Here is a 72,089-nt window from a genome sequence, read left to right as displayed (position 1 = left end):
TGTAAAACCGAGGATTGTCCTCGTTGCTGCACAGAAGGCTTATGTCCTTAATGCACCACTCAGTGTGCTGCACCTCGAGCGTCGTCTGTGGATGCTGTGAACATCCGACATACACGTTTCTGATGACTACACGATAGTTCAGTACAAAAATACTTAATGGCTTAGAAGCAAGGCACCGAAAACGTTGTAAAACGTCACGGAACATAAGTGATGAGATGAAATTGTGATTTCATGCTTGTGCCCTTGTTAAGAGGTACGAGACCTCCGACAAGATTCTTTGTCCACAAAGCACAGGAGAAAAGGCTCAATCGTTGAGCATGTGCTCAGATTGTCTGAGTACGACAATCGCTTGAATCAAGTGGGAGTTAATCTTCCAGATGAGATAGTGATAGTTCTCCAAAGTCACTGCCACCAAGCTCTGAGAGCTTCGTGATGAACTATAACATATCAAGGATACATACAATGATCCTTGAGCGATTCGCGATGTTTGACACTGCGAAAGTAGAAATCAAGAAGGAGCATCAATAGTTGATGGTTTGTAAAACCACTAAGTTTCAAGAAAGGCAAGGGCTAGAAGGGATACTTCGTGAAACGGCAAAACAGTTGCTGCACTAATGAAGAGACCCAAGATTAAACCCAAACCCGAGACTAAGTGCTTCTGTAATGAGGGGAACGATCACTGAGGCGGAGCAACTCAAGATACTTGGTAGATAAGAAGGCTGGCAAAAGTCGAAAGAAGTGTATTTGATATACATGATGTTGATGTGTACTTTACTAGTACTCCTAGTAGCACGAGGGTATTGAATACCGGTTCGGTTGCTAAGTGATTAGTGACGCGAAATGAAAGCTACGGCATAAACAGAGACTAGCTAAAGGCGAGGTGACGATACGTGTTGGAAGTGTTTCCAAGATTGATATGATCAAACGTCGCACGCTCCCTCTACCATCGGGATTGGTGTTAAACCTAAATAATTGTTATTTAGTGCTTGCGTTAAGCATGAACATGATTGGATCGTGTTTATTGCAATACAATTATTCATTTAAAGAGAATAACGGTTACTCTATTTTCTTGAATAATCACCTTCAATGGTTTATTGAATCTCGATCGTGGTGTTACACATGTTCATGATATTGGTGCCAAAAGATACGAGTTGATGATGATAGTACCACTTACTTGTGGCACTGCCGCTTGAGTCATGTTAGTATAAATTGCATGAAGAGGCTCCATGCTGATGGATCTTTGTACTCACCTGATTTCGAATCACTAGTGACATGCGAATCATACCACATGAGCAAGGCCTTGTTTTCATTGAGATGAAATAAGATAGTAACTTGTTGGAAGTGATACATTTTGATGTATGCAGTCCAATGGGTGCTGAGGCACGCAGTGGATATCATTATGTTCTTACTTCACTGACGATTTAAGTAGATACAGGAGTATTTACTTAATGAATCACAAGTCTAAAATGTTGAAAAGTTCAATTCCGTTTCAGAGTGAAGTTCGTCGTAACAAGAGGATAAACTGTCTACGATATGATCATGGAAATGAATATCTGAGTTACGAGTTTTGGTACACAGTTAAGACAATGTGGAAATTGTTTCGCAGTTCATGCCACCTGGAACATCATAGTGTGATGATGTGTCTGAACGTCATAGCCACGCACTATTTGGTATGGTGCATACTATGATGTCTCTTATTGAATTACCACTATCGTTTATGGGTTATGCATTAGAGACAACCGCACTCACTTTAAATAGGGCACCGCGTATTTCCGTTGAGATGACACAGTATAGACTGAGGTTTAGAGAAATCTAAACTGTCGTTTCTTGAAAGTTTGGGGTTTCGACACTTATGTGAAAAAGTTTCAGTCCGATAAGCTCGAACCCAAAGCGGATAAATGCTTCTTCATAGGGTATCCAAAACAGTTGGGTACATCTCCTATCTCAGATCCGAAAGCAAAGTGTTTGTTTCTAGAAACGGATCCTTTCTCGAGGAAAGGTTTCTCTCGAAAGAATTGAGTGGGAGGTTAGTAGAACTTGATGAGGTTATTGAACCATCACTTCAACCAGTGTGTAGCAGGGCGCAGGAAGTTGTTCCTGTGGCGCCTACACCAATTGAAGTGGAAGCTGATGATGGTGATCATTGAGCTTCGAATCAAGTTACTACAAACCTCGTAGGTCGACAAGGTCGCGTACTGCTGCAGAGTAGTACGGTAACCCTGTCTTGGAGGTCATGTTGTTGAGCAACAGTGAACCTATGAGTTATGGAGAAAGCGATGGTGGGCCCAGATTCCGACAAATGGCTGGATGCCATGAAATCCGAGAGAGGATCCACAGATGAAAACAAAGTGTAGACTTTGGAAGAATTACTTGATGGTCATAGGACTATTGAGTAAAGATGGATCTTTAAAAGAAGACAGACGATGATGGTGATAAGTCACTATTAAGAAAAGCTCGACTTGTCGCAAAGATGTTTTCGATAAGATCAAACAGTTGACTATGATGAGACTTTCTCACTCGTAGCGATGCTAAAAGTCTGTTAGAATTATGTTAGTTGTTGATGCATTATTTATGAAATATTGCACGTAGGATGTCAAAACATTGTTTTCTCGACGGTTTCCTTGAGCAAACATTGTATGTGATACAACCAGAAGGTTTTGTCGATCCTAAAGATACTAGCAAGTATGCAAGCTCCAGTGATCCTTCAATGGACTGGTGCAAGCATCTCGGAGTTGGAATATACACTTTGATGAGATGATCAAAGATTTTGGGTTTGTACAAGGTTTATGAGAAACTTGTATTTCCAAAGAAGTGAGTGGGAGCACTATAGAATTTCTGATAGGTATATGTGGTTGACATATTGTGGATCAGAAGTAATGTAGAATTTCTGTAAAGCATACAAGGTTGTTTGAAAGAAGTTTTCAAAGGAGTACCTGGATTACGCTACTTGAACGTTGAGCATCAAAGATCTATGGAGATAGATCGAAAGCGCTTAATAGAAGTTTCAACAAGATGCATGCCTTGACAAGTTTTTGAAAGAGTTCAAAATAGACCAGCAAAGAAGGAGTTCTTGGTTGCGTTGTGAGGTGTGAATTTGAGTAAGACTCAAAGCCCGACCATGGCAGAATAAAGAGAATAGACGAAGGTCGTCTTCTATGCCTTAGCCATAGAATCTAAAGTATGCCTTGTTGTGTACCGCACCTGAAGTGTGCCTTGACTCAAAGTATGTTGAGAGGTACAGAGAGTGATCCATGATTGAATCACTAGCAGCGGTTGAAATTTAACCTTAGTAACTAATGGACTAAGGAATTTTTCTCGATTATGGAGGTGGTTAAAGAGTTTGTCGTAAAGGGTTATGTCAATGCAAGCTTTGACACTAATCCGGATAACTATGAGTAGTGAAACGGATTCGTATAGTAGAGTAGATATTTGGAGCATTTCCGAATAGCACGTAGTAGCAGCATCTATAAGATGACATAAAGATTTGTAAAGAACGCATGAATCTGAAAGTTTCAGAACCGTTGACTAAAACCTCTCTCACGAGCAAGACGTGATCAGACCCCATAACTATATGGGTGTTGGATTCGTTGGAATCACATGGTGATGTGAACTAGATTATTGACTCTAGTGCAAGTGGGAGACTGTTGGAAATATGCCCTAGAGGCAATAATAAATTAGTTATTATTATATTTCTTAGTTCATGATAATCGTTTATTATCCATGCTATAATTGTATTGATTGGAAACACAATACTTGTGTGGATACATAGACAAAACATTGTCCCTAGTAAGCCTCTAGTTGACTAGCTCGTTGATCAAAGATGGTCAAGGTTTCCTGGCCATAGGCAAGTGTTGTCACTTGATAACGGGATCACATCATTAGGAGAATCATGTGATGGACTAGACCCAAACTAATAGACGTAGCATGTTGATCGTGTCATTTTGTTGCTACTGTTTTCTGCGTGTCAAGTATTTGTTCCTATGACCATGAGATCATATAACTCACGGACACCGGAGGAATGCTTTGTGTGTATCAAACGTCGCAACGTAACTGGGTGACTATAAAGATGCTCTACAGGTATCTCCGAAGGTGTTCGTTGAGTTAGTATAGATCGAGACTGGGATTTGTCACTCCGTGTGACGGAGAGGTATCTCGGGGCCCACTCGGTAATACAACATCACACACAAGCCTTGCAAGCAATGTAACTTAATGTAAGTTGCGGGATCTTGTATTACGGAACGAGTAAAGAGACTTGCCGGTAAACGAGATTGAAATAGGTATGCGGATACTAACGATCGAATCTCGGGCAAGTAACATACCGAAGGACAAAGGGAATGACATACGGGATTATATGAATCCTTGGCACTGAGGTTCAAACGATAAGATCTTCGTAGAATATGTAGGATCCAATATGGGCATCCAGGTCCCGCTATTGGATATTGACCGAGGAGTCTCTCGGGTCATGTCTACATAGTTCTCGAACCCGCAGGGTCTGCACACTTAAGGTTCGACGTTGTTTTATGCGTATTTGAGTTATATGGTTGGTTACCGAATGTTGTTCGGAGTCCCGGATGAGATCACGGACGTCACGAGGGTTTCCGGAATGGTCCGGAAACGAAGATTGATATATAGGATGACCTCATTTGGTTACCGGAAAAGTTTCGGGCTCATCGGTAGTGTACCGGGAGTGCCGGGAGGGGTGCCGGGGACCATCGGGAGGGGTGTCACGCCCCAAGGGGTCTCATGGGCTATGGGAAGAGATAAACCAGCCCCTAGTGGGCTGGAATAAGTTCCCACTAAGGCCCATAAGGTTTGAGAAGGAAAAAACACAAGGTGGAAAGAGTTTCCAAATGGGAAGGTGGAATCCTACTCCAAGTAGGATTGGAGTAGGACTCCTCCACCTCCAATTTCGGCCAAACCTTTAGGTTTTGAGGCTGCCTCCTCCCCTCCCTCCCACCTATATATACGGAGGTTTTAGGGCTGATTTGAGACGACTTTTCCACGGCAGCCCGACCACATACCTCCACGGTTTTTCCTCTAGATCGCGTTTCTGCGGAGCTCGGGCGGAGCCCTGCTGAGACAAGGTCATCACCAACCTCCGGAGCGCCGTCACGCTGCCGGAGAACTCTTCTACCTCTCCGTCTCTCTTGCTGGATCAAGAAGGCCGAGATCATCGTCGAGCTGTACGTGTGCTGAACGCGGAGGTGCCGTCCGTTCGGTACTAGATCGTGGGACTGATCGCGGGATTGTTCGCGGGGCGGATCGAGGGACGTGAGGACGTTCCACTACATCAACCGCGTTCACTAACGCTTCTGCTGTACGATCTACAAGGGTACGTAGATCACTCATCCCCTCTCGTAGATGGACATCACCATGATAGGTCTTCGTGCGCGTAGGAAATTTTTGTTTCCCATGCGACGTTCCCCAACAGTCCCCGCATCCAATAGTTCCTGAAACAGAGGTCGGGTTGCAGAAACTATAGCCGTGTTGCAAAAACAACGATCATGTTGCAGAAAACAATTTACGTAACTCCTGAAACAATGGCTGAGTTGCAGAAACCACGACCCCGTTGCGGAAATGTTGCAGGCCAGCTGCGGAGCTGCGCCGACGGCGGAGGGCGGCGGGCAGGCCGGCGACGGAGGGCCACGGTGCAGGCTGACGGGGCGGGGCCGTGGCGCGGGGCGGCGGCAGAGGGCGAGCAGGGGCGGCGGAGGGCGGCAGGCAGGCCGGCGACGGAGGGGGCGGTGGGGCCGGAGCAGGCCGACAGCGGAGGGACGATGGGTCGCAACAGGCCGGCGGCGGAGGGGCGGCGAGACGCAGCAGGCCGGCGGCGGCGAGGTCGTCAGGGCCGAGGCGGAGGCACGGGCGGGTTGTTTTGTGAAACAAGTGCCCAGTTTCTGAAACAACGATCCAGCTTGAGGAAACGGTTCGCGATCAGATTGAGGCCAGATCCAACGGACCAGCGGGCGGCGGATGGATCACGTGGATCAGTCGGTGGAAGGTAAGAATTTCCCTTAGATTTTACTCATTTTTTGCTATAATATGTAGGTTGTGGATAAATCTCAGGGTGGTCCATGGACCACTCGAAACCCCCCCCCCCCCCCCCCCCCGCACAGCTACGCCACTAGTGGTGGTGGCTATGGTTTGCCACCAGCGAGGGAGCAGGGGTGGCTAGATGGGATGGTGGCGACTTCTCGAAGAGGGTGAGCCCCCCCCCCCCCGGCGCTCGTATTAAAAAAGGACGCACGTGGGTCGCTGAAGCATGGGCCCACGGTGGGCGGTCGTCTTTAATAAAGACGACGTCGGCTTTGATGGGGTGCCACATGTTGACGGGCGCGGACATGAGAAGATGTGCGTCGCGTCCGCTTCACGTCCGCGTCGATTCATTACAAGTGCAATTTTGAGTCTGAAAAGGGTTCGTGCGGATGCGAAAGTGACGTGTTTTGGATTTGTGTCGACACGTTGGGCCTTCACTTTTGTTTGTACCGACCCAAACAGATGCGGATAGACGATTTGAGTCGCTCTGTTGGAGTTGCTCTAACTCTTGTAACAGCAATCAATCAAGTGGGTTCCAATGTATCTAGATTCCAAAAATCATCACCCCTAAAATTTCTAGATTATATTTGTCCTATCATTAGAATGTACTCCCTCCGTCTAAAAACAAATGTCTTTTGTATGAAATCGAAGACATCAATTTTGGGATGGAGGGAGTATGAAACTGTGAATTCCATGAATGTGTTGAGATTTCATTACATTGGAGCGATACTTTCTCTTACGAACTTCCCTGCCGTTAAGAATCTCACATCGATCAACCTCTCCTAGGCCATGCATTTCTATGAACTTTCCCCAAACATGCCAACATTCACACGCATTTCACAAATTCAGTACTTCCTCACCAAATCCCACAAAGAAACGCAAGGACTTAACATTAAATCAAACCAACGAATGAACCACGTCGATGCCTTAGAAAAGGTAAACTAAGCCAAAGACGGGCGAGCATATCAGGTTTATACATGTCTAAAGTCTACACAAAGCTGAGGAGCACATTTAAATTCAAACGAAACCTCCACATTTCACCAAGCCGAGCACCACGTTCACCACTAGTTTGCTTCCACCTATCCGGTTATCCCATCTTCACACTCTTTCCACCGTTATCTCCCTTAATCTATCTCCAACGCCGCTACCTTAACCAGATCAACTACAGATACTGCGCCTGTATTCTGTCTCTGTTCTGCTCCCACCACACCTTTGCCCTGTCCTCGCCAAACCTCTCCCGGCTGGGGAAAAAATATTACACGAATATGCATGAGATCGGGCTGATCAAAGGTGTACGGATGTGCACCGATCAACGGAGAAAGGTTAGCAAGTTCGAGGATGATGGTCGGCGGTGGTAGGCATATATACCTGAACCGGACGCGGCGGAGCTCGCGGGTGCCGTCGCCGAGCTCACGGATGGTGAGGCAGACGCCGGGCTCGTCCTGCTCGATCCACTCCGTCGCCTCCATGTCGCTGACGTTGCTGATAGACACGGAGGCCTCGTCGCGGGAGGAGGTGGTGGCGCGCGACGGGTCGTAGGAGGAATGCCCGCCGGCCGCCACGGAGTTGAGCATGTTGAAGTGGTGCGCCCAGACGTGGTCGGACGGGTCGGGCACGGCCGCCGCGGACGGGTAGTAGGCCGCCCTGGTGGATGGCCCCGCCCCGTAAGGCCCCGCCGGCGGCGGCATCATCGCCTTGCACGACACGCTCCGGGGCATGGGGTCTTTGCTCGACGACGATGGCATGGCGACTACCGGGCTCTCCCGCGTGGAGCCGCCCAGGGAATAGGACGAATCTCTCTGCAAACAAAACTTGGATCAGTATTGTCACCATCATGGATGGATCAGTTCAAGTGAATGAAATGGATGGATCAGTTCAAGTGAGTGAAATGTTTCACGTGCAACAATGCGCACACCGACCAGAAGCGAGTCGTCGACGGAGGACGTCGGAGTGGAGGCCCCCTGCTGCCGGCCGCTGAAGGTCTGCACGTTGTACAGCTCCACGATGCGGTCGTAGTTCTCTCCCCACCACCGCTGCGCCTCCCACTTGTTAAACATCTCACGGCTACGTACGCAGCACACGTCAGACGACCGAGCTAATCAGTTCAACACTTCAACATGCATGTGCTGGACACATCACTTGATCAAAGCCAGCTGAACAATGCAAATGTGCAACTGATTTACGATGAATACCTGAAGCGGATGCGCTTGAGGTCGTTGCCGCCCCCGGGGAGCGTGACGAAGGTGATCTGGACGCCGGGCTCCACCTGCGCCATCCACTCCCTAGGCACGGCCGCATCCACCCCAGCGGCGACGATCTCGCCGCCGTCCTCCTCGTCAACACCCGGCCATCCGCGGCCGGTCATGTCCCACGTCGCCGACGAAGCTGCCCGTGCGCTCCCGCTCGCAGCGGCTGCAGTAGTCCTCGCGTACGCGCCGGCGTCGCACGCGGGCCTGCCCGTCGACGTGTAGGTAGTGTCGTCAACGAAGCCCGGGTAGGGACGCCGGTAGCTCCTGAAAGAAGGGCTCCCGGCGGCCGCCCCCTTGTAATGCTTGCTGGAGCCCGAGAACTTGAGCACCATGTCCTTGAGCTGAAGACAGCACATTGCACCGTACGTACGTAGGAACCCAGTTAGCCACCACTCACTAGTCACTAAGTAACTAACCGCTCATGCATGAGTGTAATGTAACATCAGCCATGACTGGAATTAGCATAAGTAGCTGCCATACAATGCATGGTTAGTCAGTACCAACAGAAGTGCATATATATGGATCGTGGTTGGCCAGACAAGGATATGCTCGTTGGGTGCTGAAGTGACTTTGAGTGACGAAGTGACTAACGAACAAGTTCACATCAAAGAAAAGAGGGCACATATGTAGACAAGGCTACATGTAGAGCACAGATTACATACTACTATAAGTAGTACAAAGGACCACGCTACGTACATATATACGTACAGCAAGCTAGTGATCACACTGGATTGATATCATATCAGTGAAATCTTTACTAGCCTTTTGTCTGAAGCAAGGAACCAACAACGCAGTGATGCATGCATGCCGTCTCCAAAGGCGGGAGGCGTATGATCCCGCCGCATGCATGCATTATGCGTTGCGTGCGTACTTCAAAAGCAGGCCCCCCGCGTTTGCGTGCCCCGGGCTAGCCCAACCCCAAGGTGAGTGAGGGGGAGGGGAGGCCCAGCCTGGGCCCAAAAGGGCGGGCCGAGCCGCTGCCGTAGCCCCTGGATCGGGACCAGCGGGCCGGCTTTATTCGAAGGCAAGGGGAAACCAAAAAAAAAAAAAGCCGGGGCATGGCTTTCCACGTACCGGCAAAATGTGATGCAGGTTGCCGGGTCCATTCTCCATCCAGGGCACACGAGACAGCACATGAACGCAGGCAGTGTCGTCGTCGTCGTGGTGCGCCCACGCTAGCCATGGGCATCCACAAGGTCTTTATCTCCACGGCAAAGGGGACGGATGGGCGGTGGTGAGTTTGGGAGAAAGTGAAAGAATGTCGTCGACCGACGGACGGACCCATGGGGAACCGGCGAGCAAAGCGGTCCAAAGGTGGTGGTAGGGGGTATGGGGGGATCCAAGCAAAGGAAAGGTGGATGGCGGCCTTCTCTCCCACCACGTCTACTCATCAGTGCCCATCGTGTCCTCCCTTGAGGCCTTGACCAGCATAGCTTTTTTCCCGAGGAATAGAATGGAGCTATCCAGCCAGCAATATAATGTACTCTCGATACGTACGTATGTGGTGCAGGTGCTAAAGAAATGGCCGATTGAACCACTGTCATTCACGCTGCTCTACTTTTGCGTCGTCCGGTCATGCATCCATGGTTCCATCATGATCAGACGTGCCCTACCTAGCTAATTAACGGTCATATCACCCTGCTAAAGTCTGAAGAAACAACGTCGTCCCACATTTTTTTTCAGATAAAAGAAGCCTCTGGCTAGCTGGCCGACACATCCTTGTTATGGGTCTACGTGTGTTAATTATCTGCTGCTCTATGTGTATGACACAAGTATGGCATATGTGCTGCGGAAAGCAACAAGAAGATGCAACGCAATGAACCAGGGTCAGAGACAACGACGCAGAGGCTTGGAAGAGGAGGATCGGCCGAGGGAAGCTCACGCCAATTGATTGCGTTTGCGTGGGGTGGCGGAGCTACTCCTATAACCGAGCAAGCGCCAAAAAACTTGCCAGCAGGGCCCGGGCTTAGCCGCATACGTATAGACAGATAGGTAGCTGATCTTCTTTGTCTGCATACACATGCATGCATGCCTTCCTCCTAGCCTAACTCATGCATCGATCAACAACCCCGGAGCTTGGCATCTTTTGCCAAAACGCAGGGGCTATCCCTGCATGCGCCTAGCCTATAACCAACTGTGCAGAGGAGGTTTTAATACGATGGATCGGTTGCATGCCCTGCTTGGGCAACTCCTAGGCTCACTGGCTAAGTGCTGTGCACCACTGTGCTGTGAGTAGTAAGTAAGTACGTGTAGCTCCCTTCACTGTCAGAGGCCGTTCGTCCCCTCTGGCATTCCCGTTTCCCTTCCCTTCCCTTCCCTTCCCTTCCCTTGTCTATTAACTGCAACCTGCTCTCTCTCTCTCTCTCTCTCCGACTCACGCTGACAGAAAATGAGACAACACGAGCATTGCATGTACACTGTGCGGTATGCACAGGGAGAGAGGCATAAAGAAGAGCTGGTAGTACCAGCAGGTGTTTATAAAAAAAAACGATGGTACCCTCGGTCCGGGAGAGCGGCACCGGCACGCACGGTGGTACAGTAGTGGTTGAAGAGAGACATGTCGGTGGTGTACCTGTGAGGTGAGCGACCGGACGGCCGGCGTGGCCGCGGCACGGGAGCCGTCCTCCCCGCCTTCCTTCGCGGAGCACGCGATGCAGGCCAACATCTTCCTCTTTCCCTCTTCTCTCTCTGCTGGCCGGCCTCCTGCCTCCAACGCTCAACAACACGGGTTTAATCACCTCAAGCTGCACCGCTCTCTGCTACCTGCACAAGAGAATGTTGTCTCAGAAAAATATCTGTAGAAGATAGTAGAATATATATAGAGAGAACATCGCGAGGCGCTTTCATTGGTACTGTAACGTCTATCATATCTAAGAGCCGTACCGTAATTAACAGAAGGATACGCTCATGCAGCTGCAGACGGTGCAAATTAAAACCACAAAGATGTGCATAGCATACGGCCAAGGCCAAATGTATCCATAAGATCTGCGAGTGGGAGGGTCAAACACTGCGATCTCCTGCCTTGGCAGGTCAACGTTAGTTGTACTGTGTAGTACTACTGTAGACGTTGCATGACGGTACGGCCTTAATGCCACGATATCGATTCGTACTCCGCTTTCACGCCACAATATTGATTTTAGCACCACGGCATTTCAACGTCACACGACTGCTCGATCACTGGTCACAAGGCGCGTGCACTGTTCATGTTTGACCGTGAGACGGCCCGCACGTGTGTGTGGTGGGTGCGACGCCCGCCGACGACCGTGGTTAGCTACGTACGCGTGTCAGCCCTGTGCCTCCAGAAGAGCACCGGGCTGAATTTGCGCCGCCCAGCAAGCGGCTACACATGCACAAAACAACTGCGCAGATTAACTATGGCCGAAACAGCGCTCTCACCGGCGCCCACCCGGGGCGGACCATCGACAAGAACAGTGGGAACGGGGCTGCTACAGCGACGCTAATACTATAAGCAATGCAATGCAATGCAATGCAATTAACCCATGTCGATTTGCAGCATGGATAGATGCATGCATGCATGCATGCACCGGCAGCAGACCAGGCTGTTCTAACACAGCAGAAAACACTGTGAAGACAAAGTAACAAGACGTATGCATGGCCGGAGCGACCAGAGCGCGCGCATGCAGAGTCACATACACAGACGCAGCAAAATCTTCAACTCGCTGGGCCTGTGCTCGACGGTCGACGCGCCTGCCTGGCCGGTCAGACCCACCCGGCGTCCCGGAGCGGAGAGCATGAACCCATGACGTACTCTACGTCCCATGCATAAGAAAACAAGATATATACGCATGCAGGTGCAGCCAGCGTACACGGCGCGCAGCGAAGCTTCTCAATCTCATGTAGTCATGTCTACGTCCAGCCCGCTGCCACTCTACGTACTACCGGTATAGCATACGTAGTGCGCCCCGATTTAAATTCAGATGAGCGCGGTGTCCGGCGGCAGGACAGAGGAGCATGGGGAAGAAAGGCTCTCGACACGAACGAGCAGCAGCGGCAGCGGCAGCGGCAGGGGCAGCATCAGCTAGCTCGACGCACGAGGCGCGGAGGCCTGATGAGCTACACCCATGCAGCATGGCCCCCCGAGATCAACGTATTGCCTGGACATTCTTTATCCTTTTTTACCCCTTCAGGCGCCGGGCCCGGCGCCAAAAGCGACCAGCCATCGAGTGTCTGCGCCGCGGGGCCCCCGCCGCTGATCCATCCTACTTTAATTTTGAACAAAATCTTTCGCTTTGGCTGGGAGAACACCTCTCAAATCTAGGCCAGGTGGCTGGCGTGCGTGGCTAGCTAAGCTAGCTACCCGCTCGATCGGCCTTCCCAACCAACCTTAAACAAGCCATTAATGGGGTGATGTTTACGGGTGAGCTCGCTGATTAATGGTGATGCTAGGGTGGCGAGAAGGAAGACAAAGAAAGAAAGAAAGAAAGAAGGACGGTAGCCAACCACATACACTGACCGGCCGGTGAGATGATGATACTTGCAGTTACACAAGGCAACTGACGGCTTCCCTCCCGGCAGATATCGCCGCTGTTCCTGGCCCCTGCTCGGCTGGTCTACCCGTCGCGTGAGCAGTGTGGCGGGTACCGGCCGGTGAGATGATGATACTTTCGTATCTTGATGTTGAAATGATCTGAAAAATCAATGTGATAATGTTAAGAGAACGATCTGAATAATCGGGGAATGTATCTACTTCTATAGGGGAGGATACGTGGGTGGACGACGTGACATGAGCTGACAAGGGCGGAGTGCGTAATCAAGAGCGTACACGTACGGTTTTGGTGCTAATTAAAACTGAAAACAGCTGTTGGGGTTTGACTTGTGAAGAACGGAACAGGGAGCAAACACACGCGATGCAAGCTGGGCATGGGGAGAAGACCTGAAAAGGCATAACGATCGACACGAAAGCAGAGAGGAAGGAATAAATGGACGAAGAATGGCATGCGTTGGTGGTGCCGGCCGTTTCGATTGAGCACGCACCTTCTCCGCCTCTTGCCGGCCGAAGTGACGAGGAGGATGCTGCTACTAATTAATGGTGGTGGTGATAGTACTACAGTACTATTCTAGAGTAGTTAGAGGAAGAGGAAGTAGACAAGGACGGTGGCCAACCAGACGCACTGGCCGTTGGGATGGAGTACTTACAGGCAACTGACGACTTCTCGGCTGGCTGATACCGCCGCTGTTTCCCGGCCGACCCCGTGGCGAGTTCACCCGCTGTGTAAACGGTGCACCACCAGCTCCTAGTGGTGTCTCCTCCGACCTCTATCGATCGTGTGTCTCCGGCTGGCGAGGTGGTCGGCGCGGTTACGGTACGGCGAGGAACGGCTGCAGCCCTTGCTGTAGGTCGACCCGCGCTGGAAGATCAGGCGTGAGGCAAGCTTGAAGGTCAGGCTCAGGAGTGGAGTGCAGTGCAGAACTCAAGACTCAAAGGGAAGGAAGGGAAGAAATGAAAGGTAGGACGGGGCAGAGGAGTAGAGCTTGGCCAGCTTTGGGAGCTCCTATTTTCGCGACGCGGGCATGCAGTGCAGCCTAGCCCTCCCTTCTGGAAGGTAGGTATAGGCGACGAAACGAGGCTGGAGGAGGAAAACGGCGTGGGAGGGGGCTATGGAGCGAGCAAGGGAGATTCCTTTCACGGAAGAAGCGACGGGGAAGACGAGAGGGACTGTGGGTGGCTCCAAGACAGAGGAAGGAAGCAAGGAATGCAGAAACTGGCGTCACTCTCGTCTCCACCGTCCGATCGTTGCGCGCGCCCCGGTCGATCCGCCGCTCTCCGCCCGAAATCTAGGCCTGAGGCATGGGCGGCGGGCCCCGTCAGCCTCCGGACGTCCGATCCGGGACTGGCCGTGCGGTCGCCCGCTGCATGTGGGTCCCGTGCGACAGACCCTCTGCCCGCAGCAGCCAGAAATGCTTTTTTTTTTTTTGAATAAAAGGGGTTCCCCCCGCTCCATTTTTTATTGAAGCATCGAACAGGCAGAAATGCTTTGTGACTCGGCATATATTTTTTGGATATTACCAAACTCAGCATTTTTTTTTGGCTGACTATCAACACGGTCCACGCAACACCGTATTGCCAAATCATTTCTGTTTGTTGTAAAAATGAATCGGCTTGGTACCGACGTGTTATGGCTTTCAACGAAATTTGAGCGGCATGTACTGTTCGCCCGAATTCGTCCCATCCGCCTTCTTCTATGGGCCCAATCCAAATAAAAATGTGTTAATCCGATCTCGAACCTTTTGTCCATGATTAATTTGGTGCTACTACATACATATGGATGCACATAAATTGGTGCCGATTGATCTAAGTTCAAGAGATTGTTATAGTGTCGATAGTCCACCCGACGCACGTCAACATTCTGTTTCGTTAAAACGACCTTCTAGAAAAAAGAACGTTCAACCAATATATTGACTGAGTAATATGTATGGACAGATGCTGTGCATATACGATATTGGATATATAGGAATTAATCAGTTATAAGTGAATGTTTTGATCAGAGCCCACGTTTTGCATTTGGTATTATTAAAATGCTCTGGCATGGTCCACCTAACGACGTCCACCCACACGTAATGTTCGTAAAAATTGACAAATCCTTCCACTCTAGTTTGTACAATGTATTCTAGGTGATACTCCCTTCAAAAATTAATACAAGAGTATCTAAAACACTATTTTAGTAATCTAAATGTTTATTTATTAATTTATAGTGGGAGTACTATGTACCGACGGATGTAGGGAATTTGATAGATCTAAATTCCTCATTTATAATTGTCATCTCCTTGATATAGTTCACCTGACAATGTGTGTACATCTATTTATTTGTTTTCTTAAAACAATCATACACAATCTACCCCCTCAAGAAACATATTCCGTTATACGTGTATGTGTTCGCATTCATCATTCATATTTGACCTTTTCCCTGCATTTACTTTATGGTTATATCTTGCATATGTATGTGAAAATTATTTGCAAGAACTCTTAACCTCAATGGGTTTCCTCGCAAAAGAAACCCATTTTTACCTTCTATTTATTATTTATGTGGTTTCACGTCTCTATTCCTCAAAGTTCGTATCTGGTCGTTCCATCTTTCATTTTACCGTTTTCCTATCTTTTATTGTGATATTATCTTGCTGCATTTACGGTTTTCGTTTTCCAAAGTTTAGACTAACCACATTTGGCTGATTTCATCTTTTGTTATACCCCTTTTGTGCCTGTTATTTATGGCGGATCCATGCCCACGTATGCAAGTTTGTTTACCAACATCACTGTAACCACATTTGGCCGTTCTCAACTTTTTTTTTACCCTTTTTCTACCGCTTCTTTATGACGGTTTGGCTGTACGCCTTTCCATACACTTCAAGGCTCAAGCCAGTAGCTATCTTTGACGTGGCAAGTGTTTGGATTCTTGTTCGTTCGGCGCATGCAGCCCGCTGCAATCTTACGTACACTGTAGCCAGAGGATAGTACAGTACTGCTGTACCGTAGAGATAACAGCACAGCCGCCCGTGCTTGACCAACGACCAACGGGAAAAAGGAAATACAAACATTAAATATGCTAAAAATGGATGGCGTCTCTTCTTTCTTCTCTCGATTCAAAGCTGAAAGTTCAAAAAAAAACGATAGGAGGGAGGGAGCGCTCCAGCCTCCAGCGATATCGATCTGCATAGTTTCTTGAAAAAGCGTAGGCCGAGCCGGGAAAGCTAGCATACTCGGTGACGCTGTGACAGTGCAAAAGCTAAAGAGCAAAGTGATTGAACAGTAGTTCCTTGGGGTGGTGGGAAAAAAAAAGAGCTCACGTACGTAGTAGTACATTCGTACACTACCATGGGGACAAGCGGCTCGATGATCACCTGTCTTCCGGCACGTTTGCCACGGCTCCTCGTGACGGTGACGAATGCGTTTCGCCGTATCTGTCCGGGGCTACGGATGCGTGCGTTTCAGTACAGTATGATTGTGCTCGTACAAGAATCATGCACCCCGACGGCCGGCTAGGCGTACAGAAGAATGTAAGCGGTCATGGATCACGGATTTCACAGGTCCCGATCGAACGGAAATGTTTTCTGATCCCAATGGCAATGGGCATCGCATCGCGCAGGCGAAAGCAGATTCCCACCCTCCCCCTCCCTGCCAGGCAGCGCCGAGACCGAGCCGGGCTTCGATGAGTTCATTCCGCGCAAGTGGCGGCCTCTCTTTCCCGTCCACGCCAGCCACGGATCAGCGGAGTGAAACGGGGCGGCAGCGTTGGATCGTCCCGCATTTTGATGCCTCGCAACCCCGCCCGTCTGCAGTGCGTGCGCTGCATTGGGAGCTCGGGTGGTGCGTCGCGGTCAAAGTGGCAAATCAGCTGGCACGTCGGACGCTCAGTCAGTGGCGGCACGTACGGCGCGCGCAGCCTTAAGGACTCGGGCTCTTCTTTTCTCCTCTCCCGATCGAGTTTTCGGATCGTGTCGGGCCGGCCTTAGAGCAACTCTAGCATACTCCGGGTCCGTAAAACACGTTTGCACTTCACGTAAAACAGATTTTACGTGCTGGGTCCAGGCTGTCACAGATGCAGACCCCTCAAACGGATCCGTAAAAAAAAATATTTACGGAATATATTTTTTTACGGATCGACTTTGCGGGGTCTGCTCTTTGCACCGCTTTCCGCATATCATCAGTCCATAAATATCAAATACAACATAATTCAACAATTAAAAACAAACTGAATTACTAGAATCAAACATAATGCAATAATCACCCGCATTACAAATAATTATTCAAAATTTGTCATGAATACAAATACAAATGAATACAAAAATAAGTCACTGTCCAGCCCTTTGCCAATGGTGTTTAATGAGATCTTTCTGAAGTTGAAAGTGGGTGTCTGCATTTTCAATCTCTTTGTATGTGTGAAGAAAAGCCCTAATGCGGTTTGAGTCTTTAGCTGGTTTGACACGGCTACCCACATTGTCGTAAAAGAATTCTAAGTTCAATCCTCTCTCATCTTCAAGAATCATATTGTGCAGGATAACACAACATTGTCATGATGTTCTTCAAAAACGAGCAGGACCACGGACAATGGCAAACCTAGATTGCAAAAACACCAAATGCTCTTTCAATGTCTTTGCGGGCTGCCTCTTGCACCTTTGCAAATTCACATTGTTTTTTTGTTTTGGGTTCTTTGATGCCCTTGACAAATGTGCGAAGATACTCATCGGCATAGTCAGTCGGAACGCCATATGCAATCACCCGCATAGCTGCGGAGATTTTTTTGATATGCACTAAATCCCTTTAAGCCCGCGGCATTCCTTCTTTGAGTAATATACCGGCAATTTGCCTCGCAAGCTTGAACAATTTTCATAAAGAGAGATCGGCGCATCCGGTACCTTCTTCGAAAGAGGTGAGGAGGATATGTAGCATTCTCCGCGAAATAGTCTTGTATCAACATCTCGTTCCCAAGATGGCGATTTCGAGGAATGCACAAACACCCGACAGTCGATCCTCGCCTCCTCTTCCGGTTCTCGTCTTCATTCTCCTTCACGGCAAGCGCCATGACTAATGTTTGCTGACAAAAGTTCGCAAGCATGGTCTCAACATCCGAGTCGTCCGAATCGGACAAATCGGATAGTAAGAACTTCTCGCACGGGGTCAAATCCATCTTCTCGCACAGCTCGCAAAATCATAAAAAATGGAATAACCGGCGGTGGGTGATCCCGGGCGGCGACGAGGCGGTGGTCGATCCCCGGCGGCGGGGGGGCTCTTCTTGCCGGATTCGGAGGGGCGGTGCACCTGCTCGCCTACAGATATGGCCGGAATCGCCGGCAGCGGGCGGGCGGAAGCAAGGGCGGGGCGGCATCGGAAGGAGGGGAAAATAGCGCGGGATGAAATATCCCTCCCGCCAACTGCTTCTCTGTGATGCAGGGCACCACAGCCGCGAGGGGGAAACCCGCGTTTTCCCAGGTTGGGGTCGGGAATTTGCCGCGCCCCCCAAAAATTTTTGTGGGACGGGGCGGGATGCGGGGTCTGATCGGGTAGGCTTTTCCGCCCCGACCCGCATTTTGGCGGTTATTTTGCGGGTCGGGGGCGGATGCGGAGTCTGCTAGAGTTGCTCTTAGGCCAACTCCACCGCGCGACCCCAAACGGTAGTTCGTTTTGCCCGGATTCTGTCCGTTTGGGTAGGACAATGGGGTCCTGTCCGGGCCTGTCTTGGGATGCGCTGGCAATGCGCCCAGCGCGCGGCCGCATGATGTCTGCCTTATATTAATAAAATACACCAACGGAGGCCCGTGAGTGGGGGGTGGGGACCTTATATTAATAAAATACACCAACAGAGGCCCGTGGGTGGGGGTGGGGATAGAAAAAGGAGGCTCGTGCCACCGGCGGGCGGGCCATGGGAGGACAAGCATGAGTGGACGGTCTGTCCGCACGCTGTTCGTTTTACCCCAAAGACAACCCAACCTTGCGCTGGGATGGGTCAAAAAGCGGACACAAAATGGACAAAAGTCCGTTTGTTCCCGCGCGCTGGGTCGTGTGGTTCGTTCGTTTTACCCCAAACAGACGCACGCGGACAGGATAGGGTCGCGCGATGGAGTTGGCCTTAGGCTGGCCATAATGTGAGTAACTTAGGTGGTATCATATGTTTGAGAATAGCAAACATGCTGATGTGCCACATGATTAAAGAAGAGAGAGAATGTTAGAGTAACATAGGTAGATACCGTAGCATGCTAAATGCTATGCTACTATGTGTCATGCATGTCAATAAATGAGGTCATCTATGATACTAGTTTATGATACTATGCATTATGGAGGTAGTATCATACAACAGTATCATATGCAAGATACTTCTATATGTTACTCCCCATTATGGCCAGCCTTAGGGCAAACGAGCCCTCACATTTTATCCGCGCGTTGGAGTCCAAGCGGAGAGAAAATGCGATGTGACTTGCCGAATCGAACGGACACACGTTCGCTTTTTGTTCATCCAAAATCCATTTTTGCTCTAAATTTATATCGGGTCGGGTTTGCGTCGGCGTGGACAAGCTCTACGCCCGTCCTTGTGTTTCCTTTGGTCCATCAGTTGATGGCACTTCATCCTATTTTTTCCCTTTCTCCAAAAATCCATCCCGCCCACTTGACATGGACGACGCGTCAAACCCCGTCGTGAGAGCTGCCCCGGTCGCCATGGTCATCGGAATAGTCGTCTTGTTGGAAATATGCCCTAGAGGCAATAATAAAATGGTTATTATCATATTTCCTTGTTCATGATAATCATCTATTGTTCATGCTATAATTGTATTAACAGGAAACAGTAATACATGTGTGAATAAATAGATCACAATGTGTCCCTAGCAAGCCTCTAGTTGGCTAGCTCGTTAGTCAATAGATGATCATGGTTTCCTGATCATGGGCATTAGATGTCATTGATAACGGGATCACATCATTGGGAGAATGATGTGATGGACAAGACCCAATCCTAAGCCTAGCACTAGATCGTATTGTTCGTATGCTAATGCTTTTCTAATGTCAAGTATCTTTTCCTTCGACCGTGAGATTGTGCAACTCCCGGATACCGTAGGGGTGCTTTGGGTGTATCAAACGTCACAACGTAACTGGGTGACTATAAAGGTGCACTACGGGTACCTCCGAAAGTGTCTGTTGGGTTGGCATGAATCGAGATCGGGATTTGTCACTCCGTGTGACGGAGAGGTATCTCTGGGCCCACTCGGTAGAACATCATCATGAGCTCAATGTGACTATGGAGTTAGTCACACGATGACGTGCTACGGAACGAGTAAAGAGACTTACCGGTAACGAGATTGAACAAGGTATAGGTATACCGACGATCGAATCTCGGGCAAGTTCTATACCGACAGACAAAGGGAATCGTGTACGGGATTGATTGAATCCTTGACATCGTGGTTCATCCGATGAGATCATCATGGAGCAAGTGGGAGCCACCATGGGTATCCAGACCCCGCTGATGGTTATTGGCCAGAGAGGTGTCTCGGTCATGTCTGCCTGTCTCCCGAACCCGTAGGGTCTACACACTTAAGGTTATAGGGAATTGTTATACGAGGTTACCGAAAGTTGTTTGGAGTCTCGGATGAGATCTCGGACATCACGAGGAGCTCCGGAATGGTCCGGAGGTAAAGATTGATATATAGGACGGATGGTTTCGGATACTGGAAGTGTTTCGGGCATCACCGGTAACGTACCGGGACCACCGGGACCACCGGAGGTGGCCCCGGGGGACCACCGAAGGGGGGCAACGACCCCGGGAGATAAGGTGGGCCAAGTGGGGGTGGGAACCAGCCCCTAGGTGGGCTGGTGCGCCTCCCCACTCAGCCCATAGCGCAAGGGAGAGAAAAGGGGGGGCAAACCCTAGGCTAGGTGGGCCTAAGGCCCACCAGATGGTGCGCCACCCCCTCCGCCCCTTCTGGCCGCCGCACCTCCCATCTCGGGGGGCTGCCGCACCCCCTAGGGTGGGAACCCTAGGGGTGGCACCCCCTCTCCCCTTCCCCTCTATATATCGGGCACTTTTGGCCATTGAGACACACGGTTTTTCCCTCTCTCTCGTCCCACCCCTGCTCTTCTTCCTCCTCCTCTCTGCTGGTGCTTGGCGAAGCCCTGCCGGGAGACCTCGTCTCTCCATTGACACCACGCCGTCGTGCTGCTGGAGTTCTTCCCCAACCTCTCCCTCCTCCTTGCCGGATCAAGGTGCGGGAGACGTCACCGGGCTGCACGTGTGTTGAACGCGGAGGTGCCGTTGTTCGGCACTAGATCGGAATCACTGCGAGTACGACTCCATCAACCGCGTTCTAGCAACGCTTCCGCTTAGCGATCTTCAAAGGTATGAAGATGCTCTTACCCCTCTCTCGTTGCTGGTCTCTTCATAGGATGATCTGAATATGCGTAGGAAAATTTTGAATTTATGCTACGTTCCCCAACAGTGGCATCCGAGCCAGGTTTTCTATGCGTAGATTCTATGCACGAGTAGAACACAAAAGTTGTGGGCGATGATTTGTCAATTTGCTTGCCGCTACTAGTCTTATTCTTTTCCGGCGGTATTGTGGGATGAAGCGGCCCGGACCGACTTTACACGTACTCTTACGTGAGACTGGTTCCACCGACAGACATGCACACCATGCATAAAGGTGGCTAGCGGGTGTCTGTCTCTCCTACTTTAGTCGGATTGGATTTGATGAAAAGGGTCCTTATGAAGGGTAAATAGCTTTGGCATATCATATTTGTGGATGTCACGTAGGTAAGAAGGCGTTCTTGCTAGAAACCCAAATCAGCCACGTAAAACTTGCAACAACAATTAGAGGACGTCTAACTTGTTTTTGCAGGGTTTGATATGTGATGTGATATGGCCAAAGTTGTGATGTTGCATGTATGATGTATGAGATGATCATGTTATTGTAATAGGTTTCACGACTTGCATGTCGATGAGTATGACAACCGGCAGGAGCCATAGGAGTTGTCTTAATTTATTGTATGAGATGCAACGCCATGTGCTTACTACTTTTACTTCATTGCTAACGGTTAGCTACAGTAGTGGTGATAGTAGTAGTTGGTGTGACGACTTCACGGAGACACGATGATGGAGATCATGATGATGGAGATCATGGTGTCACGCCGGTGACGATGATGATCATGCGATGCCTGAAGATGGAGATCGAAAGAGCAAAGATGATAATGGCCATATCATGTCACTATATGATTGCATTGTGATGTTTATCATGTTTTACATCTTATTGCTTAGAACGACGGTAGCATAATAAGATGATCCCTCTTAAAATTTCGAGAACGTATTCCCCTAAGTGTGCACCGTTGCGAAGGTTCGTTGTCTCGAAGCACCACGTGATGATCGGGTGTGATAGATTCTAACGTTCGCATACAACGGGTGTAAGCCAGATTTACACACGCGAAACACCTAGGTTGACTCGACGAGCTTGGCATGTACACACATGACCTCGAATACAAGAGACCGAAAGGTCGAACATGAGTCGTATGGTTGAATACGATCAGCATGGAGTTGCTCACCATAGTGACTAGTCCGACTCACGTGATGATCGGACACGGGTTAGTCAACATGAATCATGTATCACTTAGATGACTAGAGGGATGTCGATTTAAGTGGGAGTTCATACTTAATTTGATTAAATGAACTTAATTGTCATGAACTTAGTCTAAAAGTTGTCTTTATAAATATTGTAGATGTCCAACATCAACCTCAATTTCAACGCATTCCTAGAGAAAAACAAGCTGAAAGATGATGGTAGCAACTATGCGGACTGGGTTCGCAACTTGAAGCTCATCCTTGAAGCAGCTAAAAAGGCTTATGTCCTTGATGCGCCGCTAGGTGACCCTCCCGCTCCCGCAGCAGCCCAGGACATTCTGAATGTCTGGCAAACGCGGAGTGATGACTACTCTCTGGTCAGGTGTGGCATGTTATACAGTTTAGAAACGGGGCTCCAAAGGCGTTTTGAGCAACACGGGGCATATGAGATGTTCCAGGAGCTGAAGCTAGTTTTTCAAGCTCATGCCCGTGTCGAGAGATATGAAGTCTCCAACAAGTTCTTTAGCTGTAAGATGGAGGAGAACAGTTCTGTCAGTGAGCACATACTCAAAATGTCTGGGTTACACGGTCGTCTGACTTTACTTGGAGTCGAACTTCCGGATGATGCTATAATTGACAGAATCCTCCAGTCTCTCCCACCAAGCTACAAAGGCTTTGTGCTTAACTACAACATGCAAGGGATGGAGAAGACCATTCCCGAGTTGTACTCGATGCTCAAGTCTGCAGAAGTAGAAATCAAGAAGGAGCATCAAGTGTTGATGGTCAACAAGACCACTAGTTTCAAGAAAGGCAAGGGTAAGAAGAACTTCAAGAAAGACGGCAAAGTTGTTGCCGTGCCCGGTAAGCCAGATGCCGGGAAGAAGAAAAAGAACGGATCCAAGCCTGACACTGAGTGCTTTTATTGCAAGGGAAAGGGTCACTGGAAGCGGAACTGCCCCAAATACTTAGCGGACAAGAAGGCCGGCAACGTTAAAGGTATATGTGATATACATGTTATTGATGTGTACCTTACCAGCGCTCGTAGTAGCTCCTGGGTATTTGATACCGGTGTTGTTGCTCACATTTGCAACTCAAAGCAGGAACTGCGGAATAAGCGGAGACTGGCCAAGGACGAGGTGACAATGCGCGTCGGGAATGGTTCAAAGGTCGATGTGATCGCCGTCGGCACGCTACCTCTACATCTACCGTCGGGATTAGTTTTAAACCTTAATAATTGTTATTTAGTACCAGCTTTAAGCATGAAAATTGTATCAGGGTCTTGCTTAATGCGAGACGGCTACTCATTTAAGTCAGAGAATAATGGTTGTTCTATTTATATGAGTGATATGTTCTATGGTCATGCTCCGCTGGTGAATGGTTTATTCTTGATGAATCTCGATCGTGATGTTACACACATTCATAGTGTGGGTACCAAAAGATGCAAAGTTGATAATGATAGTCCCACATACTTGTGGCACTACCGCCTTGGTCATATCGGCGTTAAGCGCATGAAGAAGCTCCATACTGATGGACTATTAGAGTCTCTTGACTTTGAATCATTTGACACATGCGAATCGTGCCTCATGGGCAAGATGACTAAGACTCCATTCTCAGGAATAATGGAGAGAGCAACCGACTTATTGGGAATAATACATACTGATGTGTGTGGTCCAATGAACGTTGAAGCTCGCGGTGGTTATCGTTATGTTCTCACTCTCACCGATGATTTGAGTAGGTATGGGTATATCTACTTGATGAAGCACAAATCTGAGACGTTTGAAAAGTTCAAGGAATTTCAGAGTGAGGTTGAGAATCAACGTGACAGAAAAATTAAATGTCTACGATCTGATCGTGGAGGAGAATATTTGAGTCACGAGTTTGGCACACACCTAAGGAAGTGTGGAATCGTTTCACAACTGACGCCGCCTGGCACACCGCAGCGCAACGGAGTGTCTGAACGTCGTAATCGCACTTTATTAGATATGGTACGATCTATGATGTCTCTTACCGACTTACCGCTATCATTTTGGGGATACGCATTAGAAACTGTTGCATTCACTTTAAATAGGGCACCGTCTAAATCCGTTGAGACGACACCGTATGAACTATGGTTTGGCAAGAAACCTAAGTTGTCGTTTCTTAAAGTTTGGGGCTGCGATGCTTATGTGAAGAAACTTCAACCAGAAAAGCTCGAACCCAAAGCGGAGAAATGCATATTCATAGGATACCCTAAGGAAACTATTGGGTATACCTTCTATCTTAGATCTGAAGGTAAAACCTTTGTTGCCAAGAACGGATCCTTTCTAGAGAAAGAGTTTCTCTCGAAAGAAGTAAGTCGGAGGAAGGTAGAACTTGATGAGGTAATTACACCCCCTCTCGAACAGGATAGTAGCGCGGCGCGGGAAGCTGTTCCTGTGGCACCTACACCGACTGAAGAGGAAGTTAATGATGATGATCATGAAGCTTTGGATCAAGTTACTACTGAACCGCGAAGGTCCACAAGGGCACGCTCCGCACCAGAGTGGTACGGCAACCCTGTGATGGAAATCATGTTGTTAGACAACGGTGAACCTTCGAACTATGAAGAAGCAATGGCGGGCCCGGATTCCAACAAATGGCTTGAGGCTATGAAATCCGAGACAAGATCCATGTATGAGAACAAAGTATGGACTTTGGTGGACTTGCCCGATGACCGGCGAGCCATAGAAAATAAATGGATCTTGAAGAAGAAGACTGATGCAAACGGTAATGTAACCGTTTACAAAGCTCGACTTGTCGCAAAGGGTTTTCGAAAAATTCAAGGAGTTGACTACGAAGAGACTTTCTCTCCCGTAGCGAAGCTGAAATCAGTCCGAATCATGTTAGCAATTGCTGCCTTTTATGATTATGAAATTTGGCAAATGGACGTCAAAACAGCGTTCCTTAACGGGAACCTTAAGGAAGAGTTGTATATGATGCAACCAGAAGGTTTTGTCGACCCTAAGGGTGCTAACAAAGTATGCAAGCTCCAGCGCTCCATCTATGGGCTGGTGCAAGCATCTCGGAGTTGGAACATTCGCTTTAATGAGGTGATTAAAGCGTTTGGGTTCATACAGGTTTACGGAGAAGCCTCTTTGTACAAGAAAGTGAGTGGGAGCTCTGTAGCTTTCCTCATACTATATGTGGATGACATATTATTGATGGGGAATAATATAGAGATGTTGGAGAGCATAAAGGCCTATTTGAACAAGAGTTATTCAATGAAGGACCTTGGAGAAGCTGCATACATATTAGGCATCAAGATCTATAGAGATAGATCAAGACGCCTCATAGGTCTTTCGCAAAGTACATACCTTGACAAGATATTGAAGAAGTTCAATATGGAAAACTCAAAGAAAGGGTTCTTGCCAGTTTTGCAAGGTACGAGATTGAGTAAGACTCAGTCGCCGACCACGGCAGCAGATAGAGAAAAGATGAGTTCTGTCCCCTACGCTTCAGCCGTGGGCTCTCTAATGTATGTCATGCTGTGTACCAGACCTGATATAAACCTTGCCATAAGTTTGATAGGGAGGTACCAAAGTGATCCCGGTACGGAACACTGGACAACGGTCAAGAATATCCTTAAGTACCTAAAAAGGACTAAGGAAATGTTTCTCATTTATGGAGGTGACGAAGAGCTCGTCGTAAAAGGTTACGTCGACGCTAGCTTCGACACAGATCCGGATGACTCTAAGTCACAGACCGGATACGTATATGTGTTGAATGGTGGGGCAGTGAGCTGGTGCAGCAGCAAGCAAGAAGTCGTGGCAGCATCTACATGTGAAGCGGAGTACATAGCTGCTTCAGAAGCGGCTCATGAAGGAATTTGGATGAAGGAGCTCATCACCGACCTTGGAGTGGTTCCAAGCGCGTCGGGTCCTATGACACTCTTCTGTGATAACACTGGAGCCATTGCCATAGCCAAGGAGCCCAGGTTTCACCGGAAGACGAAGCACATCAAGCGCCGCTACAACTCCATCCAGGACCATGTCCAGAATGGAGTGATAGATATTTGTAAAGTACACACGGATCTGAATATTGCAGACCCGTTGGCTAAACCTCTCCCACGAGCAAAACATGATCAACACCATAATGCCATGGGTGTTCGATACATCACAATGTAACTAGATTATTGACTCTAGTGCAAGTGGGAGACTGTTGGAAATATGCCCTAGAGGCAATAATAAAATGGTTATTATCATATTTCCTTGTTCATGATAATCGTCTATTGTTCATGCTATAATTGTATTAACAGGAAACAGTAATACATGTGTGAATAAATAGATCACAATGTGTCCCTAGCAAGCCTCTAGTTGGCTAGCTCGTTAGTCAATAGATGATCATGGTTTCCTGATCATGGGCATTAGATGTCATTGATAACGGGATCACATCATTGGGAGAATGATGTGATGGACAAGACCCAATCCTAAGCCTAGCACTAGATCGTATTGTTCGTATGCTAATGCTTTTCTAATTTCAAGTATCTTTTCCTTCGACCGTGAGATTGTGCAACTCCCGGATACCGTAGGGGTGCTTTGGGTGTATCAAACGTCACAACGTAACTGGGTGACTATAAAGGTGCACTACGGGTACCTCCGAAAGTGTCTGTTGGGTTGGCACGAATCGAGATCGGGATTTGTCACTCCGTGTGACAGAGAGGTATCTCTGGGCCCACTCGGTAGAACATCATCATGAGCTCAATGTGACTAAGGAGTTAGTCACACGATGACGTGCTACGGAACGAGTAAAGAGACTTACCGGTAACGAGATTGAACAAGGTATAGGTATACCGACGATCGAATCTTGGGCAAGTTCTATACCGACAGACAAAGGGAATCGTGTACGGGATTGATTGAATCCTTGACATCATGGTTCATCCGATGAGATCATCATGGAGCAAGTGGGAGCCACCATGGGTATCCAGACCCCGCTGATGGTTATTGGCCAGAGAGGTGTCTCGGTCATGTCTGCCTGTCTCCCGAACCCGTAGGGTCTACACACTTAAGGTTCGATGACGCTAGGGTTATAGGGAATTGTTATACGAGGTTACCGAAAGTTGTTCGAAGTCCCGGATGAGATCCCGGACGTCACGAGGAGCTCCGGAATGGTCCAGAGGTAAAGATTGATATATAGGACGGATGGTTTCGGATACCGGAAGTGTTTCGGGCATCACCGGTAACGTACTGGGACCACCGGGACCACCGGAGGTGGCCCCGGGGGACCACCGAAGGGGGGCAACGACCCCGGGAGATAAGGTGGGCCAAGTGGGGGTGGGAACCAGCCCCTAGGTGCGCTGGTGCGCCTCCCCACTCAGCCCATAGCGCAAGGGAGAGAAAAGGGGGGGCAAACCCTAGGCCAGGTGGGCCTAAGGCCCACCAGATGGTGCGCCACCCCCTCCTCCCCTTCTGGCCGCCGCACCTCCCATCTGGGGGGCTGCAGCACCCCCTAGGGTGGGAACCCTAGGGGTGGCACCCCCTCTCCCCTTCCCCTATATATATCGGGCACTTTTGGCCATTGAGACACACGGTTTTTCCCTCTCTCTCGGCCCAGCCCTGCTCTTCTTCATCCTCCTCTCTGCCGGTGCTTGGCGAAGCCCTGCCGGGAGACCTCGTCTCTCCATCGACACCATGCCGTCGTGTTGCTGGAGTTCTTCCCCAACCTCTCCCTCCTCCTTGCTGGATCAAGGTGCGGGAGACGTCACCGGGCTGCACGTGTGTTGAACGCGGAGGTGCCGTTGTTCGGCACTAGATCGGAATCGCTGCGAGTACGACTCCATAAACCGCGTTCTAGCAACGCTTCCGCTTAGCGATCTTCAAAGGTATGAAGATGCTCTTACCCCTCTCTCGTTGCTGGTCTCTCCATAGGATGATCTGAATATGCATAGGAAAATTTTGAATTTATGCTACGTTCCCCAACACGTCTGACCTGCCCCGTGCGCAAGAAGTAGCCCAAGAAGGAGAAAACGTCAAAGAGGAAGGGCATACAGTCGGCGAAGAGGGCTGGTCGGAGGAAGGTTGAGACCGACAAAAAAGTTGATGTTGCCGCCGCTTAACACGAGGCCACTATTGCGAAATGAGGCCCTCGTCGCCAACTCCACGCAGCAGGCCCTCCGCTAATACTAATAAACCCCATCTTTTTATCCTTAATGGCAGAATACAAATATGTGTCATACCCCCTTCTGTCACTAGGATTGAGCACCGCAAAATTGAACCAAACACAACGCACCACTCACATTAAAGATAAATCAATCTAGTCGGCCTAACCAAACCGATAGATCGGAGAGAAATACGAAGCTATAATAATCATGCATACAGAATTCAGAGAAGACTCAATATATTTTCATGAATAATATGATCACAAACCCACAATTTATGAAATCCCAACAAACACACCGCAAAGAGTATTATATCGAATAGATCACCGTCGGATTTGCGGTGAACTTTGTATTGAACAACATAGGGACACATAGAGATAGCCATCTAGGTACTAGCTATGGACCCGTAGGTCTTTGGTAGAGTCCTCACACATCACCATGGGAGCAACAAGGTTTATGTAGAGGCCCTTCATGATTGATCCCTCCTTCGGCAGGGCACCGAAACAGGGTTGCAGATGGGATCATGGCGGAACAGAGACTTGCGGCAGCGAAAAAGTGTTTCCCGTGGCACTCTCGTGTTTCCCCAATATTAGAGGATTTATAAAGGCTGAGTTAGGTCAGGAGGTGTCGGGAGGTGGTCCCAAGCCATCAGAGTGCGCCACCCCCATGAGCGCGACTTGTTGCCTCGGCACCACCCCTTATAGCGTCGGGTCTCCCTCCAAAGCTTTCAGGTCTTATTTTTGTTCAGAAAAAAATCATCAAAAAGTTTTATTTCATTTAGATTTTGTTTGGTACTCATTTCCTGAAAAGCCAAAAACATGCAGAAAACAGTAACTCGCACTAGGCACTGTGTTAATAGGTTAGTTCCCAAAAAGATATAAAACAACATATAAATGCACATAAAGTATCCAAGAATGCTAATATAATAGCATGGAACAATTGAAAATTATATATACGTTGGAGACATACCAGCATCCCCAAGCTTAATTCCTGCTCGTCCTTGAGTAGGTAAATGATAAAAACAGAATTTTTGATTGACATGCTACCTAACATGTAATCTTTTTGAGGTATGATCATTGAGAAATGATAAACTAATAGACATCAACATAGTAATATCCATAAACATAATAAACAGAATCATTAACTTCAAAATGTATGATCCCTAAAGAATGTTACTCCCCACTTATTTTATCATATTAGCATGGCATGGCTCCATCTTCACCACATAAATACAAATGATGAGCACCAATGTGTTAAGTCAAGCAATTGTATCGAACTTCTTAATGTGCTTCAGTAAATGAGTGTGAACCATAAACATGACATATGGGTGGAATAGAGTATGGTGGTAGATATCAAAAGAGGTAAAAATGGAAAAGGAAAGCACTAATGGAGAAACGGGCTATAGTCTTAGTTGGGAAAGATCTTTAGTCTCGGTTCACCAACCGGACTAATAAATAGAGACTAAAGCCCTCCCCCTTTAGTCCCGTTTGGCCACGACCCGGGATTAAAATTCCCAGCACATGGCAGCTATCGGCGTCGGGGGCTGGGGACCTTTAGTCCCGGTTGGTGACACCAACCGGGACTAATGGATTAGGGGTTTTGGGGTTTATGGTTTATTTTTTCTTTTCATTTTGTGTTTTTTTATTTCAGACATATTTTACACTACTACATAGTGTACACGTTATGCATGTATAATAGAATTTCTCATACGACCAATCATATATATATATATAATATATATATATATATTATATATATTATATATATATATATATATATATGGATCGACTAACCGCGTCCTCACGCATTAAATAGTCACCGTAAGAACCAAAATACATGTGAGGTAATATTATGATGTGTAGTTAAGGGCTCTTAACATTCAATGTAAGAAAAAAAGTGCCATGCATATCAAGTAAGATTACAACATGCATGTGTGAGATGAGGTAAGATTATAACATGGCGGATGAGAAATCAATGGATACGAGGTAAGATTACCAGAGGATAATGAGGTAAAATTACAACGTGTGTGAGATAAAATTACCAGATGCAAAATAAATCATCTTTGTTACGAGTTTTGCACTAGGGTGACGAATTACTTATTCTTCATCCTGGGTTACTAACAGACTCTCTCTCTCATATATATATATATATATATATATATATATATATATATATATATATATATATATATATATATATATATATATATATATATATATATATATATATATAGGGTCGCGCTATTCGTCACCCTCGGTGAATAAAAGTTATTCTTCACCCTCCTCTATTTTAACATCAATACATCGTAATTTTATGTTCCGTAAATTTTGTCTTATTTTATACGTAAAAAGAGACCGTAAAGAAATATAATGAATATAAAAATATTTTATGTCACGCAAAATTACGCCATACAAAAATAGTGCAAAAAATACAATAAACTCTATTATTTCTGGTATTGTGACCTATATTTTTGTTTCTTCTTTTGTCAAATTTTACGTAGTGATGCAATATAAATATAACTATTTGTATTTCAAATGTAATTTATTTGTAAATTGACCGTAAGATTATCTCGGGTGAAGAATAAATTACATAGGGTATTCATCACCTAGAGTGCAGAATAGTTTATTCTTCATCCGAGATAATCTTACGATCAATTTACAAATAAATTACATTTGAAATACAAATAGTTACATTTATATTGAATCACTACGTAAAATTTGAGAAAAAATATATATAGGTCACAAGACCAGAAAAATTGAATTTCTTGTATTTTTTGCACAATTTTTGTATGTTCGTAATTTTACGTGACATAAAATATTTTTATGTTGATTATATTTTTTATGGTTTATTTTTACGTATAAAATAATACAAAACTTACGGAATGCAAAATTATGGTGCATTGATGTTAAAATAGAGAAGGGTAAAGAAGTAAATTGTTTGGGACACATAGGTGCGTGGGCACCTAGCATTTAATAGTTTGCATGTCAATTCATTAGCATTTACTAATTTAGAAATAAATAAAACACACATTAATTGATGAAGAGAGAATAAGAACATAAAAAGAAAGATGTTTACATGTTTACTTGCATCTTATTCAAATCAAGGTATACATATATGTACGCTCAAGGTGACTAGTCGGTGAATGAAAATTCTACGCATGGATGAACACACACACACACACAGAGACATATATATATATATATATATATATATATATATATAAACACATACATTGATTATTTCATTAGGTATTCAAGACAAAATATTTTTATTATTTAGGACTACTAAATTATCCATCGACTCCAAATCGCAGAGATATACCCATGGCATATAATACCTAGTAATAAATTATGTAGATACGCCGTTATATATTTTTAATGATTTATTTTAGGTTGCAGCTAGTAAAAAATTATATACGTATGCGGATATATATGTATACCTATTAATGATATTGTGTACATATGTAGATATGATATCTACTAACAAAATAATGTACATGTGCTGGTATATATACCCAATGATTTGTTCTAATTTGTAGCTAGTGAAAAAATTATGTACATACGTGGATATGAATGTACCTACTAATGAAATTATATATACGCAAGTATGCATATGTCTACTAATAAGGTTACGTACATACATCGATATATACATACCTAGTAATTTATTATACGAATCAATAAATGCTATATAAGGATACAATATATGTTAATTTTTATTCCCTATAATATATAAAATGATCTTCATTTTATCACCTGACATGCATGCATGAGATGGTCAAATAATTAATGCCTGCAAAATTCATTGTTAATTGAGGCATTTACATTGGTTTCCATATCAGCCGCCAAATATGATCTAACGATGGATAGGCAAGGTGCCCAGGCACCTAGGTGCCCCAAACAGTCGTCTTATATAGAAACTCTATTCATCACCCAGGGTGCAGAATAGTTTATTCTTCACCCGAGATAATCTTACGATCAATTTACAAATAAATTACATTTGAAATACAAATAGTTACATTTATATTGAATCACTACGTAAAATTTGAGAAAAAAAATATATAGGTCACAGGACTAGAAAAATTGAATTTCTTGTATTTATTGCACAATTTTTGTATGTTCGTAATTTTACGTCACATAAAATATTTTTATGTTGATTATATTTTTTATGGTTTCTTTTTACGTATAAAATAATACAAAACATACGGAATGTAAAATTACGATGCATTGATGTTAAAATAGAGAAGGATGAAGAATAACTATTCCACACTTAGGGTGACGAATAGCGCGACCCTATATATATATATATGTATATGATCGCTTATTCATCATCCTGGGTGAGAAATAGCTATTCCTCACCCTGGTCCTATCCCTCTTAAAACGTAAGAAAAGAACTCTGTTAGAGCATATATCTCCATATGTGGTTTTGGTTATTGATGACAATTCCTATGGACTAATGGTTGTCTTAAGTTACATTTATAGGATTTGTCCATAGACACTTTCTTGAAGTCCATCTGTTGGGTTCAAGTAGTTTATATGATGACCAAGGTGGTATTCAAGGTATTATCCAAAGAATGGTCATAGAGACACAAGGTTGATCAAGATCGTCACACAAAGAGTAAATCAAGATGATCAACACACAAAGCGTACAAGATGTACCGAGAAGGATCAAATAATCCCATGGTATGGTAAGCATTGTTCATTACGTATTTGTGTACTAACCCATGGTCTTCGTGAGAGTTCTATGTGGCGTTAGGTGTGTTTCCATGGGCTTGGGTCAAGAGGAAGATCTCATACAACCCATGGAGGATGATGAAGTGGTGGAGGATGGTGGCAATGGACTTGTGAAGATATGCTGAAGAGCGGCTCACCCAGAGTGTGTATGGGGGAGCAATCAACTAGTCTTCATCAAGCCAACACAAGCAAGAAAGGTGGTCCATCTTGAGGAAGCCAAGATCATCGTCATCTAGCTCAAGAGGACGAGGTGCAAGGTATAGGTTTGTCCTTGATAGGTTTCTGTTTTAGGATAGATTGTCGTACTGTCAAGGGGGGCTCTCAAGTGAGTAGCTTGATCGTATCATTCGTTGAGAGTTCAAACCATTTGCATCCTTGCATCATACTTCTTGGTTCTTGTTTGGTATTTCTCTTTTTGAGTTTTAGAGTTTATGGTCATCTTCATGACACGCTCGAGTTCATCGAAAATGGAGTCCATATGCATCTTCTATGATGTTTTCGATGTTGGTAGTTTTTACCGGTCTTATTCGAAGAAGGGTTCTCACCATTTTCTTACGGGACTTTTATCACTTGCTTCTTATTGAAATTTCTATCAAGATTGTGTTAGCCCATGTCGTTAGCTTTCCAAAAAATTTGATTTCGTTGAATTCGGAGTCCGTATACGAAAGTTACAGCAGTTTCAGTATCCAGCGGTAGTACCGCTCCTAGTGCTAGCGGTAGTACCGCCCCCCGGAGAGGTAGTACCGCCCCCGGAGCGGTAGTAATTTTTACTACCGCTCCAGGAGCGGCAGTACTGCTCCGTCGGACTATTTTTCGTGGCCTCAGCATGGTTGGTGAACCTACCGAGCGGTAGTACCGCTCTGTGCGGGCTGTGAGGCTTAACGGTTGGATTTTTCCGCACCTATCAAATGGGGTCTTCTTCCCCATTGAACCTTATCTCTTTAGCTCGTGTTCTTCCCCCATTGTTGACCTTCTTCGAGCTTGCTAACTCTCAATACCTCCAATTATTCTTGCTAGTTCTTGAGGGAAAAGAGAGAGGAGATCTAGATCCACATTTCCGCAAATCATTTTGTCCTCTAAGTGAGGGGAACCCCTTGGGTCTAGATCTTGGAGTTCTTCGTGTTCTTCGTTCTTCCTCTCATTTTCCTCCCTAGCATTAGTTGCTTTGGTGGGATTTGGGAGAGAATGACTTGGGCACTCCGTGTGCCCTTGCCATTGCATTAGTTGCATCGTTTGAGTTCTCCACGGTGATACGTGGAAGTGAAGTTTGAGAAGCTTATTACCTTTGGTACTTAGTACCCTAGATATTACTCTTCGTGGATGCTTTGGCGTCCTAGAAGCTTGGTGGTGTCTCGGAGCTCAATCATTGTGGTGTAAAGCTCCGGTCAAGCGTCGGGGTCTCCAATTAGGTTGTGGAGATTGCCCTGAGCAATTTGTACGGGTATCGGTGACCGCCCCCATGGTTTGCCATTTGTACGGGTTCGGTGACCGCCCTCAAGGGTCCCTTAGTGGAATCACGACATCTTGCATTGTGCGAGAGCGTGAGGAGATTACGGTGGCCTTAGTGGCATCTTGGGGAGCATTGTGCCTCCACACCGCTCCAACGGAGATTAGCATCCGCAAGGGTGTGAACTTCGGGATACATCATCGTCTCTGCGTGCCTCGGTTATCTCTTACCCGAACCCTTTACTTATGCACTTTACTTTGTGATAGCCATATTGTTTATTGTCATATATCTTGCTATCACTTAGGTGTTTATCTTGCTTAGCATAATTTGTTGGTGCACATAGGTGAGCCTAGTTGTTGTAGGTTTTGTGCTTGACAAATTAAACGTTAGTTTTATTCTCCATTTGTTCAAGCCTAAACCATAATTATTTTAAAGCGCCTATTCACCCCCCCCCCCTCTAGGCGACATCCACGTCCTTTCAATTGGTATCAGATCTAGGTATATCTTTATTAGGTTTAACCACCTAGAGAGTAAGGATGTCGACTAGGGGTTTAGGATTCACTAACACTCTTAGTTTCGATGATACAAATTTTGTTGTTTGTGTAATTCGCATGCTTAATCACTTTCGGGTCTTGGACCCAAATTTAGAGCGAATTGTAGATATGGGTTTTTCTCCTCCAAAGGATTCTCAAAATATATCTTTAGAGGATGAGAAAAACTCTTATCTCAATGCTCAATCTTCCAATGTGCTTTTTGATGCTTTGAGCAATGTAGTTATATTTCAACTTATGCCATTCCGGGATGCTCATGAGTTGTGGACAAAGCTTCAAGATAAATATGGTATGTCCAAGATTTGTGGGAATATTTTTTTATCCCTCCACCTCCGGTCGTGTGGTCTTCTCAACTTCATGTACTTCACCTACATGTGGATTGCCACAAGGTAATGATATGGTGAGTAGTGGTGATCATTGCAACGATGATAGTGGGTTTATTGTTGATGATCCTTCATCACTATATTATTGCAATGCTTCATCTTTGGGCATTAACACTTCGAGCACTCTAAATGTTTTACATGCTTCTGTTGATAGTCCTTTCATATCATGTAAAAACTGCTTGACTAAATCTCATGATGATATGCTTCCTATATCTTGTTGCCATGATAAAAATGTATATATTTCCTCGAGTTGTTGTGCTAACAATGTAGAGGAAATTCATCACTCCATGGAACAAGATGTGGCCTTGAATGATGCTTCAAGGGATCCTACATCATCATCTAATGTGACTCACTTTTGCCTTATGGCTAAGACTTCAAAGGTATCTCCTACTTTGAATCCCAATATATCTCATGATGATGATGTTGATGATAATGGGGATGAGAATAATGATGAAGAGAGTGATAATATTGCATCCTTCAAAATTAAGGGTGAAATGATTTTTAAATATTTTTATAAGAATAAACTTGCTTGTTCCAACTTCTTAGAAATCATGTCTATTGCCACTGAGGGCAAGAAATACATTGAGGAGTTGGAAGCTCATCTCGAGGAGCATGAGGCCACCATTGAGACAATGGAAGGTCATGAGCGTGAATACGCTAACGAGATCGCGGAGCTATCTCAAGCTCTTGAAAATGAACAAACCACCAAGGAATCTCTTGAGGAAACCTTTGCTATAGAATTATCTAGACTAAAGGAATCCCATGATAGAGCTCTCTAGGTGGCTAATGATTTTAGAACTAAAAATGATAAGCTTGAAGTTTCACATGCTAAACTCGTTGAGGACTATGAGCACCTCGAAAATGGCTCAAAGGCTATTAAGAGTTCGCTCGTCGAACTCACCGAGTCTCATGCTCAACTTGAAGCTTCATATGCTAAAGAGCTTGCCAAGTTGCCTTATCCTCTTATTGTTAATAATGATGCTTGTGCTACTAATTCTACTTCTTGTGAAGCATCCATTTTAAAGGATAATGTTGAGCTAAGGGCTCAACTCGAGTTGCTATCTAGCAATTATGGGAAATTGGAAGAAAGTCATGTAATGCTCACAAGCTATCATGATGATCTTCTAGTATCCCATAATGTGCTAAAATTAGCTCATGAGGATATTACTACCAAGGTAACATCGAGTGAGCCTCATGTGGACATTAGCACTACTTCTAGTCAAAAAGCTATATTGCCATGTGCTAGTCCTCGTAATTCATCTACTCACAATGTTGCTACATCTTGTGATGAATTACTTTCCATGCCTTGTTGCTCTAACAATCAAGCTTATACTTCCTCTAGTACTTGTGTTGATACTAACCATGTAGAGGAAATCAAATAGCACAAGGCCCAAGTCACTTCCTTGAAGAAAGACTTGGAAAAGAGTCATGAACGAATTTCCACACTCAACAATGTCTTGTGTGGGCAAGAATCCCCAAATGAAAAATATGGACTTGGATTCAACTCCAACAAGAAGAATAAGCCCAAAAGCTTCAAGAAGAAGGGCCAAGAACAAGTCAAGAATTCGGCCAAGATTATTTGCTTCAAGTGAAAAATTGAAGGGCACCATGTTAGATCTTGCCCACTAAAGAAGAAGCCCCAAAGTCACAAGGAACAAGGTAAGAGGCCACAAGTGCACTCACATACTCAACTACAAGTTGAAGAAAGTCCCCTTCCCAAGAAGACCCAAGCCAACACTCCTCATGTTGAGAAATCAATAGGGAAGAAATTAAAGGGTAGATGTTGCTACTTATGTCATGAGAAGGGTCACTTCGCTTCTTCTTGCACGAGAGGTAATTTATCCAACCCAATCATTATTGATGATATCTATTCAATTGGGAAGGATAAGGTTGGCAATGTGTTTGCCAAGTTTGTTGGTACTCAAAGTGGTGTTAAGAAAAGTACCATTTGGGTTGCCAAGCCTATTGTGACTAACCTCTTAGGACCCAACGTGGTTGGGGACCAACAAGCTCAAACTTGATCCATATGTGTTTCTGGAGGACATTAGAGACTTGGATACATAATGAAGAATTAAGGGGTCTTCATCATTCATATTTTCTCAAGCCAAGTCATTTGTATTATCGAGTTTCTATCTTATATCCAATGTGCCTCCTTACGGTAACTTGTACTTAAACTGTTTACATTGTTAGTTGCTTGCCCCTTTGCATGTTGTGGTTTTGTACCTTGCATGTGTTTGTACATGTTGTGCTTCTAACTTGCTTATGTTGAGTAATCGAGTATGTGTATGTTGGTTTGCATATCATGTACATGGGAGTCTTGTATTGAGCCTTTTTGCATCTTGTTTGTATCTTTGTTGGCTCTTGTGAGAGATTAATGGATTATCCCATTGTGGGGGAGTGATGTGCTTTGCACACCTCACAATCCTATAAATGTATATACATGGGGAATACCACTTAGGATTGATATTTCAAGATTATATAGTTTCTATGTGGTATGTCTTCCTCATGAGAAATTCAAATTCTATATGGTCCATTAATTATCTCTTGTTGGTTTTAATTTGCCACTTGTTAATATTGTTGGGTTATCACATTATGGAGGAGTAATATGCTATGTGAATATTAAAAGCCTAGAGAATGTGTACATTTGAGGTATTGCCACTTAGTGTTGATATTGTAAATTATCTTGTTTCTAGGTGGCATGTTTGCTCTACAAGTGTCATTTGCTTGCGTTTTATGGGTAAAGATGATCTTGGATATATTTGCGATCTACCAATGAGTATGATTTCCAAAATACTTCTTGTCCTTGACAATTGGTATTCCCATCATGTGGTAGGAATTGCTAATCGTCTTTACATTGGATTTTGTGTTTCGTTTGTCTTCCTTGCCTCTTGTGGATCTATTTTAACATGTCTAGTGTTTTTATAGATATACAGAAAGTGATGATCCCATCTTGTGCATTTTGTATTTAAATGCAAATTCTATATAATGCACATCCCTTGGGGGAGCTATCCTATTTTCTTTAGAACACTCTCTTTATTCGCCCATCATAAAATATTTTGATCCCAATCAAGTGTGTGTTGATGGGAGGCAAGTCTTGCTCTTAATGATGCTTTGTGCCATCATGAAAATTTGTCGAGGGTTTGGTTTGTTGGAACCTAGCTCTCTTTTGAAAACTATATACCTCGTGTTTGTTTTCCTTCAATTGGTATCTTGTTTCCTTTTATTTGGCATGTGTAAATGGATATCTCATTCCTTGAGGTATCTTTTAATTGATATCCTTCAAGTGATAGTTTTTCGATTGGTATCTTATTATCACTTGATACCTTGTCTTTTGGTGTATTATCAACTTTGTGTTGAGTTGATTCTTGAAAGCCTTGAGCATGCATATTTACTATATATAGCTTCTTTTGCTTGCTTTCTTTCTTTGACCCAATATATAGGGGAAACTCCACCTTGTCATAAATTGGCTAAAGTGTGCATGAAATTCAAATTCACATATATGTGCACATATTTATGTGAAGTTTGTCCTATGTATTGTTGATTTTCTAACTCTTTGGTCCCAATGAGCTTGGGCACCATTTTGTTTGTTTTGTTGTTCTAGGAACAATTGGAGATGCGTTGGATGCTCGGCTCACCTATAAGGAAGGTGTTGAGACCATGTGGTTATTGGATCCAAGTTAGGATGATCAACGAACAACTATCTACTACATCAATCCAATGTTGTCTCGGTAACAAGTATCTACTTCATGCATTCATTTCTTGCAAAGGCCCAAACCTGTCTTTTCTTTTCCAGGTTGCATCATGGCATGAATCTCTTGATTCGTTCTTGTAGTACTTGTTTCCTTTCTCAAAGCATCCAAACGATGATGTCTTATTGCTAGTTGGGATGTCTTTGATGTTCGTATGTTGGAAGTTCATATTGTACAATAAGAAAATATTAGGCCATGTGCTTGCTTCCAAGCTAAGATCTTATTGATATATTTATGACTTCCTTTCGGATATCTTGTTTGTTCCTTCTTGTAACCATTTCGTGTGTACATCCTTCTTTGTGGATATATATCATCATGATTGTCTTCTACTTAGAATCTTTTACACATGAGAGAAGTTACATCTCTAATTGATATCCTCTTTTCTTTCACGTCCACCCTTGCATTTCCATTTTCAATTTTTGGTGGCTTCGTGAAAGGATTTGTCTTGAGTGTGTATCTTATTTTCCTACATCTTGATGCACTCTTTTGCCGTGAAGATTATTTTTCCTCATGCTTGTCTTGATGAGGGTTTTGCCATTTCGATTGGTATCCCTCCTCTTGACAAGGTTCTTATTTCTTATCTTCACCATGGGTTGTCACAAGCGTTGGTTCTTATTTTGTTTAATAGTAAGCTTGTGAACCCATTTTCTAGTATGTGTGTGTGGGAATGATATGTCTTGCACTTTGTGTCTCATTTCATCAAGACTATGTTGATGAGTAATGCTCATCCTTATCTTAGTCTTCTCAAGTGCTTTGCCATGACTCACACACATTATTTTGGTTGATCCTATTCTTAAGTTGCTTCTTTTACATGTTGCTCAACCATTTGTTTTGTGCAAGTGATATGCTTATTGTCTCATTTATCTTCTTGCACTCGTTGTGTGTTTTTATTAATTTTGGGGGAGCAACGATCCTATTTTGTGCACTAGTATAAAATACAAAAATCTCTTATTAGTGCACAAATCATGGGGAGCTTCTCTAGTTTTGATAAAACACTCTGTTGCCTTTATCATAATATCTTTTATTCATGTGGTTCGAAGGACCATATGGTTGTTTGTTCCATCTGGTATCTTTTGATTGCTTGCCTCTATTTTTGTATGCCTTAGTGGCATACGATCCTTTTATTTGCAATCTTTGGGTCCTCAATATAGTTTGTTTTCCTCCAACTACTTTCATTGTATTTGTGTATTTCTTTGCACTCATTTGTTGAGAAGTACACACTTTTTGGAGGACCACCAAATATATTGGCTTTCTAAACTTTTCATCCACTTTGGCAATCGATGCCAATGGTCGAGAAGTTTAGAGAGTTTACTTTGGATATGTTTAGAGGGTTTTGCTTTTATTGTGTAAGCATTTACATCTTGCACGCATGCATTATTGCTTTCTATGTGTACGCTTAGTTATGCTTATTTCCTTATATAAACTCTCTTGAAGTGGTTGTCATCAATTACCAAAATGGGGGAGATTGTTAGAGCATATATCTACATATGTGGTTTTGGTAATTGATGACAATTCCTATGGACTAATGATTGCCTTAAGTTATATTTATAGGATTTGTCCATATGCACTTCTTGAAGTCCATCTGTTGGGTTCAAGGAGTTTATATGATGACCAAGGTGGTATTCAAGGTATTATCCAAAGAATGGTCATAGAGACACAAGGTTGATCAAGATCGTCAGACAAAGAGTAAATCAAGATGATCAACACACAAAGCGTACAAGATGTACCGAGAGGGATCAAGTGATCCCTTGGTATGGTAAGCATTGTCCATTACGTATTTGTGTACTAACCCATGGTCTTCGTGAGAGTTATATGTGGCGTTAGGTGTGTTTCCATGGGCTTGGGTCAAGAGGAAGATCTCATACAACCCATGGAGGATGACGTCAAGTGGTGGAGGATGGTGGCAATTGACTTGTGAAGATATGCTGAAGAGCGGCTCACCCAGAGTGTGTATGGCGGAGCAATCAACTAGTCTTCATCAAGCCAACGCAAGCAAGAAAGGTGGTCCATCTTGAGGAAGCCAAGATCATCGTCATCTAGCTCAAGAGGACGATGTGCAAGGTATAGGTTTGCCCTTGATAGGTTTTCTGTTTTAGGATAGATTGTCGTACTGTCAAGGGGGGCTCTCAAGTGAGTAGCTTGATCGTATCATTCGTTGAGAGCTCAAAACATTTGCATCCTTGCATCATACTTCTTGGTTCTTGTTTCGTATTTCTCTTTTTGAGTTTTAGAGCTTATGGTCATCTTCATGACACACTCTAGTTCATTTAAAACGGAGTCCATATGCATCTTCTATGATGTTTTCGATGTTGAGAGTTTTTACCGGTCTTATTCGAAGAAGGGTTCTCACCATTTTCTTATGGGACTTTTCTCACTTTCTTCTTATTGATATTTCTATCAAGATTGTGTTAGCCCATGTCGTTAGCTTTCCAATAATCTTGGTTTCATTGAATTCGGAGTCTGTATGCGAAAGTTACAGCAGTTTCAGTATCCAGTGGTAGTACCGCTCCTAGTGCTAGCGGTAGTACCGCTCTTGTAGTGGTAGTACCGCCCCCGGAGCGGTAGTAGTTTTTTACTACCGCTCCCTAGCGGTATTACCGCTCCAAGAGCGGCAGTACCGCTCCGTCGGACTGTTTTTCGTGGCCTCAGCATGGTTGGTGAACCTACCGAGCGGTAGTACCGTTCCCATGAGCACTAGTACCGCTTTGTGCGGGTTGTGAGGCTTAACGGTTGGATTTTTTCCCACCTATAAAAGGGGGTCTTCTTCCCCATTGAACCTTATATCTTTAGCTCGTGTTCTTCCCCCATTGTTGACCTTCTTCGAGCTTGCTAACTCTCAATCCCTCCAATGATTTTTGCTAGTTCTTGAGGGAAAAGAGAGAGGAGATATAGATCCACATTTCCACCAATCACTTTGTCCTCTAAGTGAGGGGAACCCCTTGGGTCTAGATCTTGGAGTTCTTCGTGTCCTTCTTCGTTCTTCCTCTCATTTTCCTCCCTAGCATTAGTTGCTTTGGTGGGATTTGGGAGAGAAGGACTTGGGCACTCCGTGTGCCCTTGCCATTGCATTAGTTGCATCGTTTGAGTTCTCCACGGTGATACGTGGAAGTGAAGTTTGAGAAGCTTATTACCTTTGGTACTTAGTACCCTAGATATTGTTCTTCGTAGATGCTTTGGCGTCCTAGAAGCTTGGTGGTGTCTCGGAGCTCAAATATTGTGGTGTAAAGCTCCGATCAAGCGTCGGGGTCTCCAATTAGGTTGTGGAGATTGCCCCGAGCAATTTGTACGGGTATCGGTGACCGCCCCCAAGGTTTGCCATTTGTACGGGTTCGGTGACCGCCCTCAAGGGTCCCTTAGTGGAATCACGGCATCTTGCATTGTGCGAGAGCGTGAGGAGATTACGGTGGCTTTAGTGGCATCTTGGGGAGCATTGTGCCTCCACACCGCTCCAATGGAGATTAGCATCCGCAAGGGTGTGAACTTCGGGATACATCATCATCTCCGCGTGCCTCGGTTATCTCTTACCCGAACCCTTTACTTATGCACTTTACTTTGTGATAGCCATATTGTTTATTGTCATATATCGTGCTATCACTTAGTTGTTTATCTTGCTTAGCATAAGTTGTTGGTGCACATAGGTGAGCCTAGTTGTTGTAGGTTTTGTGCTTGACAAATTAAACGTTAGTTTTATTCCACATTTGTTCAAGCCTAAACCATAATTATTTTATAGCGCCTATTCACCCCCCCCTCTAGGCGACATCCACGTCCTTTCAAACTCATTTTAGGTAATATTACACTATGAAAAGGAGCTTGGTCTAGCACCGTACAAAAGAAAGTGAAGTAATTTTACAACATGCATGCTATAAAATTACATTCTGCACGGAATGAAAATGTGACGTATCAATATCTCACTAAAGGATGTTGTCATAATTTTACAATAGAAGTGAGATAATTTTACAACAGGAATCAAGGTAATTTTATAACATGTCTGCTAGAAAGTTACATTATGTGTTTGATTTGTTTGAGTCAAATGGCCAAGGTGAGAAATAAGCTATTCTTCACCCTGGGTGCATAAAAAAGTGTGTGTGTGTGTGTGTATTAGGTGTAATCATATTCTCCGCCAGAGATATCCTGCATTTCCATCATATGTAAAGAACGTGACGCCCTCGATTTGATCGTACGCTAATCATACACGCAAATGCATACGACCAAGCTCAAGGACTCACAGGAAGATATCACAACACAACTCTAAACACAAATAAAAACATACAAGCTTCATATTACAAGCCAGGGGGCTCGAGGGCTAGAATACAGAAGCTCGTAAAACACAAGAGTCAGCGGAAGCAACAAATATCTGAGTACACACATAAAACATGACCATGCCTTAGACAAGGCTAGCACAAGAGATACAAAGATCGAACGAGGCGAGGCCTCCTACCTGGGAACCTCCTAAACTATTCTTGGTCGTCAGCGGCCTCCACATAGTAGTAGGCACCTTCGGAATAGAAGACGTCATCGGTGTAATCACTTTGTACGGTGTGTTTGTTGGGATCCGAGAAATTGTGGGTTTTTGTAATATTATTCATGAAAAACATTTTAGTCTTCTCTGAATTATATGATTCTTATTTGCATGATTATTATAACTTTGTACATCTCTACGATCTATTGATTTGGTTTTGCCAACAAGATTAATCATTCTTCAGTGAGAGGAGTGTGTTGTAGTGGGTTCAATCGGGTGGTTCTCTATATCCCAGTGACAGAAAGTGATAAGACACGTCTTTGTATTCTTGCCATTAAGGATAAAATGATGGGGTTAATTCATATTAATTGTGTTCACTTTGTTTACATCATGTCATTGTTCTCCAAAAATTACTCTGTTTTACTTAATATTCTAGATGCATGCTGGATAGCGGTTGATGGATGGAGTAATAGTAATAGGTCCAGGTAGGAGTTGGCCCATTTTCTTGTGGACGTGATGCATATATACACAAGATCATTGCCGTGAATAAATATTGCATAACTATGCATTTTTCTATCAATTGCCCAACAATAATTTGTTTACCCTCTGTATGCCTAGTTTGAGAGAGATGCCACTAGAAAACACTATGCCCCCCTGGTCTATTCACATATAAATTTACAAACGCTATTATTTCCTCGTTGACTTTTATTATTTGCATTTACTTATATATTTAAACTATCTATCTACACTACTTATCTGCTTGCAAGTAACGAGTTCAAGGGGATTGACAACCCTCTTGCTTGCGTTGGATGCATGTGTTTGCTTTTTTTATGTAGGCGTTGAAGATGAGGGTTTCATGGTCCTCCTTTTGGTTCGATAACCTTGGTTCTCACTGAGGGAAATACTTATCTATACTATGCTGCATCACCAACTGTTCTTCATGGAAAAACTCAATGCAGATCACAAGTACAATTGCAAATCTTATTGAAAATTCATTGCAAATATAATTGAAAATTCATTGCAAATCTTATTGCAAATCCTTGGAAAGTCGTCAAGTCTTTCTGAAATTTTTTATAGACAAAATTGGCCAAGAATGCCTTTGCCAAGTTTCTGACTACAGCTTGAACCCTTCGACGTAGAGAACTCGGCGTCACCTATGTAGCAAACAAACTCCTTAGAATCTCTTCGATAAACCGACATGGAACTCTTCGACGTCACTGATATTACTCAATACCTTGTTATTATTTCCGTTCCACCGATCAAACTTACCTCGGATCCTTCGACCTTTGCTTCTACTTGTGTTCTTTGCCAAATCTTGACATTTTCAGACAAAGCTCTCCATGACCCTTACTCCCTAGGATCCTTTACCCTCTGACCCTTCTTTTGATGCCAAAGGGGGAGAAAAGTTGAACGCTTTAATTCAAAGCTTCAGCGGGGAGAAATATCAAACTTATAGCTAAGATAATCATTATTGGGGAGAGGTCAACTCAACTCGTAATCAATATATTTAAAATGAGAGAGAGAGATACTGAGTATCTTGGATTTGATTTATAGTACTTATGATCATGTGTGAATCTTGTGTTTACTCTATAGAATTGTCTCACCTTACCTACTCCCAATATCTACATGCTAAAGATTTAGGGGAGAGTAAAAAGGAAATTCATATTCAGTGGAGAAAGTTTTACAAACGTTCTTGGAGGCATGATAATCTTAAGAGAATATTATTTCCTACGTGTCATTCAAATCTTGGCAAACTTGAAGTTCTTTGCATTTGTATGAAAGAAATATTCTTGTGTTACCTAACCTTGTTTTATCAAGTGTGTTTCTCTAGTTAACATGCTCCACCACTTCAAGGTAAGTATATGCATCATACCTATGCTCAAGATGATATCTTGTTTCTTGCACATATTATTTGCAAGAGGGAGTCTTGAACATGGAGACATTTCATGATCATATATCTTATGCATATAGCCAAGGTACATATGACTTTTCATGTCATCTCTACTACGTTTATTTCATGCATTCCAAAAGCAACCATTTCCTAAGGAATTGCACACATTTAGGGGGAGTCTGTCTTAGTCATACGTCTTTCAAAGCTATCATATAGTACTGCTTATTTTAATTGAAGCTTTGATTGTATGTTATCATCAATTATCAAAAAGGGGGAGATTGAAAGCACATATGCTCCCTTGGAGGTTTTGATAATTCAGGACAACATGCATTATCTCTTGGACTAACAGTTCTACCTAGTGTATTTCAGATTAAGTCCAAAGATTGCAGGGGCCGGGAATTGGGAGGAGGATCCCCAATAAGGAAAGCAACATTATTGGCATTAGCTTCAAGCTTCAAGACTCTATATTTTATCTTTTGTGACAAATCACATTTAAGTCCATAGGAAAGGCAATACTATTAAAAGGGTATGATGTATCTATGATGATCTCGTTGCCCAAACTGCTCAGAGATTAGCCACCAAAAGCCTCAATGTTTCTCCCACAAAATTTTCTGTCCAAAATCCTAAAGTCAAATTCATTGCTACCAACATTTCCATATCGTACACACCGAGTTTCCCTTAGACAGAACCCAAGCCAAACCCTAGCAACTCGGTACAACCGAGATTCTCTTTGATCCAGCTGAAAAGCATGGACCACTTGCTGGTATCCATTTGACAAAAAATGGAATTTCTGAGTTTTTCATTTTGGTGCCACCGAGTCACTGGAACTGCCTAGGCCAACCGAATCGGTCTCATGGAGATTCTTTGTATCGGTCTCACCAAAACCCCAAAATTTAGGACATTTTGCACTAGTTAGTGCGACCGAGTTTTTACTTCGGTTACAACGAGTTGGGAAATAATGTTGTAACGATTGAATTTTTGGAGATGCCTATATATACCCCTCCACCTGCCTCTCATTCATAGAAAGCACTCAGAACAAGCAACACTTCCACCATTTATTTTCTGAGAGAGAACCACCAACTCATGTGTTGACATCAATATCTTTCACTCCAACCATATGAATCTTGATTTCTAGCCTCCCCAAGTTGCTTTCCACCCAATCAATCTCTTCTATCAAGCCAAATTTTGTGAGAGAGTGACTGAGTGTTGACGAGATTATCTTTTGAATCACTAAAGCAAGGAGTTCGTCATCCATACCATATCTATTGCCATTGGAGAGTGAGGTCTCCTAGGTTGGTTAGGTGTCGCTTGGGAGCCTCAAAATCGTGTGAAGTTGATCAAGGAAGTTTGTAAGGGCAAGGAGATCGCCTACTTCGTGAAGATCTACCCCGAGTGAGGCTAGTACTTCGTAGACGTAAGCCATGATGGAATAGACAAGGTTGCTTCTTCATGGACCCCTTGTGGGTGGAGCCCTTTGTGGACTCGCATAGCCATTACCCTTGAAGGGTTGAAGTAGTCATCAACATGGACGTATGATAACACCACCTATCGGAACCACGCAAAAAATCTTCGTGTCTTCATTGTGTTTGATCTTCCTATCTCTACTCCTTACTTACATGTGCATGTGATTACTTTCCGCTGCTATACTCGTAGACTAGCATGTGTAGGGTGTGCTAGACTTGCTAGAATTGCTAAAACTTACGAGCCATTAAAATTGGAAAAAGGGTTAGTTTTTTATTTTTCCCGAGTAGTCTATTCACCCCCCCTCCACCTCTAGACGCCTCTTCTCGATCCCACACGGCTGCAGTCTCACGTACAGTCGGCCCGTGGCACGACGCAATGCCTAGTCGGATCGCATCGGGGGAGCCGGCTTGAGGAAGTCGAACTGAGCGATGTTGGCCTTTAAAAAATAAACAAGCGTCCTTGAGCCTTGCTACGGTAACAAAAGTCCTTCCTTGGCGTTAGGAATTCTTCTTGCTACTTCTCTTGTTTGCGTCGGTTTTTTCCTTGAAGAGGAAAGGGTGATGCAGCACGGGGGCAGTAAGTATTTCCCTCAGTTTGAGAACCAAGGTATCGATCCAGAAGGAGGGTCTCTTCAAGTCGAGAGTACCTGCGCAAACACAAACAAGCTTGCACCCAACGCTTCAAATGGGTTGTCAATCCCTTCAAGATTGTTTGCAAAGTGAGATCTGAAGGCGGAAAGTGCAACGAAGTAAAAAGTTTAAGGCTGAAAATATGGTGTGGAGTAGACACGGGGGCCATAGTGTTCACTAGAGGCTTCTCTCAAAATAGCAAATATCACGGTGGGTGAACAAATTACTGTCGAGCAATTGATAGAACCGCGCAAAGTCATGATGATATCTAAGGCAATGATCATACATATATAGGCATCACGTCCGAGACAAGTAGACCGATACTTTCTGCATCTACTACTATTACTCCACACATCGACCGCTATCCAGCATGCATCTAGTGTATTGAGTTCATGACGAACAGAGTAACGCTTTAAGCAAGATGACATGATGTAGAGGGATAATCTCAAACCAATGATGAAAACCCCATCTTTTTACCCTTGATGGCAACAACACGATGCATGCCTCGCTACCCCTTCTATCACTGGGTGAGGTCACCGCACGGTATGAACCCAAAACCAAGCACTTCTCCCATTGCAAGAATCATAGATCTAGTTGGCCAAATAAAACCCACAACTCTAAGAGAATTACAAGGATATGAAATCATGCATAAGAGAGATCAGAAGAAACTCAAATAATATGCATAGATAATCTGATCATAAATCCACAATTCATCGGATCTCGACAAACACACCGCAAAAGAAGATTACATCAGATAGATCTCCATGAAGATCATGGAGAACTTTGTATTGAAGATCCAAGAGAGAGAAGAAGCCATCTAGTTACTAGCTATGGACCCGTAGGTCTACGGTGAACTACTCACGCATCATCGGAGAGGTCATGGTGTTGATGAAGAAGCCCTCTGTGTCCGAATCCCCCCTCCGCCAGGGCACCAGAACGTGCCCCAGATGGGATCTTGCGGAGACAGAAGCTTGCGATGGTGGAAAAGTACGTTCGGTGATCTCTTGATTTTTTTTTTGGGATTTTTAGGGAATATATAGGCGCAACCCCTAGGGCACAGGGCCCCAAGGGGGCCCACAAGCCTGTGGGTCATAGGGTGGGGGCTTGTGGGGCCCCTGAGGCCCCCCTGCCTTGGCTCTCAAGCTTCCCGATCTTCTTCCGTTACGGAAAAAATCTTTTCGGGGATTTTCTTCCCTTTGGACTCTGTTTCAAAATCTCTTGTGAAAGGGGTCAAAAACATGGAAAAACAGGAACTGACACTTGGCACTGAGTTAATAAGTTAGTCCCATAAAATATAGAAAAGGCATGCAAAACATCCAAAGTTTGACAAGATAATAGCATGAAAGCATAAAAAATTATAGATACGTTGGAGACGTATCAAGCATCCCCAAGCTTAACTCCTGCTCGTCCTCGAGTAGGGAAGTGATAAAGAATGAATTTTTGATGTGGAATGCTACCTAGCATAGTTGTCCTTTGCAACTTATTTCACGTGACATGAATGTTTAGATCCATAAGATTCGAAACAATAGTTTGCTATTGACATGAAAACAATAATACTCCAAGCAAACTAGCAAGGTAATCATGAACTTTCAAAATAACAAGGCCAATGAAAGTTATCCCTACAAAATCATATAGTCTGGCTATGCTCCATCATCCTCACACAACTAATATAAATCATGCACAACCCTGGTATTGGCCAAGTAATTGTTTTTGCACTCTTGCTTTCTCAAACTTTTTATAACTATCACGCAATACATGACCGTGAGCCATGGATATAGCACTATAGGTGGAATAGAGTGTGGTGGTAGTTGTGAGACAAAAAGGGAGGATATAGTCACATTGACTCGGCGTATCAAAGGGTTATGGAGATGCCCATTAATAGATATCTATGTGAATGAGTAGGGATTGCCATACAAGAGATGCACTAGAGCTATAAGTATGTGAAAGCTCAAGAGGAAAACTAGTGGGTGTGCATCCAACTTGCTTGCTCACGAAGACCTAAGGCAATTTTGAGGAAGCCCATCATTGGAATATACAAGCCAAGTTATATAATGAAGATTCCCACTAGCATATGGTAGTGACAAAGCAAGAAGCTCTCAATCATGAAGAACATGGTGCTATTATGAAGCACAAGTGTGGAAAAAGATAGTAGCATTGTCCCTTCTCTCTTTTTCTCTCTTTTCCCTTTTTTCATTTGGGCTCTTAGGCCTCTTTTCTTTTCTTTTCTATTTTTTTGTTTTTGGGCTCTTTGGCCTCTTTTTTTATTTCCTCACATGGGACAATGCTCTAATAATGATGATCATCACACTTTATTTACTCACAGCTCAAAACTTACAATGATGACTCCATAGGAAATGCCTCCAGTAGTGTACCGGGATGTGCAACGATCTAGCATGGCGTATGACGTTGAAACATCTCGCTAGCTATCTTACAATCATGCAATGACAATATGAGAGTGACGGCACAAGTCATGAGACGGAACGGTGGGAGTTGCATGGCAATATATCTCGGAATGGCTATGAAAATGTCATAGTAGGTAGGTATGGTGGCTGTTTTGAGGAAGGAATATGGTGGGTTTGTGCACCGGCGAGAGTTGCGCGGCACTAGAGAGGCTAGCAATGGTGGAAGGTGAAAGTGCATCTATACCATGGACTCACATTAGTCATGAAGAACTCACATACTTGTTGCGAAAGTTTTTATTAATAATCGAAACAGAGTGCTAAACGTATACTCCTAGGGGAAGGGTTGGTAGGTGTTAACCATCGTGCGATCCCGACCTCAACACTAAGGATGACAATCAATAGATCAATTATGCTCCGACTTCCTAACATAGCGGTTCACCATACGTGCATGCTACGGGAATCACTAACTTCAACACAAGTATTTCTAGATTCAAAACACCCTACTAACATAGCTCTGAATATTACCAAATCCACGTCTCAAAACTAGTTGAGAGGAATCAAAACTTCTCTTTCTACTCAATGCACATGAAAATGGAGGTTTTTTTGCATCCTCTTTGGGTACCTATCACATTTGGGACTACTTTCATAGAATAAGCCAACTACCAAGTCACGCACCGCCGTGCTCTAAAAGATATAAGTGAAGCACTAGAGCAAAAGTATCTAGCTCAAAATATATAAGTGAAGCACTATGAGCATTCTAGCAAAATCACGATGAGTGCATGTCTCTCTCTCTCAAAAAGGTGTGCGGCAAGGATGATTGTTACACAACAAAAGGAAAAGACTCCTAAGATACAAGACGCTCCAAGCAAAACACATATCATGTGGTGAATAAAAATATAGCTCCAAGTAATGTTACCGGTGGATTGAAGACGAAAGAGGGGATGCCTTCCCGGGGCATCCCCAAGCTTAGGATTTTTGGTGTCCTTGAATTTGGCTTGGGATGCCTTGGGCATCCCCAATCTTGAGCTCTTTCCACTCCTTATCTCATCGTCCATGAGAACATCACCCAAAACTTGAAAACTTCACAACACAAAACTTAAACAGAAACTCGTGATAACATTAGCACAAGAAAACAAACTACCACTTTTTTTGGTACTGTAGCAAACTTGAATTCCATATATATTGGTGTTGGGCTACTATATTCTCACTTTTACATGGCTAGTACCCCCGATACTATCCATAGTTTCATCAAAACAAGCAACCAACTCAACAAAAACAGAATCTGTCAAAAACAAACTAGTCTGTAGCAATCTATATACTTCGTATACTTCTGGTACCTCAAAAAATCTGAACAATTACGATGGCCTTGGCAAAAGTCATATCAACCAGAAGCAAAAAAATCAACTCAAAATCTCTTTCTGAATAAAAATGAAAAATCATCTCGTGAGCGAAAAGTTTCTGTCTTTTTCCAGCAAGATCAAACAACCATCACCAAGACTAGTCATAAAGGTTTTGCTTGGATCAAACACAAAAAGAAACACAAACAACACAATAACAACAGAATTGTGATGGTGTGGACGCAACAAAACAGAAAGAAAAAGATAAATTCATTGGGTTGCCTCCCAACAAGCGCTATTGTTTAACGCCCTTAGCTAGGCATAAAAGTGATCGAATCACGTATCGTCGTCTTTGGTGCTCAAACCATAAGTGGCCCTCATCATGGATTCATAAGGCAATCTTATTTTCTTTCTAGGAAAGTGTTCCATGCCCTTTCTTAAAGGAAATTGAAATCTAATATTCCCTTCCTTCATATCGATGATAGCACCGATAGTCCTTAGGAAAGGTCTACCAAGAATAATAGGGCATGTAGAATTGCAATCAATGTCAAGCACAATGAAATCCACGGGTACATAGTTCCTATTTGCAATAATAAGAACATCATTGATCCTTCCCATGGGTTTCTTGACAGTAGAATCAGCAAGATGCAAATTAAGAGAACACTCTTCAATCTCATTAAAACCGAGTACATCACATAAAGACTTTGGAATCGCAGAAACACTAGCACCCAAATCACACAAAGCATTGCACTCATAGTTTTTGATTTTGATTTTGATAGTAGGTTCCCACTCATCATGAAGCTTTGTAGGGATAGAGACTTCCAATTCAAGTTTCTCTTCAAGAGATTTCATCATAGCTTCGACGACATGATCGGTAAAGGCCTTGTTTTGGCTATAAGCGTGTGGAGAGTTTAACATGGATTGCATCAAAGAAATGCATTCAATCAAGGAGCAACTATCATAATTGAATTCCTTGAAATCCACAGTAGTAATTTTATTACTACTCATTGTTTTAACATCTTCTACTCCACTTTCAATGCTTTTAGCATCATGATAGATAGACTCCGAATCATTGGGGCACTTTTCAACCAAAGTGGATTCGTATCCAGCCCCAAAATCATTAGGTTTGACACAAGAAAACAAAGATTCAATGGGATTCACACCAAGCACTTTAAGATCTTCGTGATTCTCATCACGAGAACACGCCTTTTTAAGACATTCATGTCTAGCACGAATTTGGGCGGTTCTTTCTTGGCTCTCAATCATGGAAACATGCATAGCTTTCAAAGTTCCATCCATGTTGATTTTGGGAAGAGAACATCTAACTTTAAAAGCATCAACATCACTAGACATTCTATCAACGCTCTTAGCCAAATCGTCAATTTTGAGTAGCTTTTCCTCTATGGACGCATTGAAAATCTTTTGAGAGTTGATGAACTCTTTGATATTACTCTCTAGATCAGAGGGTAATCTATTGTAATTTCCATGAGTACTGTTGTAGGAGTTGCCAAAATTATTAGAGGAGTTACTAGGAAAAGGCCTAGGAACATAGTTTCCTCTAAAAGCATTGTTGTTGCCAAAGTTATTCCTACCAACAAAATTAACGCCCAAGCTAGCGTTGCTACTCTCAATCAAAGAATACAAGGGCATGTCATTCGAATCCAAAGGAGCACTTCTACTAGCAGCCAAATTCATTAACTCGTCCATCTTAGCACTCAACGAGTTAATTTCTTCTATAGCGTGTACCTTCTTACTAGTAGGTGACCTTTCAGTGTGCCACTGAGAGTAGTTCGTCATGATGTTGCCTAAGAGCTTTGTGGTTCCCCTAACATGATTTCCATGAACGTTCCACCGGAGGCGGAGTCCAAGATATTTCTAGAAGCGAAATTCAAGTCAGCGTAAAAGATTTGAATAATCATCCAAAGACTCAAGCCATGAGCGGGACAATTTGTAATCATTAATTTCATTCTCTCCCAAGATTGTGAAACATGTTCATGATCAAGTTGCTTGAAATTCATGATATCATTACGGAGAGAAATAATCTTAGCCGGCGGAAAATACTTGGATATATAAGCATCTTTGCACTTATCCCAAGAATCGATACTATTTTTGGGCAAAGAAGAAAACCAAGTTTTTGCGCGATCTCGCAACGAGAAAGGAAAAGAGCTTCAATTTAATCACGTCATTATCCACATCTCTCTTCTTTTGCATATCGCAAAGCTCAATGAAGGTATTGAGATGGGATGCGGCATCTTCACTAGGAAGGCTAGAGAATTGCTCTTTCATAACAAGATTCAGCAAAGCGGCATTGATTTCGTATGACTCCGCACTAGTGGCGGGAGCAATCGGAGTACTAATAAAATCATTATTATTAGTATTCGAGAAGTCACAAGGTTTGGTGTTTTCATTCATGGTGACTTCAACAAGCAAGCAAGCACACAAGCAAACAAAGAGCAAGCGAGAAAAAGGCAAACGAAAAAGGCAAATTGGTGAAGTGGGGGAGAGGAAAACGAGAGGCAACTGACAAACAAAGTAAATGCAAGAGATGAGTCTGCGACACCTACTTGGATGAGTTCTTGACTTGATTTTCCTCCCCGGCAACGGCGCCAGAAATTCTTCTGCTATGGTAACAAAAGTCCTTCCTTGGCGCTAGGAATTCTTCTTGCTACTTCTCTTGTTTACGTTGGTTTTTCCCTTGAAGAGAAAAGGGTGATGCAGCACAGGAGCAGTAAGTATTTCCCTGAGTTTGAGAACCAAGGTATCGATCCAGAAGGAGGGTCTCGTCAAGTCCAGAGTACCTGCGCAAACACAAACAAGCTTGCACCCAACGCTTCAAAGGGGTTGTCAATCCCTTCAAGATTGTTTGCAAAGTGAGATCTGAAGACGGAAAGTGCAACGAAGTAAAAAGTGTAAGGCTGAAAATATGGTGTGGAGTAGACCCGGGGCCACAGTGTTCACTAGAGGCTTCTCTCAAAATAGCAAATATCACGGTGGGTGAACAAATTACTGTCGAGCAATTGATAGAACCGCGCAAAGTCATGACGATATCTAAGGCAATGATAATACATATAGGCATCACGTCCGAGACAAGTAGACCGATACTTTCTGCATCTACTACTATTACTCCACACATCGACCGCTATCCAGCATCCATCTAGTGTATTGAGTTCATGACGAACAGAGTAACACTTTAAGCAAGATGACATGATGTAGAGGGATAATCTCAAACCAATGATGAAAACCCCATCTTTTTACCCTTGATGGCAACAAAACGATGCGTGCCTCGCTACCCCTTCTGTCACTGGGTGAGGTCACCGCACGGTATGAACCCAAAACCAAGCACTTCTCCCATTGCAAGGATCATAGATCTAGTTGGTCAAAGAAAACCCACAACTCGAAGAGAATTACAAGGATATGAAATCATGCATAAGAGAGATCAGAAGAAACTAAAATAAGATTCATAGATAATCTGATCATAAATCCACAATTCATCGGGTCTCGACAAACACACCGCAAAAGAAGATTACATCGGATAGATCTCCATGAAGATCATGGAGAACTTGGTATTGAAGATCCAAGAGAGAGAAGAAGCCATCTAGTTACTAGCTATGGACCCGTAGGTCTACGGTGAACTACTCACGCATCATAGGAGAGGTCATGGTGTTGATGAAGAAGCCCTCCATGTCCGAATCCCCCCTCCCGCAGGGCACCAGAACGTGCCCCAGATGGGATCTTGCAGAGATAGAAGCTTGCGGCGGCGGAAAAGTACTTTTGGTGATCTCTTGATTTTTTTTTGGATTTTTGGGGAATATATAGGCGCAACCCTAAGGGAAGAGGGCGCCGAGGGGGCCCACAAGCCTGTGGGCCGCGGCCTCCCCCCTGGCCGCGGGGTGGGGCCTTGTGGGGCCCGTGAGGCCCCCCTACCTTGGCTCTCAAACTTCCCGATCTTCTTCCTTTACGGAAAAATCTTTTCGGGAATTTTCTTCCGTTTGGACTCTGTTTCAAAATCTCCTGTGAAAGGGGTCAAAAACATAGAAAAAATTGGAACTGGTACTTGGCACTGAGTTAATAAGTTAGTCCCAAAAAATATATAAAAGGCATGCAAGACATCCAAAGTTTGACAAGATAATAGCATGAAACCATCAGAAATTATTGATACGTTGGAGACGTATTAAGCCTACTTGGGGATCATCCCCCCAAGGCTTATTTTCATGTTTTGACCCTTTTGCTGAAGTAAATCGAGATCTGACCCTTGTTTGCAAAAAAATTGCGATCTAACCCTTTTCCTACCGTGAGGCCCCATGACGATAGGGTATAACAACCTACCGCCAAGGCCCCTCGCGATAGAAAAAGGGGCCACGTTAGCGTAGTGCACCCCTACCTATGCAATCCTACCGCCAAGGTGCCTCGCGGTAGGGTGCATGCGCGGAGACTTACAAATTGTTGCGGTAGGACGTGTAACTCTACCGTCAGGGGCCTTGGCGGTAGGTTGTTATACCCTACGGACATGGGGTCTCGCGCTAGGAAAAAGGTCAGACCCTGATTTTTTTTAAAACGAGGATCAAATCTCGACTTGGTTCAGCAAAATGGTCAAAACACGAAATTTGGCCTCCTCCCAATAGTTTGATTCTCCAAATGCATCATCATATTCACAATCGGGGAGCTCACACATAGCTTCAAATGTTCTGAATTGAGCATTTGTGGACGTTTTATATGGACAAGTAAACATGTGTCCGGATAATAAGTTCAATTCAAATCCAAACTATTTTTTGGGGCGTTCCCGGCGATTTGATCTCAGCCTGGGCGTTCGGGTATTTTGGCTATTTTGGTTTGGGTATTTCGGGTTATGGGTAATTCTGGTATTCAAAAATGGGAACCAAAAATTTTTGTATCCAAAATACACCCGAACCCAAATCACGCAAAATTTTAGTTTGGGTTATTCGAGTACCCAAAAAACCCAAAATATTCGGAGCACACATCAACTTTTGGTATGAATAATTCAGATAGTGTGAGTATTTTGAACAGTAGGGGTATTTAAGTTATTATGGATAACACGTAAGTGTAACAATATCATGAATAATTTAGCTAGTATGAATAATTCGTTTAGTTTGGGTATTTTGAGTTTTACAGACTAGAACCCGAACCCTAACCCGAAAACCGAATAGCTAGGACATGAGAACCGAACCCTAACCCGATACCCGTATTACACAACAATTCGAGTAATTCTGTTCAGTTCGGGTTCAGGTAGTGGGTTAGGTACCCAAACATCCAGAGTGAATTTGATCCCTGGCGAACGTTTGCCAAATAGCTGTACCGTTTACTTTTGAGTTATTGATGCACTATAGTATTTATTTCTGATTATATTCAATATTTGAAGTATTGGAAACACGAAAGTGGCGAGTGTTTGAGGGGTGGGGTTGAATGACAGTCCCCGGTCGTATGTTCACGGATACTACAACAGGACATGTGTCTACACACTTTTGAGGTCGTCCATCCCATGATCCGCGTTGGGTATGCCGTCATACGTTCTCCACGAAGCCACGACGGACGGGAGGTAGACGACGCAAAGCGGAAGGGCAGTGTAGGAGTACTACGTTGCATTGATCGGCCTGCACTGCGCTGCATGCGTGCCGTCGCAACTTTTGATGGAGCGGCAGGGGCTACCGGGAGCGCGCCGTAGGTGCTAGGCCATGCATGTACTCCTAGCCCACTGTGCCCAGCTCTGTGCCCATCCGCTCTCTCTCTTTGGCTCTCTCTCTCTCTCTCTCAATACAGTAGGACTAGGACACGTTCAATGCAGCTGCACTGCAAGCTTGGCATGTATCCATCCATCGCCATTCGATCGCCATCTGAGATCGATCGATCGATCGGTCGATCCACGGCGATGTGCACGCGGTTTCTCTCTGCTTCCGCGCGCGGCCAAAGGGAGAGGACGGGGAAAACGACCGGACGGGAGTAGAGAGAGAAAGAGGCGTGTTGGTGGAGTGGAGCGGACCAATCGAGGTTTCCCCGACGGACGCCAAAGCGAAGCAAATCTTTGAGGAAAGGCGCGCACGGCACGATGCACCGAGCCCGGTGGGGGAATGGGCCATGTGACCAGTATGTGGGCAGCCTTTGGGAAAAGGCCACTCGAGTCCGGTCGAGTCGAGCGCAGTCGAGTCCACGTCCATCCCGTGCCCGTCCCTCCATGGCTCCAAGTCCAAGCTCAGTCGCCGCCTTAACCAGTGACTGATTCGAGACGGACGTCCGCGAATTGAAAGGGGCCAGGCGCAAACAAAGCAGCGCCGCGACTTGTCCAGTCGAGCGCCGGTCGAGTTCCCAAGCGTGCACGCGGCGCTCCCGGCCGTAGCCCCAGAGCGCGCGCACGAGAGACAGGGAGCGACGCCGGCGTCTCGTCACGCTCGACCGGCCCACGGGTTTCCACGCATGCATCCATGTATGCATTAATGCATGCATGCATGCATGCCCCGGTCGTGTACGCACGCACGTACTACTCTAGTACACTGCATCGACGGATTGACCAATTTATTACGTGCATGCAGCATGCTCGGCTACCTCGATCGGCTGGCGACGCACACCGACTGACCCACGCTTGCTAGCCAGCTGCTGCACCACCGGAGCTCGAGCGGCCGATCGCGACGGCTCGACGTGCGGGCGGCCGGCGCTCGTCCTGTTGGTCGCACATGTGCGCGCACGGCGCGTACGTACGTACGTGCGTGCCTCTACAGGCGCATGCAGCCTTTAGGGCGGCCCCTGTTAATGAACAGCTAGCCCAGCAGCCTCTGAAACGAGACACCTGATCGATGCCTGGCCCTAGCTCGCTCGACTCAGGCTCAGACCCAGGGTCGGCTTCTTCTCTCGCCGCGTGCATGGCAATGGCATGGCGTCGTACTCGTACCCGGCCGGACGCGCGTCAGGCCGGTCTCGCCATTCCGAGGGGGCTGCCTCCTGCTCCTGCACCTGCACCTGCACGACCACGTACGGTACGGGCGCCGTGCATCGCATCGCATCGCACTGCATTGCATTGACCGTCCCGTGTGTGTCCCAGCTGGAACATGAACACACGGGCACGGGCACGGCCCCGGCCCCGGCCCCTACAACCAAAGTCGTTCCATGCAGGCGCAGGCGCCTCAGCTAGCAGCACCTGTGTCGCTGGCTCGCTTTGCTGACTGGCTCGCTCGCTCGCTTTGGAGCAGGCGCTGTGCCTGCTGCCTGCTGCCTGCCAAAGCAAAGATACCATGGCCTGGCTAGGCACGTATATATACATACAATGCTACGCGTGCTTCTGCTATCGCTGCGACGAGAGACGAGACGCGCTTGCGCAGAGCCGCAACAGGCGCTACAGGGATGGATCCATCGTGAGTTCATGGCTTCATGCATGCATGCATGCGTGCGTGAAAGTGAAGCCGGCAGCATGCACACGGGAGACGAGACAGAGAGGGCACCCCGGTCGAGCTGATGACGATGTACACAATTCAACACACGCCACGATCCTCGGTGCAGTGCAGCGCGTGACAGATTTGTCTTTTCTCAACCGCAGGACGTACGTACGTGCATGTTGGACGCGCGTGCTTGGCCTCTTGGCTTGTGCCGTTGTGCGTGCGTGCGTGTGAGTGTGACAAAGCTGGGCGGCCGGGCACATCCATCGGTCGCCACATCCGCGGCACGGGCAGCAATGTGGCGTGCATGGAGATGGTCCATCCACGGGCGCACTGGCGTGCGACAGTCTCGAGCCATCTTGTGCCCTGCTCCGCGATAGTGCTATGCTACCTCTCTCTGGGTCTGGGTGTGGATGGTGTGCTCTCTCCACTTGGCAACCCAACAAAAGGGGGTGCTGTACTTGTACATGTATGCTCTATCTCCTTCCTCTGGCTACGTGCATACGGTCGCCTGCGTTCAGTTTGACGGACTACGAGCAGAAAGCTGATGCAGCGATAGTACAAAATTTACTGTCTCGTCCAGATGTTTCCAATAAGGCACCACGACACGAAGAAAGGGTCGACTATGGCCGAACCACTCAGATTATATAATCTAGATTTTATAATTCATTCTATCTTTAAACAAGACAGATTATGGTGTAGATTATAGAAACTAGATAGACAGATTATTAAAAACTCACAATCTACTCTACCCCAACTAAAATCAGATTATGGATTGCTAATGACCAATTACCTTTATAAAGTTGGAGATAATTACGTTCCTGTCACCGCCATCCTCCTCTGTTTTAAAGAAAATCAGAGGACAGACATGTCATTATGCAATGTAAAACATGGATTACAGTTTATATAATTTGGCCTCCAAACATGCACACCTAGATTATTTTTATAAATCAGATTATATAATCTATCTTCACAATCCAGATTATCATAATCTATTGTGGTTTTAAACAGGGCCTATTTTTAAGAGCATCTTCACCCGTGCCGCCATCAAGACTTTTTTTATTGCCGGCGTTAAAAAATGTTTCAGTTGGGTCCTCAGGACCTTATTTTTCACCGGTTTGGATCAAAATTAACGTTGACGAACCCACGCCAAACCCAACACGCAGGAGGCGCCTCAAATTTGACGCAAAAACAAATCGTGCCAAATTCCTTCTGTGTGGACCCGACGAGTCAGCGAGACTGGGCGTCACGGAGAACCTTCGTCCTCCTCATCACCTTGGCTCTCGCGTTGGTTCAATGCACGTGATTCCAAGGTCTGGGGGCGCAGTGATGGCAAGCCGCCGCGCGTGCCGCCCTTTCCCGCCACGCGTGCACACCGCTCCTGCTCATTTCCCGTTATAGAAGTCGTGCGTTGCTGCCGCTCGCCGCACACTCGCCCTTCATCCTCTTCTCCCATCTCTCTCGCCTCCACTGCCGAAAAACTTGCCCGGGTCCATGGCTGAACGATTCCCCGACGACGGAACGGCTGCTAACGACTTCGGCCGCCGATCGTTGCACGAGTGGGAGGCACACACCCTTCACGAGGCCAACTACCCGGCGGCGCCAGACATGCGCGTGTCGAGCGCCTGGAGGCTGAGCGCCGGAGGCGTCCCCATGCCCCCTCCGCCATCCGCCTTGGCGAGATCACGCGCATGCGTGGCAGGAAGAAAGGTACGCTGCCGACAACCTCCCTCTCTGGGCGGCGTACTTCCAGCGTCGCCATGCCGACCAGCTCGCCTCCAAGAGTGCAGCACAACTCCGATGGCCGCCATCAGTGGTGGGGCGTCCCCGGCGCACGTTCCATACCATCCTCGAGCACATCGAGGGCGGCAACGAGCCGCCGCTGGAGTACCCGGTGTCGTCATTCTCGCGTCGGAGCGGGAGCCCGTGGTTGCCGAGGTAAATGACGGGGTCCTCCTTGTCCTCCTCCCGCTCCTCCGGCACGACGTCGCCGCTCGCCACCATGAAGGCCGAGCCCTGGTAGACGTCGGAGTGCCCTCGCAGCCGTAGCGGCAACCTCGATATAAACGAAGGTCGCCGCCAACCTTCACCTCCCCGCGCCCACCTTCGCCTAGTCAGGCCAAAGGAGCCGGTTACGCCGCTGGTCATCAAGCAAGAACACGTCGAGATGGCCGCCGACCTCGATATCCGTCTAAAGTGGACGTGCGACGACTACGCCCGGGAGGAGATGGAGTGCCAACGCCACGCTCTGGAGGAGATCGCCGCGCGGCGCCGCGATCGCTAATAGGGCGGCATCATCGTACTCTCCGACAGCGACGAGGAGATGTCGGCGTAGACCGCTCCTATCCACAGCGGCAAACCCGGGCAGGGCTGCAGCAAGTACGGCGACGACGATGATGACGACGGCAGCGACTACACCGCTTTCTACCAGCTGCTCGGCATGAACTAGGTTAGCGGAAGGAGGCGGCGTAGTTTTTTATGTTTTATGTACTTCTTTAAGTTTGTACAAATTTGAATAAAAACGCCTAAATTTCATCCAAAATCGAGCCAGTTTCTTCAAATTTGGTCCAAAATTAATTTGAAAAACGACGTCTACAGGGCGACTGGGAATCCGAGCCCTCCCCCTCCCCCAGCAGCCGATTTTAGTGTTGATTCGCCCCCAAAAGGCGCTATTTCAAGCCTTTGAAGGACCGAACAGCTGAAGATGCTCTAAGCACGACCGCAGAAGGATGTGGGTTGAGATGCACAAGACATGAAAGAATAATTTTTCCAGTTTAGCTACTTGTAAGTCGCTGAAAATTGTGTTTGGGCCGATCGATTTCCGCTAGAAGGAAGCAGACGCGAAAGGAAAGGAAGTAGCAGTCAAGGAAGTAGATGAACAGGCAGTTGGGCTGGAGGTTGAAGAAGCCGGTCTAACAATCCATCTTGCATCCGACAGCTCATAACAAATCGACTGACCCAAATTGGACGCGCTTAGCCAGTACCATATTCCTTCTTCTTGCACAAAGCTTACAAGTACACACAGCATGCAGATGGCAAATGGTTTATACTTCTTCCGTTCCTAAATATAAGACCTTTTGGAGATTGCACTATAGACTACATACAAAGCAAAATAAGTGAATCTACATTTAAAAGATGTCTATATACATCCGTATGTAGTTCATAGTGTAATCTCTAAAAGGTCTTATATTTAAGAACGGAGGGAGTACTTCCGAAGATATTAATGATCACATGAATACTAATAATCTTTTTTTCCTTTTAAAAGTTATGGCAAATATTGCACAATAGCTCAAAACAATTGTGGAAGGTACACCAACTGCAGACGATGCTAACAAGCTATATTCCAAAGCTATATTACACCATCCTTCACCATTCCTAAGAGGGTGGCTTCCTCGCTTGTTTTGATAAAAGCACTGCAAACTGCCCCGTTGCAACATCACCACGCAACACTTCTCTGACTACTGCAGGGCCAGCACTGATGGCTTGAAAACTATGGAGGAGCTGTTAATCATGACTCAACACCAACTCGCGAACAAACTTTCAAGCAAACAGCCGCCTTCGAGTTAACTGGTGTACTATATTTTCCGTAACTGTGTGTGGAGGTCTCCTAAGAAACAACCTCCTTTGTGAACTGACTTTAAAGAATGTGTCAACCTGACCCAAAAGGCAGAAAAACATCATAAAAAGTCGGCACATTCAATAGATAAAGTGGGAAGTGTAAGCACATACCTTGGACAGATAGTGGTTAAAAGCAACACTATGCACAAGTGGGACAAGACACGTCAATCAATTGGATGCTTGTCTGCTTGCCGGGAGGTGTACTGGGCTGAAATCAAAAGCAAGGACAAGAAGGCACTCGCCACGAATATGGCATCAAACCAGCGGTGGTAGAAGTCAAACTGAATGTCACCGCCCAAAACATCTGTGATGATCACCCTGAGAAAACGTGCATTAACAAACATCAATTTTCTCAAACGGAATGTGATCCATGATGTATATTTCAAAATCTTGCATAGCATAAAGCAAGGTTTAGATAATCATATTCCATATCCAATCTGTATTATTCATTAAATAGTCAGTTCAGTTGTGGGTCAACACTCAACAGAGACGTTCATATTGGAATGGCCATGTTACATGTGTACACTTTACTCAATATACACTCGTCATGCTACACGTAGTACCGGTGGGAGTGGAAAGACTGGATAAAGAAGGTAACTTGTCTTGAACGAAAAGTGTTGTAACTTAATCCATAGTCATCCCATTAATATATTCAGTTGAAAAAAATATCCTCAGCATCTTCGTACATACTACCATGTTTTATTCTTTAAATTATAATAAGTTGATAACATTTCTGCAAAAAGAGTGGAAGGGTCAATTGAGCACATAACATTGTCTATGGCTCGGCAACTGAAGTTATTAATAAGAAAGAGAATAAAACGAGTTGCATATACTTAAACTCAAAGTAGCAAGTTGAATTAAACAATAATAAAACAAATAAGGCCAGGACAGTATACAGGAAGGGTACTCAAGCAGTAGACGAATACCTGTACTCATTTGCCAGGCTTTTCCTTATCAGAAGAATCGATGATATGAAATACATGCCCATGATCTCAGATAAGAAAAGGACAACATTCGTTGTTGACCCGGTCCCAACTCTAGAAAAAGCAAAGAAGAACTGCATAGAAAATGAAAATGAGACACGGTTACGTTTGAATGCTCGGTAACAAGGAAAATTCAACAGCTGGAAGTCTACTTATTAAATGAAAAATGGGCAGAGAAGGTTACTGGAGTACGTTACAAACAGTTAAAATGCATTTATTTCCGTTTTACTACTCCCTCTGGTCCAAATTAACTGTCGCAGCTCTTGTAGTTGTACTAGAGCTGCGACAATTAATTTGGATAGAAGGGAGTAGCATTTTTCGACCAGTGATGACATTATCGGGTCAGTGTTGGGCGAGTAATCGGCATGCCGCTGTTGTGGGTGTTTTGTAAAACTTTAAACTCTATTCTCTCCTTAATTAATGGATGAGGCAAATCTTTTGCCTCCATTTCGAAAAAAAAGAAAACATTATTGGATCAGAGACTACAGTACAGAGGATACTGACAAGTAACAACAAGTCCGAAACTCGTGTGTACAAAATAAAAAGTAGCAACCAAAAAGAATGTTCACCTTCATAACATTTGCCAAGAAACCTCGGATAGATATGCCAACCAACATCCCGATGAACAGCAAAGATATGTACTGCAAGCACGTCGCAAAAGCAAGACATATGTAAGTAAGGACATGAACAAATAGGCAGGGAGAACGTATAGCAACACATAACCTGTAGTCTATATTGTGACTCAGATGGAGTATCAACATATAGTATAGTACAATAGACAAGAGTTTCCGGCAAGGGTCAAATGACATGACAAACGATTCATTTAGGTCAAATCCACAGAAAACTCTTATTCTGATGAAATGCAGAATTCATTCTAAGATTATTTTAGCCACAGAATACCAACCTGTGATAATAGTGTGACATCAATACCGATATCAAAATGCCTCAAGAAAATGGTAATCGTCATGGTTACCGGATCAACAGAGCCAGCCTGATAGGAAATACAGAATGTAGGTAAACAATGAGAATCAGAAATGGTGAGTAACTAATTCTAGGTCCATAAGTTCATGGAGAGGTCTGTACCGCTTTAAAGACTACACTCTGCAAGGCCTGCAAAGTGAAAAACGAAAAATGAAAGTAAGATCATTTACAGATGCATGTAGGAAAAAAGAACATCCTCACAAAATAATGTTGCATCAGTTTGAGAGCATCCAAATGGAGAAATCTTATTTTTCCGAGGAAAAGAGCTCCTGCCCCGGTTCCATTTCAAAGAAACAAAACAACACTTTGTCACAGGAGAAATCTTTATTCATTTTGTGAAATGGTTTTTCTTACATGATACTTTTGTTATTAATTTCATTGTTATATGTTGATACATGAACCAGGGAGACGCATAGAGCAAAACAACAGAATGCATTTTGGAGTAGTACCTTGAGCATCTTATAAACACAATATACTGACAAGGCATATCCTAGCAGATTCTGAAAATGTCCTCTCCAGGTTCGGGAATAAGCAGCAGCTATCTGGAAAGTAATTGAAAAATTGTGCGCAAAAAATAAGATCATTTATTGTAATAATAATAGCCACTACAGCGAAATGAGATAAGAGATTAAAAAATGTCTCACTGAACAAATGATCAATTTGAATATATCTGCGCTAACACTTTTAAACAATGGACTTGAGTAAGTTATATAACATTTATGATGCTGTTCTAGTATCTTAGTATGTGAGAAGAGTATCAGTTCTGACACATGTCTCACCAAATCATTGATCAATAGCCAACACAACAAACAAGTACTAATCATAACTCCCGGGTATTCATAGGATTAAACACCACAAGATTTCATAAATCAACAGGATATGTCCCACTAATTGGTTGTTGATCTTAAGACACTGGCCAAATGAACAACAAGAATACCTTAGCTTGACGTAATTCATATATCTCAAGGAATAGCTGTTTGGAAAGCTCTTCCAATCCCTGGACCTCTGCTTCCAAGTTTTTGATATCTGCAAGAGATAAAAAGGAATTGGTAACTATCACTAATGGAGCAAACTGCAGAGTCCACGAGTATACAAACAAAGAATATACACCATACCCTGCTCAGTTTGATCTTCTTGCACAGATCGAACAACTGTTCCAACAATACGCTTCAGAAATGATATGGCTTTAAGCTTCTGCGAGTATTAATATCTATTAGGTCATGTCAAATGGGTCCACATCAAAATAAAGGAAGTGTTCGCTAATAGTAAGCTGCAACCTTAATGTGGGCTACGATCTAATATCTATCATTCCTTATTAATGGACTATAATGATACTAGAGCAAAAGGAACAAAAATGGCAATTGAAGGCGGTATTAATAACCAACAATGTTTATATCTTATCATCCTCTATGCTCCCACAAAATCCTCAAGGGTATTGCAATCCAATAACCATGATCAATATTCAAATTTTTTTAAAACAAGAGACTAGTTAGCACACCTCCTCTGATCCTTGAATCCTTTCCATCTCCATTTTGGACAGAATAATTTTCTTTTTCTTAGCAATAGATGACTCCATGGATTGCATCAGCTGCCGTTCCAAAGCTTTGATGTCCATTTCATCGATTTCCCTGAAGGTCGGGATATGATAGGTCAAGATGACGCGTGCAATGTGGCGTAAACCAACAGAAGGGAATCGTGTTGAAGTAAACCTGATGAACAGAGACAGGTAGCTGTATGGCAGATTGACCGCACCAAAACCAGAAAGAACAGCCATGACAGTCACTCCAATTACGCCGATCCTACTAACCAACTGCGGCATCGTAAAGAAACCTACAGAGTAAGCAGCAAGTCAAAACCAGTGACACGGTACAATGAAGTGAATGCATCCAACAGGCGTGTAATTTTTCTAAAAACTACAATGCATCAGAGTCGATAGCGTAGTAACAGCTACTAGTGAGTAGTGACTATGAGACTGTCAGCCATGGAATGGGGTGATTATAAACCCAAACCTTTCTCCGGAGAAGGCATGGGGAAGTGAATCCCCATGCGCCAGAAGCCGTAGAGGAAGATGGTCAGGAAGAGGGCCGCGGCGAGGCAGGCCCGCTGCCTCCTCACCCCTGCAACCACCAGCCGATCAGCCTATCAGAACAGGTAAACAGAAAAATGATGCTCAAACGAATTGGAGGAGTGGTGACCTGAGTTGCGGAGCAGCAGGTAGCAGTGGTAGTAAGGGAGGACGAAGACGAGGAGGAGGATGAGGCAGAAGAGGTCGAGGTGCCAGTTGAGGAAGCGGGCGTGCTTGGAGAGGACGGGGAGGATCTCGAAGAGGACGAGCTGGAAGAGGTTGCAGGAGAAGGCGAAGACGAGGCCGAAGAGGATCTGCACCAGCGCCCGCCGCTCCTCGTACTCCTTGTACAGCCGCCGGTTGAGGAACCACAGCCCCGCCCACCCCAGCCCCACCAGCGACGCCCCCACCACCGTGCCCTCGTAGACCACCACGCCCCACCCCATCCCTCCGGCTTCGCCTCTCTGGACGCCGGCGGGGCTCCGTCCGGCGGGGCTCGGAGTGGTCGGCGGTCGGATCTCGCTGTGGGGGGGAACAGAACGGGGAGGAGGGGGGGCTGTGAATCTGCCGTGCTGTTTCTGTTCCCCCGCACCGCCGTCATCCTCCCGCCGTGATGGTGAGTTGACCTTGGGCCCGGCCGTGATGCTACAAGCCCATACATCACCCTGCCTGCGCCCTATTTCTCGCCCAACGCACGACGTAGTTTCCTCTCGCCTTGCTGCGCGACTGGACCGGCTCAGACCTGTAGCTGTCCACAATTTTTATGTGGTTTTCTACTTGCTCTTTTATTACTGATTGAATCTGGTTTTCCAAGATTATTCGGTTTTGTTTTATCATTTCTCTTTTTATTTTTCGTTTTTCTATGTTTCTTCATCGGGTTTCTTTGTTATTTTCTATTTCTCTCAACACATATCTCAGTTACCCGTATACACTATACCTTATTGTACAAATCAGGTAAAACATTATGCACATTTAAAATAAAACCACTAACATTTTTTATTTCATATCTATTTTCCATACACATTGTGCATTATTGTATACAATTAAACCATTTTTTATACATGTCTAACTTTTTTCAAGTACATGATTAACATTTTGAAGATACATATTTTTGAAAAAAAATGATTGTGTGTTAAATATTTTTCAAGTACGCATTGAAGCATTTTTTAGTGATACTAAAAAAATAAACTATGTGAATATTTTGAAAATTAACATTTTTCAAAAAAATACATGAATATATTTTTTGAAACTCATTAGAATAATGCAAAAACATTTGAATGTTACGAAACGTGTCGTTGAAATATATTATTTTTTTTCTGTTGTATAAACATTTTCCAAGTAAGTCACATTCATTCTTTTTAAACACGTGACATTTTTTTATTGCCAAAAACTTCTTTTTAATTGCTACAAACATTCCTTAAAAGTTGCACGAACTTTTTTTTAGACCGATGACTATTTTTCAAACCAATGACAAACTAATCAAAAAATAATAAATGTAATAATAGAAATATATATATATATATATATATATATATATATATATATATATATATATATATATATATATATGGATTATTTTGGAGAAACAAATAGAAAAAGAACTAGCGGAAAAAAAAAAACATACTAAGAGGTGAGGCACTCATGCATGCGCATGGTTTGCTAGTCCGGCTCGTATATCCCTCATTGTAAGGCAAGCGCGAATTTCAACTCCCATTAAGCGAGAATTATCTCCTCTTGTGATTTCTTCCCCTGTGTCTAAGGTGGTGTTTCTTTACCTAGGGACTAGATTAAAAAGTCTTTTTTAGTCCCTATGTAAAGAAACAGGAGGGACTTTTTTTAAGGGACTAAAAAAAGACTTTATTGTAGGGATTTTTTTCTTTAGTCCCTCGGACTAGAAAAAGTCTAACCCCTTGAAAAGAAACACCACCTAAAGTGCTCATTTGCGAATCGACACGGGCCATGCCTTGGCTAACCTATTAGCGCATGCCTAGTCACTCGCTCACACTCTAGCTTGGTCCAGCTCCTACGATCCGAGTAGCTGGATCGCTTGCTAGCCACTTGGTCCTGGAAATTGACAATTTTAAAGAAGTGAGGAATTTACGAAAAGTCATTTTTTAAATTTGCAACTATTTTTTAGAATTCATGAATGTTATCTCAAATTTTCAATCATCTTATAAATTCATGAACATTTCTTTAATTCACATACATTTTTTGGAACTCCTGTTTTTTGTAAATTTTGGAAAGTATTAACATAAAACTATCTTTGGGTCTGCCCATTTATATTATTTCGTTTGAAGGGTGCACGTTTAGGTGGAAAGTTGGATGAGTTCAAGCCCTCCAAGGGATTGCGGTAGGGTGACCCTATATCATCCTACCTATTCGTGTTGGCAGCCGAGGACCTTTCATGCTTGCTCAAATCCTACAATCCAAGTGAGATGATACACGGCATCGTGGTGGCTCCTGGTGCCCCACAGGTGAACCACCTTCTTTTTGCTGATGACACTTTTTTATACTCCCTCCGTCCGAAAATACTTGTCTTAGAGATAAATGTATCTAGACTTATTTTAGTTATAGATACATCCATTATATTCATTTCTAGAACAAGTATTTCCAGACGAAGGGAGTACAATGTTATTTCTGAGATGGCAGTGCAAGCGGATGCTTTACTAAGAGATATTGTGGGGCCTCAGGACAACGTATAAATAAAGATAAGTCCTCTATTTTTCAGCAAGGGATGCTCTGAACATTTACGGCAAGAAATCAAGCAGATTTTGGGCGTGTAAAATGAAAAAAAATTCTGAGAAGTACTATGGACTCCCTTGCAATGTTAGTTTACGTTGCAAGTGTGTTTGTTTACGCCTCTTCCTTGTTGCATATAATAAGTATCACGCATATTCAACTACCTATGAACAATCTTACCCATTGTTCTATAAAAGTTCACTAACTTTTATTATCCGGTAAAGTACTTCTTATACCATTATGCAAAGTAGTTTTATTTCTTATTCTAGATAAACTAAACGTTAGGGCGCGTAGAGTTGTATCGTTGGTCGGTAGAACTTCAGAGAATATCAATTCTATCTATAGCTACTCATTAGGTTCGACAATCTTATTTATTAAAAAAGCTACAAACGATCCCTATACTTGTGGGTTATCACATGTGTTTTCCTTTTTTTACTTATGCTTATATTTTCGCAAACAACAGAGCCGGCCATAGTTACGGGAAATACAGAATGTAGGTAAACGATGGGAATAAAAAATGGACAATAACTAATCCTAGGTCCATGAATTCATGGAGAGTTCTGTACCACTTTAAAAACAACACTCTGCTAGACCTGCAAAGAAGATCACAAAAAATAAAAGTAAGATCGTTAACAAGTGGATGTAGGGAAAAAAACATCCTCGCAAAATAATGTTGCATGAGAGCAGCCAATCAGTAAATATTTATTCATTTTGTGAAACGAATTTTCTTATACGATACTTTAGTTATTCCAGCTCTGCAAAATCTCATTGTTATATGTTGATACATGAACCAGGGAGCAGATTTTGGGCGTGCAACATGAAAAAAATAATCTGAGAAGTACTTGGGACTCCCTTGCAATGTTAGTTTACGCTGCAAGTGTGTTTGTTTACGCCTCTTCCTTGTTGCGTATAATAAGTATCACGCACATTCAATTGCCTATGGACAATTTTACCTATTGTTCTATAGAAGCTCACTGACTTTTATTATCCCGCAAAGTACTTCTTATTTTATTATGCAAAGTAGTTTTATTTCTTATTCTAGGTAAAGTAAATGTTAGCGTGCGTAGAGTTGTATCATTGATCGGTAGAACTTAAGAGAATATCAATCCTATCTCTAGCTAATCGTTGGTTCGACACTCTTATTTATCAAAAAAGCTACAAATGATCCCTATACTTGTGGGTTATCACATGTATTTTCTTTTTTTGCTTATGCTTATATTTTAGCAAAATGCTAAATATATATTGTGTAAAAATAAATTAAATTTTGAAAAATGTTCATCGTACATCTAAAAAAGAAAATGCAGCGTTAGAAAAGTGTTCATTGCACTTTTTGAAAATGATTGCACCATTAAAAATGCATGCTACAATTAAAAAATCTTCAAACATTAAAAAAATATGTGACATTTTTTACAATTTTTATGGAATGTCATGGAATGCCAAAAAATCATGTAATTAAAAAAATGTGCATACCATCCAAAAAACTGTACTTTACATTTAGCAAAAAGTTGACCCGTTTCAACAAAGTGTTTGTGACCTTTTTTAGAAACTTTTATAGAATATGTAAAAATCTTCGCATGGTAAGAAAATATTTCGACATGTACTTAAAAAATGTTTAACATGTATTGGAGAAAATGTTTGAAATAAGTCAAATAATAAATATTAATAATGCATTTATGAATTGTGGAACATGTATACAAACATTTTACATGTATGCGAGATATGTACAATTTCTATTCAAATTTAGAAACTAAAACATATCTTTCGAAAAATAATCATGATTTATAAAATATTAATCATTTATAAAAAATGATGTATATGAAAAAAGAAAAATGTGTATGACAAAATTGGACATGTGTTTACAAAGTGGAATTGGAAAAGGTAAAAGTATTACCAAAAAACACGAAACCGTTCAAAGCAGAAAAAGAAGACAAAGGAAGACAGACAAAACCTATGATCTAAAGAAAACCAATGCAAAACCAGTGAAGGAAACTCAACTGCGCTGCAGTCATTGATTTTATTTATTTTGAGACAATTCGCGAAACTTTATTAAGCCGTCATAGTATTTACATGGACGAATGGAAGATCGTGGGGGTGGCCTAAGAGCATCTCTAGCGGACCCCGTAAATTGGTCAAACCCGTAAAAATTGAGTAGTTTCTTGTCAAACCTGAAATCTTAAACAAAGTTCTGTTAGTTTCAACAAATGAATACTAGGATTAACTGTTCCATCTCCTGCATAACAATCATTCCAAATTATTTCAATTATCCCAAGTGGTATTTTGAATGGGATAATTTAGTAGGTGGAGGAGACTTCTCTACCACGGGTGTGGTAAAGCGGCCTTCCCCAAGCACCGAACTAAGAGTGCAGTTTTCCATAAGCCTAACTAGTGAAAATATAAAAAAATGAAAATATTTTAATTGCGATATCTAAAGATATGCCTTCAAACACTCATCTCCCTGGTAAAGGCGCCAGAAATAGATTGATGTCTACGCACGCTTCTATTCTTGTAGACTATGTTGGGCCTCCAAGCGCGGAGACTTGTAGGACAGCATAAGTTTCCCTCAAGTGGATGACCTAAGGTTTATCGAACTCAGGGAAGTAGAGGTTGAAGATGGTCTGTCTCAAGCAACCCTGCAATTAAGAAACAAGACGTCTCTTGTGTCCCCAACACACCTAATACAATGGTAAATTGTATAGGTGCACTAGTTCTGCGTAGAGATGGTAAAATATGGATGATATGTGTGGCAAAGCAAGGTAATATAAATCTTTAATAAAAACTACAACAAGGTAGCAAGTGACAAAAGTGAGCATAAATGGTGTAACAATGGTGAGAAA

At 44.2% G+C, this 72,089-nt stretch overlaps 2 protein-coding genes across 5 annotated transcripts; both read right to left on the bottom strand.

Annotated features, from left to right (window-relative positions):
• Nucleotides 1–6,900: 6,900 nt before the first annotated feature.
• LOC123427728 (protein Brevis radix-like 2) lies at nucleotides 6,901–14,029 on the bottom strand. 3 transcript variants are annotated; one of them, XM_045111848.1, is made up of 7 exons: nucleotides 13,443–14,029; nucleotides 12,747–12,933; nucleotides 10,858–11,048; nucleotides 8,229–8,626; nucleotides 7,956–8,100; nucleotides 7,405–7,835; nucleotides 6,901–7,277 (listed from the first exon to the last, which is right to left on the bottom strand). In XM_045111848.1, exons 3-7 carry the CDS (start codon nucleotides 10,948–10,950, stop codon nucleotides 7,199–7,201), a joined length of 1,146 nt encoding a protein of 381 aa, XP_044967783.1. In that variant the 5' UTR covers nucleotides 10,951–11,048; nucleotides 12,747–12,933; nucleotides 13,443–14,029; the 3' UTR covers nucleotides 6,901–7,198. The 3 variants fall into 3 exon arrangements, with proteins under 3 accessions (XP_044967783.1, XP_044967781.1, XP_044967782.1); XM_045111846.1 differs by having other exon boundaries at nucleotides 12,754–12,933; XM_045111847.1 differs by having other exon boundaries at nucleotides 12,760–12,933.
• Nucleotides 14,030–62,101: 48,072 nt separating this feature from the next.
• Nucleotides 62,102–67,098, bottom strand: LOC123427727 (GPCR-type G protein COLD1). 2 transcript variants are annotated; one of them, XM_045111844.1, is made up of 13 exons: nucleotides 66,647–67,098; nucleotides 66,461–66,568; nucleotides 66,161–66,281; nucleotides 65,950–66,079; nucleotides 65,567–65,645; nucleotides 65,389–65,477; nucleotides 64,901–64,993; nucleotides 64,554–64,580; nucleotides 64,375–64,461; nucleotides 64,040–64,111; nucleotides 63,414–63,544; nucleotides 62,599–62,805; nucleotides 62,102–62,523 (listed from the first exon to the last, which is right to left on the bottom strand). In XM_045111844.1, the coding sequence occupies exons 1-12, from the start codon at nucleotides 66,960–66,962 to the stop codon at nucleotides 62,652–62,654; spliced, it is 1,407 nt and encodes a 468-aa protein (XP_044967779.1). In that variant the 5' UTR covers nucleotides 66,963–67,098; the 3' UTR covers nucleotides 62,102–62,523; nucleotides 62,599–62,651. The 2 variants fall into 2 exon arrangements, with proteins under 2 accessions (XP_044967779.1, XP_044967780.1); XM_045111845.1 differs by lacking the exons at nucleotides 62,102–62,523; nucleotides 62,599–62,805 and adding an exon at nucleotides 62,888–63,220.
• Between the last annotated feature and the right edge of the window lie 4,991 nt (nucleotides 67,099–72,089).

This window comes from Hordeum vulgare, chromosome 2H (genome assembly GCF_904849725.1).
Source record: "Hordeum vulgare subsp. vulgare chromosome 2H, MorexV3_pseudomolecules_assembly, whole genome shotgun sequence".
NCBI classification, from domain to species: domain Eukaryota; kingdom Viridiplantae; phylum Streptophyta; class Magnoliopsida; order Poales; family Poaceae; genus Hordeum; species Hordeum vulgare.
Note: the sequence above shows the minus strand (reverse complement) of the source record. Positions and strands in the feature narration are given on the sequence as shown.

Coding starts and splice junctions, on each gene's coding strand:
- LOC123427727 (XM_045111844.1), bottom strand. CDS start 66,962: ATGGGGTGGGGCGTGGTGGTCTACGAGGGCACGGTGGTGGGGGCGTCG. Junction 65,646..65,949: donor GGATTCAAGGATCAGAGGAG/GTGTGCTAACTA, acceptor TAATACTCGCAG/AAGCTTAAAGCCATATCATT. Junction 64,112..64,374: donor ATGTCACACTATTATCACAG/GTTGGTATTCTG, acceptor ACGTGCTTGCAG/TACATATCTTTGCTGTTCAT.
- LOC123427728 (XM_045111848.1), bottom strand. CDS start 10,950: ATGTTGGCCTGCATCGCGTGCTCCGCGAAGGAAGGCGGGGAGGACGGC. Junction 8,627..10,857: donor TCCGGTCGCTCACCTCACAG/GTACACCACCGA, acceptor TGCTGTCTTCAG/CTCAAGGACATGGTGCTCAA. Junction 7,278..7,404: donor CTCCGCCGCGTCCGGTTCAG/GTATATATGCCT, acceptor TTTTTTCCCCAG/CCGGGAGAGGTTTGGCGAGG.